Genomic DNA, 60948 nt, shown 5'->3' with positions numbered 1-60948 from the left:
AATTTCACAGAAGATAAAACATCAATCCCCATTCTTAAAAACAAACATAAGGGCCTGATCTAAAGGCTCACGAAGTCAATAAGATGATTTCCACTGACTTTGAATCAGGTCCCACATGTGTCACACTTACACTCAGGCAAGACCAGAAAAAAGTCAGCTGCAAGAACCAGGTTGAGGCAACAGGCTTTTGCTCATCCTGAGCTGTGAGATGCAGTCAAAGCCACATTCTGCATCCTTTTCCAATATATATTTTATCTAGGTGAAACATTTAAAATCATATCCTTCAAAGCACTTTACCAACTATTCTGATTTGGTAGTTACCATTTTCTCATACCGCATTTTTTACTCACGCAATTTCTGTGACTATCAATTATAAATAATGGCCACGCACAACATTGTGTAGGTGAAATACATTAGTGTTGATACCATTCTGCTATTGGGGCATGCTAAGCTGCTTGTATGGGGAGTTTCCTCCCCCTTCCCATTTTGATTTTTCTGCTGCTATACTTGATGACTAGCAATAAAAACGGGTAAATAGAGATCCAAGGGAAATGAAACTACATCTGCTGAACATTCAGAGCCAAAATACACAAGGTGGATAATTTGCATGCTGTATGTAAAAAGTAGTTATGCAGCTTTCTTCCTACTCTTTACATCTCCATAAAACATAATAATGGATTTCTAATTATACATCCAAATAACAGGCAAGCTGCAAGATGCTAGGAGAAAATTGGAAGGGGGGAAAGAAACTAACCAAAGGTACAGATGTAACAAGGGTAGTGACATTTCTGTAAAGATGCTTTAATAGCTGTTAAGTAGTCATTTTGAAACAAAATGTTTTACAGTCTCTTAATAGGGGTTTTAATTTTCTGACAATTCGCATCACAGTTAAGGGATGTCAGACTACAATTTATGATCTACTACAATGACCAAAGAGGAGCTCTTTTCATGCCTGTTAAGATAAATAATAGATTCCTAAATTGGTTCTGTACAGAAGAAGCCAGTCACATTTCTGTCAAATTCAGGCAGTGGAGGAAGTCTTGACCCAAAGGTCAAGACTTGATATTAAACATTGATAAACTCTATACTGAAGTAAAGCGTTATGTTTGTAAATGATAAGCTCCTTCAGGTAAAAAAACAATTTTTGTCAGATTATGAAATGCAGTTATCATCCCCTTTTTATTGGTAAATGAGAGCCTTTGAATCAGCCACATTGCTCTAGGGTAGGGACACAGCTTCCGCTGGTGTGAAGTGTGAGAGCTCTGGCTCGCTCTTTCTCCTTCCCACTGTGCAGCCTCTGGCTAGCTCTGCCCTGGCTGCCTAAAGGCTTTCTGGTCTCCTACTGCTGGGATGTATGTCCAGAGGGGGGATTCCGTCCCTAATGAATGAAGGGTGACATCCGCAGTGGTTAAAGTATTAAAGATTGGCACCTGTCACTTCATCAGCTGGTGCTGCCGCTTCCAGGAGAGGAGGCTTGGTGCCATAGCAAGGTCAGCATCCTTGATTCGGGTGCTGCTCTGAGCTGTCCTTGTTCGGTCTTCTGCCTATTTTTTGTTTCTTGCCTTGGGATATCCTTACTGGGCAACAGTTTGCAGGTTTCTGGTCTGAGGTACCTTGTAAATCTTCCAAAAGGTGCTACGTATGCTCACCCCATCCAACCAACTCCATCTACAGAGCTGAGGCAGTCAGCTATCCCAGATATGTCAAGGCAAAGAAACCTCGTAATCTTTCTGTTACAGAAACAAAGCAGCAAATGTTTTCCTAATGCTATTTTCTAAATGTTGTTTTCCTTTCCCATTTTCTCTTAGTTAAACAAAATCATTAAGTATCCTTGGCAACTTGAGTAGAAAGGAATTCTTCAGCCCTGGAAACATGCACTTTGAGGGAAAAAATAATCTATCTGTTTGCTTAACCTTTGAAATTAAATGAAGCTTAGCGATAATGTTAGGAGGGAATTTAGAATGGGCCTTAGAGCAACTTTTTCACAGGGAAAGAAACGCTCTGAAGGGAGCTGACTATTAAAGCCTATATATATATCAGTGGTTCTCCTAGCACAAGTAATAGCTACCAGAGAGCTGCCTTAGGTGACAGATACAGGAGGCCCTGTGGCCCTGTGGCCTTGGCGCAAAAACATCAAAGAGATGTCAACACTCGTGTCAGGATCTCACTAAAGAAAAAGCGTAAAATTCTTAGGAGTTTACTGCAGCTGAGTGAGGGGAAAAACAAATTCCTCTCTAGCTTGCAGGTGAAATAAATGGTGGGTGAACTTTAATAAATAACAGATCCCAATTTTCATCTTCCAGAGGAAGCGAGTGGAGGTATTTTAGCTGTCTGACAGCTAATTTAGTCCACTTAAATTTTTATATGAGCTAGCTGGACACATTCTTAGTGCTGATATCTATTACCAGAAAAGAGTAAGTCTATTGTATCCATGCGAGGAGCTACAACCCTTGCTTTAGGGATGCTGGGGTCCACCCCTGCTAGAGGTTTATAAGACTCAAAGATTTTACTGAGGATTATTTCCTTTTTACAATGAAGATGAATGAAGCAGAATTTTTGTGTTGAACAGTAAGTTCAGTATGCATATTCATGTGTTCTCATACATTTCTGTGCCTGTGTAGTAATCCTTAGTGGGGATTTTGTTGGCTAACCTCATGCTTGCAAGGATGGGCACATGCCACTCAGTCTGAGCGTGGAAAACAGCGTACAGGAGACGGTTACAAAGTCCTTTACAAAGCAATGACCCTTTTTTCTTCTATTCTTATCTTTAGTTAGTGTTATCTTGATAATGAATAACCTATATTGTTCTGCTTTGCACAATATTTTTCTCTAAAACCTCTGTTAGCTTGCACGTTCACACACACATATCTAAACAAGAATTGTCTGTTGATATCTCCACTGGCTAAAAAGCATTACAGCTACCACCGCCTATATGCTATCCAGCATCCAAGATAGGTCACAGTTCTAGAGGAAGCACCAACCCAAATCCTGTAGAGCTGCTCTGAAATAAGGACTGTATCAAGACATGCTAGAGTTTTTGGGATCACCTCTGCCCTGGTACCCCAGATGCAGTCATCTTTAACATGGTGTCATCGTGCCTCACCTTGCCTTATGAAGAACAGCAGTTACTGAAGGAAAGTATAGCCAGGCAAGCAGAAAAGTATCTGAGACCAGTCCTGGAGCAGAAGAGATGTTGCTTTTGCTGATTTTAGAGGCAAAATGGTGCTTACAGAAGGAAAATGTTAGTGTATCCTCTTCGATCTCCTGCTCATCATCTGTTAGTCTGAAGTTGCTTGCACAGTCTGCTAGCCTGTTGTCACTGTTTAATACAGCAGGACAACCAAACCACCTGAAAGGCATAGTAAACAACTTTATTTAACAGTGAACTTCCAGAGTCAGTGGGTACATTTAAGCAGTACAGGGTTCTGCTACTTGGATGGATGGGTTTACAATTCACCAAGCCCCAGTAAGTAATCAATAAACAAATGAACAATGTATTATTTCTAATAGTAGTATACCACTTAACTCTACAATTAGCTATTTACGCCTATGCTTACCAGAAGCTCCAATCATAAATGGAAGTAATAAAAGCAAATAAATAATTAAATCAATAATACATACACAAAGAGTGACACATCACAGGGGTAACAGGTCAGAAACAAGGGTGAAGGTTTAGAAATGGCCGGGGTGTGTGTGTGTGGGGGGGGGGGGGGCTGTCTTGATCAAACCACACTGGACAGGCATGCTGATCCCCACAGGACAAAACCCACACAATAGTCGAGCCACACCAAAAGTGGTGCGCTGACCCCCAGGATAGGACCCACATGCCAATCATCACATCAACTAGGGTGTGTTAATCCCCCAGTAATACACTATACCCGTTTATCATACAGATGTTTCACTCATGTGGCCATATGCAAGTGATGATAGGATCCAAAGGGTGAATCCCGATTCAGCACCCCAACCCTGGAGGTAGGGCAGGTGCTAGCAAGCACTGAGTCAGTCTCAGTGATTTTGTTCAGAGAGTACTCGGCTCTGGCTTGATGCTGCTTTTCTTCAGGTGCTCTGCCAATTATCTTCTCTGCCACCCCCAACCATGCTGGTGGTGGTGCTCTGCCAATCTTCTTCTCTGCCAACCCCCCAGGTGTCACAGCCACTTGTTTTATAGGCAAGACCTGTGTGCGGGCTTAGTCAAACCAGGTCCTAACATAGCTCTAGGACTGACAGAGGTCTGAATCCAACCCATGATCAGGTAAATTCTGACTCCTTCTCCAGTGCTGCACATGATTGACAGCTCATGGCTTTCAGGACATGTGTTTCTTTTCTGCCAATGAATTTAATGCACCAAAGGTGGGAATGTGGATGGGGAACAGCTAGCTAGATTAAGGGCAAATAAAGGTCAAACATGTATCTGTGGGGGTTAAACTTCCACACCTGTACAGGACTCAGGGCGAACACACACTGCTCTGTTTATATAATTTATTATGCTAGTCAGCACCTGAATATAACATCCCTCGAAAAAATGAAGAAATGGTCAGCACACATCTTGAACACCTTAAAGTTTTACCATGTACAGCCTTCCTCTGTGGAGCCCAGAGGCTCTTTGCCCTGGGAATGCATGAGCTCCCAGCTGAGCAGAGGAGCGTTTGTTCCTGCTGACTTGGTGGGTAACTGGGAGAAAAATGGCAGGTAGGATTGGAATTGCCCCAGTACAGAGACTTTGCTATTCAGTTATTTAATACTGAAAACTAACCGTGAAGGTGAATGCTGACATAGTGGTCCAGCATCATTTGCTGAACAGTATGAGGTCTCCCACACTGCACCTCTATTTTGTTTATATAGGCAGGAACGTGGGCGGTGATTCATATTAGCACGTGTAAGACATTTAGTAAGCTGAGACTTCAACTGGTACCCACTGGGTGCTAGCAGAACATAAACAATACATTTCCTACCTTCCTTTCCTTCAGGCCCAGGGGTTCTCACCTACATAGAAATATCACAGAAAAGTGTTACGAAAATTAATTTCTATATGCACAAGGATGTAATGAAACTAACTGTATTGGTGAAATGCGGATGTCAATGCAAAATCCCCTTCTCCTTGGCCAAAACTAGCAATCTCATAATAGTGACGTACAGAACTGATAAATGTTATTAGATATATTGCCAGAAATTAGTATGCAGCTTTATATGGATTTCATTGCCTGAAGTCATAATGCTCTTGATTTTAGTTCTGTCAATTCTCAGAAAAATAATGCCAAACTGTTTTTAAAAAAGAGTAAAATATTCCATGAAAAACAACAGTTAAAGCATAGACTAATTAGAAGCTGAACTGAATTAACTTATCACAGTAACTGTAACGCCAACAGAGGAAACTCTTTTCGTGTTTTTGTGTTGTCTTTAGGTTGTTCTTTTCTATTTATTTCAGATATTGAACTAAGAAAACGTGGAAAAAAAAATCAAGATTTTCTGTGGCTGATTATTGAAATAGGAGTGTATAGGGCATTACAGTGTATCCTCCTTTCAAATATTTCCAAAGAAGACAAATAGTAAAAAAGTCCAGTAAAATGACTGTGAACTTCATTTTTCGATCATTGTCTATTTTCTGTGTGTGTTACTACAGTACCCTCTGAATCTTGACCAATATAACATTCAGGTAGAAGAGCAGATGCTGGGATAGTGCATCCACATCAGTGACTTGTATTAGTTATGATATGATTTGTTTGACTTGGAAACTGAAACTTCTGAATGTTACATTTAAAATCGTAATATGTGTTCACCTTTATATTACACTAATTTAATGTATATCCCTGATTTTCTGATATCATAGATTTCATTACCATTAATTGCTTTCCATTGTCTTTAGCCAGAAATCAATCTAGAAAACAGTAAAAATAGTCCTTATTTTTATATGTGTTATAGGCTGTGCATAAAAGATGGGACAATGGCTTAACCACAAGGTTTGAGGAAATGATTAAAACTCCTTAAATTAAATTTCATAAGGATTTTTTAGAATACACCTGCTTGACATTCATGTCAGTAATATTGTACAAGAACTCTCTGTTCATTTTAAACAGGTTCCAAAAAGTATCAGGATTATGACTGTTTACTAGCAGCATGATATTGGAAGTCATCAGTTTTCGGAAAGATCAATCATTTTAATGTTATGATACAGTTCCAATTTCAGGTTTCACACATCCACCGACATTTCATAGCATATCATCCGAAATATTAATTTGAAGATATTATTTATACATTGAAATCAGATTGCTTAAAACTAGCATCATCTCACATTTATTTCTCACTGAATTTTGTTCTTATCAGGAGGAAAATTTACTGGAATCAAAATGTGAATCTACCCTTTAGAGATCTAACATTTATTTATAGTCATATTAATTTGCTGTTATAAAACCAGTATTTATTTATTTGTAAATTTCATCATCATTTCTTTCCTAAATAGCTACAGATCACTTTTGAATAGAGCCAGTTTCATTAGATTGTAAACTGCTCCATCTTGTGGCAAAATAGCAGCAGAAACCTTTACAGCTTTACCTTCTGACTGGTTTCCACGCAAAAGAAATGTGAAAATTTCCAGAAATTCCTTGGATATATTCCATTTGTCTTAGAGCCAATTTTGCTATCTATCTTGTTATCAAAGCAAAACACCGACGGGGTGAAGGAGAGAAGAGCCTGGATGAATCAGAACATACGTTTGCTGGAAAGCACAGCAGGCACGTTCTCTCTCTCTCTGCCCGTATTCAGAGAACGTTTTAATGTTTCAAGCATAAGTATCTCTCACATTCAGGATACTTTTCTGAACTCTCATTTGTTTACAAAAATCAGACAGTCCACACAGCAAGTGGCTCAAAGTTGAGAGCTGAGAAACCTGGCACAGACGCAGTGTGTAGGCTGTGGCTTTTGATAACCTTGACTTTCTCCTGTGCCCTTGGATAGTAAGTGCCCCTTTTGGAAGTGTTACCAGCCTCAAGTGTTGAGTAATTATGAGGTGGAAGACTGAGCTTGCCAAGCTGGTGTGTGCAAGAGACTGACTATTCATGCTCCTCTGGCATTATAGGTTGCTTGTTAATAACTACTTTTCTAACTGCTGTTTCTATAAATTACAGTTTCTCTTACCATTCAGCGAAAGAGCCTTGAAAACTGTCTTGGACTTCCCCCTGATGTGGCACACTCTGTCTATCCAGAGGACGTTCATTTGGACGTCTTCCCATGAAATCCTAAGTTTCATCCTCCACTCAGGAAAACAGTGATGGGACTTTTAAATCAGGTGAACAGTAGGGATCATAACAGCTGTAAGTGCAGAGAAGCAACAAGCAAGAGGTGTGGAGCACATACAAGCTGGGCAGTTTGAAATGTGAAACTGTACAAAGGACTAAGAGAAAGGGAAGTTAAAATGGATTATTCAGACAGATCTGACTCAGTCTGATTCCACTACTGTGTTGTTATCATAAACCAAAATTAACAACCCTATGGAAATTTCATTGTGTTCTCTCATAAGATCCTCAATTCTGATGAATGAGTAAATAAATGAAAAATGGTACGTTCACTTTTTGATCAGCTCTAACACTACTGAAATAGTCCTGAATGTAATTATTTCATCTCCTAACTCCAAACTGTTGACAGGTATGCCAGGTGATTAAGAGCAATGTGGCGCAAGTGAAAATACAGGCTGCTGTAAATACGTATAATACTGTTTTTTTTCTTTTTGACTTTCTTCTCTTTCAGCTCAGTATCAGCATTAGCTGGAAACTTGAGCAAATAACTATGAAGCAAATGACCTGGTTGCACATCATTAACTAGTATTTCTAGAGACTTCTCAGAAGTTGTAATAAATTCTACAGCTTTACCCTATCTAAATTTTTTGCTGGGTCTAAATACCAAGGGCCTTGCTCCTACTTTTTTGGAAGGTAAAATGTAAGAAATCCTTTAAAACCTTATAAAAGACTTGATATGTTGTAGGTACTGATAGTCTGTTGCACTCTTTTAGGTTGTTTACTGCCTAATATTTAGGAAGGAAGAAGAATACGGTTGAACTGATCAATTTTCATTTGCTTATTTACATTGTAAGACTTTTATCTTTTCTCCTCCTATATTTTCTTCAGCTAGCACCCTCAAGTTCACATGCTTAAATACACACTTTAGTATGTAGGCACATTATAAAAAACATCCTTAAGTATCCAGCTCGGAAGGGATGGTTTATTGAATGCTTTCATGACAAGTCACAGTTAGCTTTTATTTTAAATATGATATAGCTTGCTACACACAAGCAATTCAAGTTAATAACAGAAACTCTAATTAAGCCACTTTGTATTTTCCCTAGTGTAAAATATGTCTTATGGAGTCCCTATTTGCCTTTCAGTCAGGTGAACTGCCTCAGTTGTGTGTCAAACTCAACGTGAACAAGTCCTGTATTTTGAGTCTAAGCCCCTGAATTTTAGCCATGCTAAAGCTACCAGTCATACTAGACAAATATTATCCAAGTTTACTGAATGTTCTCAAGAAACAACAGTTAAAAGAAGTACAGAGTAGTCTTGGGGAGCAAGGAATCAGAAATGTATCAGTCAAGGACGCATACCTCTGCAGTACAATTTCTGATCCTGTTTTACTCAGTGCAGGAGGTCTTATCATTTACTGACCCCTTTTGAATGGAGCTTAGGAATAAAGACCCCTAGAGATCACACATAGTCGCTTGTATATCACCTGCAGTGACCTGCTAGCACATTTTGTTACTTGTGAAGTATACTATTTTTGGTGTAATCTATGGCAAATATAAATGAAGAGGGCTGTATTTTAACACTTAGAAAACTCAGGTGGGAAGGAAGAATTCCAGGTATTGCAGTCCTTTAAATTTAAAGAAACTTGGAAGGAACCCAAAATTTCTCATAGCTGGGCAGGTGCCCTGATTATTAGAACTAGAGTTGTATTTCACAGAATGAAGGAACAGTCGAGGTTGGAAGGCACCTCTGGAGATCATCTAGTCCAACCCCCCTGCTCAAGCATGCTCACCTACAGCAGGTTGCCCAGGACCCCATCCAGATGGCTTTTGAATATATCCAAGGATGGAGATTCTGCTACCTCTTTGGACAACCTCTTCCCGTGCTCGGTCACTCTAACAGTAATATGCTGGGTTTCGGTCTGTGCCTGTTGCCTCTCATCCTGTCACTGGGCATCACTGAGGAAGAGTCTGGCCCCGTCCTCTTAACACCCTCCCCCAGTCTTCTCTTCTCCAGGCCAAACAGTTCCAGCTCTCTCAGCCTTTCCTCAGGTAAGAGATGCTTCAGTCCCTTAATCATCCCACTGGCCCTTTGCTGGCCTCACTCCAGTAGCTCCACCTCTTATACTGGGAAGCCCAGAACTGGACACACCATTCCAGATGCAGCCTCACCAGGGCTGAGGAGAGAGGGAGGATCACCTCCCTTGGCCTGCTCATAATCCTCTGCCTAATGCAGCCCAGGACACCATTGGCTGCCTTTGTTACAAGGGCACACTGCTGGCTCATGATCAACTTGTCCATCAGGACTCCCAGGTCCTTCACTGCAGAGCTGCTTTCCAGCAGGTCAGCCCCCAGTCTGTACTGGTGCATGGGGTTATTCCTCCCCAGAAGCAGGATCCTGCCTTTGCCCTTGTTGAACTTGAGGTTCCTCTCTGCCCATCTCTCCAGCATGTCGAGGTCCCTCCAAACGGCAGCACAACCCTCTGGTGTATCAGCCACTCCTCCCAGTTTTGAATCATCTGCAAACTTGCCTAGGGTGCACTCTGCCCCTTCACCCAGGTCATTGATGAGTCAGTTGAACAGGACTGGACCCAGTATTGTCCTCTGGGAGACACCTCTAGTTATTGGCTTCCAATTAGACTTTGCACCACTGATCACAACCCTGTGAACTCTGCCATTCAGCGAGTTTTCAATCTACCTCACCGCTCATCCAGCCCTCACTGCTTCATCAGCATACCTATGAGGATGTTACAGGAGACAGTGTATTTCTTTTTGCTGGCTCTCCAGTGATTCCATGAACCTTAGATTCTTTTCTGCTGTAGCCCCTTTCCTACAGAAAAGATGAAGGATGTCTTCCTACAGTCTAGTGATTAGTGCATTTTTCTTGGAAGCTCTATATATTTGACCTCTGTCTCAGGAAGGAAGATGAAAATAAAACAAATTTTGCACTTTTGGGTTGAGTGCTGTAATCACTAATCTATTTTGGAAGGTTACAATTATAGACAGGCAGTGGGCAGCACTATCACCTCCCGCTTCTGATTTTAAAAAAGAAAAGTTATGACTGTATTTGACAGAGTCCAATGCTATCTGTGCATTAGCCATATTTAGAACACACCTCCTTGATCAAGGCCCTTGAGATTTAAGAAGTGAAGAAGGAGAGTATTTGAAAAGACCAACTTCAGCCTTGTCCCTCCAGCTCTTTCTACATTTACGGGGAAGAACAGAGAAACTGACTCCTCCAGAGGGTGATTCAGAGCACCTAAAAGCAGGTATTTGCTCTGAATCACTCCCTGCTTTAACCCAGGGAGGGATCCTGAAGACGACAGATTCCATAGGAAAAGGTTAGCTTCTGAGACTGTTCTCTCTACAGCCCCTCAATTGTCAGTAACATTCTCTCTAGTTTTTCAACCTTACCATAGTTTAGGTGGGAAACTGTCACTTTGCCTCAAATTCCTGTGAGGCAGAAACACTTCAACATCGTGGTCCAAATGCCATTTAGTAGTTGCCTTACCCCGGCATTTAGGAGAGTGAAGTCACTAAACAAATGCATTGATTTTTGAAAATTTATAATCCACCAACAACAAATTGTGGTCCACTTCAGTGGAGCTCAGACATGAAGCTGGCATTCAAGCTGCTATTCTAGATTTAGTATTTTGACAAATCATGCCACAATTTTCAAAAATGTATTTTATATAAATAAACATAAAGGAAGTTGTTTGTTGCTTTTTAAACAGAGAAAACGTGGTCATAATGGAAAAAATATTTATTACTAAATATATGTATATAACAATTTTAAATTATTAATAGGTATGTTCTGAAATTCCTGTAGCATTCTGCTTTTCTTTAGTCTACTCAGACTTAACGCTTTTTCCAGGTGAACTTCCGTCTGGCTCCCTCTTGACCAGGTTTTTTTCGTTCCTTCACACGTGGGTCAAATGTTAGTAGTCCAGCTGCAGAACACAGAAAAGCCACATTTGTTTATTGTTAATAGTTTGTATTACATGTATACTACATGTGCATGCCAATAGCGGGATTCAAGACAGGCAGTCACTTTGCATATGAATTACAGCATTTAGAAGGATAAAGGTTCAGTATAAAACAAGCTGAAAGGAAGATACTATAACATTTTAACATTTATTTAGTAACGTCTCATATCTCACTTTACAAACCCTTAAAAAAAAATTCAGATTATTGCTTTACATAGCTCTTACTTAAACCTTTACAGTGCACTTAAGTGTTTCAAAAACATATCTGGCAATGTCCAAAACCTGCTCAGAGTTATGCTGATCTCATTATAGATAATGGATTCTTTAAAATGTCCATTTACAGGAGTATTCCTAACAAGAGACACTTGTCAATACCGAAAAACTATAATCAGAGAAAATTGTTGCAAAGATACTGGCATAAAGATAGCCTTACTTCTGTGGATGGGAACAGAGTGCAAAAGTAACTGTTCTGATAAGAATACCTATAGGTATTCTCCCTACTAGTCCTACTCGTACTGAGAGCACAGTTAAAAGCTCACTGTTCATAATTCTGCAGTTGCTGCAAAGGCAACCATTGAGAAGTATTTAATACTGCAGTTATCTAAGTATCCACATATCTTATTCTAGCCGATTTGTGAACTCTGAATAAGGCAATAGAGGAAAGAACCTCCCTCACTCTGGCTTGTTTAATGAAATCTGTTTGTGCTCATTACTATCCCCTTCAAAGCTAACTCATTAGTGTTTGAGAGTAAGACCTTTGAAACATGAGCAAGGTGAGGCTACCCAAGTGAAACAAAATAAGTACCTCCCAGTTCAAAAAATGCCTGGTCCAGATTTATTTGTTAGTGAATACATATTCATGCTTGTGATTCTGTGTAGACACAATACAAACTGATTTATGGACCTAAGAGAAGTAATCCAAAATGTATACAAAGGACGTTAGGAAACAACTGAAAACAATTTACAAAAAAAATTCAGGCTCAATTCATATATACATAGAAGATTTCACTGGAATCATCTACTCAGATTTGCAGTATCTGGTCTTCATCATTGTTGTATTAATTCAGTTTTATAAAATAAAAGTTTCTACTCCTACCTTGCCTCATAAATTCCACCTCCTTTTCAGTCACAAAACTCCTCAAGGCTTTTGCAGAGGCTAAACGTATTGCTCCAGCCTGTGAGGATCTTCCTCCACCAGACACTGTGCAGATCATATCATGTTTTCCAATTCTATCAAGAAACTGGAAAGGGAACAACAACTGCTCTCTTAAAAAAAAAAAAAAAAAGTGTATACAATTACATCAGTTACATATTATGTAAATTTTCTATCATAGTATACGCAGAAAATGATAGTTAAATTTCAGAGAGCTCTAAAAAGCCATTTACATGCCTAACTTCCACTGAAATCAATGAAATCAATGGGAAATTCACAGTTAGGATCACATACAGAGTGCCAACGGTAGATATTTTAAGTTCAGTTTTGCAATTAGTTTTGTCTTACTGATCATTTACACATGCCAAAATTTGTCAGCTCCGGATATTAAGGCTGAGCAACCCCTCACTCTGTTCTTGAACTTAGTTACCACAATATAAAAAAAATAAAAATCACGTAAGGCTGATACAGGAAACCTTCTATCCCTTACGAGAAGTCTTATCTACAGAAGATAACAAATTCTGCACGTCCTCCAAAAGCTGAAGCTTTATATAAAAGTGTCACACCTTGTTTGCTTTTGTTTCCACTATGCTACTGTATGACAGTAATCATACATGAGCTTGTAAGTCTCTCAGGAAACATACTTTAAGAGTTTTTTTTTTTTTTTTTTTAAAAGTAAACTGCAAGCCTTTTCTAAGAGGACCAAAACTTGAATTATCCATGTACGCTGTGTTCTTGATTTTTGCACGCCTTCAAAAAGGGAGAGATGAGAAACACTGAGAGCAAGGCTTAGCTATTAGTTCCTATACTACTAAGTCCTTGAAACTAGGAGGAAAAACAAGGCTAGTTTTCATAAAACAAATACTTCTGGGGGACAGGAGGAGGAGAGACATAACATCAACTCCATGGAATATAGCACCAAAATACAATTGTATGGCCTGACTTTTGGTGAAACATTTTCAGTACAGTAAGAATACAGCATTTCACACTGCTCTCACCTGTCCTGCAGCACTGGAAAGTAATGTAAAACATCTACTCCATTCACTGTAATTTTTCCACTCCCATTGTCATAAACTACTGCAGTAGCTCTTGCAGTTTTTCTTTGACCTTAAAGGAAGTAAAATCAATCTGTTATGTGACTTTAATATTCTGCAGAATTTCAAATGCTCAACAAGTTAAGCAAATCCTACTTTTGTACAGCACCAGAGGTTTCTTTTTGAACACCACAGAAACAAAAAATGAGGAGAAGGAAGTAAATACAAATAACGAACAACCAACTTTTAATATATTTTAATCTATTTCTATTGGGGAAAAATGGAGACGAGGTAATAGTGTACCTCCCACAACTTTAGCAGATCAGGAAATTTTCTGGACCTAGTGAGGTCACAGTATAGGAAAAGCAGTAGTTTGTTGAACACCTATGTTTGTCATAAATGCAATTTCTAAGTCTAATATTAAAATACTTTATAAAAATCATCTAAAGGTACAGAAGTTTAAGAATATTCACATGAAAGAAGGTTAATGCTTTAACTATACTAGTATAAGCAATGCTTATGCATCATTTAGCATAGTTTCCTCAGAAATTACTAGTTCCAGTTCAGTTTTGCCTGTAAAAGCATTAGCTTCAAGTTAAAGCACGACAAACTCTACACCCTAAAGGCTAACGAGTGTTCTTCTCTAACACAAAGAAAATAATCATTTTGATAAAAGGATTTTGAAACCGATTAGCCCATATGTTTAATTTAGGGGGTTATGGGAGACATAAACAAGACTGTTCTTGAACTTTCCAAATTGGGCTTTTCTTGAGTAACATGGGTTGCACGTTTACCAACTTCAGCAGCTACTATTCGGAAGACACTATCGAAAACCACTGTGGATCAGTTCTCAGTTTGGCTCCTTCACATCTCCTTGACCTCATCTTGAAGTCAACCCAGCCCAAACAGAGCTCTGTTTTGCCCCTCGAGTTCTCTGCTACCTTTGTTCCCATTATCATCATCCTTTTCCTACTGCTTAGGAACATAGTTCATCTTTGACTCAGACGCCTCTTAAAAGTACAGTATAGATATAAAGGGGTGCGTGCATGTATGCGCAGACTCGCATATGCTCTGTCCAGAAAATCTTCAGACTTTCCTATCCATTTTGTTGCTATGTTAATTTTCCTAGTAGTCACTCAGATCACATAATTCCTCCACTATGTGTCCCTCCACTGAAAACGTAAATAGTCTGTGTTCACAAAGTGGCTTCATGGCTTCTCTCTAACATCATATCTGACTCAATACCAGACAACGGATTCCTGTCTCTAGATCTGCTTTGTCTACTTGTTTGAAAATTTAACAAGTCCTCTCTTTCGCATTTTCCTGGTCTGTTTGCAAATACACAACTGACTTGCTGTTTATTCTTCACATGCACTTCAAAATCTTCCTTTTTGGGACTGCCTACAAAGGTCATGATAGAGGTTACTTAGTGGTCTAAGCATGCCACTTCCATATTAAGCAGTAACATTTTGTTTCACCTATGAAGTTCTCCATCTGTATTTGTATACCTCCCACTCCCTGTCCTTTAAGTTCAAAAGTCAACTTTTTGGGGCAAAGAAAGCTTTTTGCATTGTACAATGTGTGACATAACAGGGTCCTCTCTACAGTATACAAATAAAAACTAACAGCTGATAGGCTTTGTGCCAAAAATTCCCACTTTGTTACTTGGCCTATCATAACTTAGTGTGTTCTAACATAATATAATTACATGGAAGATACAGTATACACATAAGCACGTAAAATGAAGAAGTCAGACCATCAGCAGTGACCCTACACTGGTATCATAAAGAGTCTAAGGAGGAAAAATTATGCATCGTTACCACACAACTTGAAATTCTTACCTTCACCAGTGCTGAAGGCCACTCCTTGTTCATCATACTTCAGGGGTTCAATAACTACTTTTTCTAATTGTGTAGCAATTTCTTTGGAAAACTTCTGCATATACTTCTCCTCACTGTTACCATATGGCAACATCACCAATTTTTGTAGCAGCTGAATAAATCTCGAATACTGTAGACAATAAGACTTCATTAAGGGACGCAAGTGTAATTGCATTTGCTAAAACTTTCTATTTTTATACACTTGATCTTTCCTACTTCGCTTTTATTGATGATTGCTGACAAGATGACACTTTTGCCCCTACATGCTGATTTAAGAACAGCATGCCGATGCATCGTTTTGTATGACTAAGATACCTAATCCTTTCTTCAGGCAACAATGAATCTTTAATTTGAAGTATAACCAACTCCTCTGTAATACAGGCTTATTATATTAGAATGAAGGTCATCTCACTTTTCAAAATAAAACATTCAGGAGGTCTTCAATCTTTTATCATTCCTTTATTAAAATGGCAAAAGGAAAAGAAAAAAAGGAAAAAGTCAGCATATGTTCACTGACATGGAATTAATTTTATTGCAGTAAACTGAACCTCTTAAATGATTATATTTCATAATACATACAGGAAATACCTATCTATCTATCTTTGCTGTTCAAGCTGAGTTACTTTAATGTTTATGATTTCCTTTAAAACCGAACAATCAAGCTATTTAAAAATTCAAGAGATACTTGACTTAAAGGGCAACCTCTTGAAATAAATTATCCTTCGCTGCTGTGTGGTTCTCCTTCCCCCTTACACCCCCTCCCAAGTTCTTCAACATGTGATTAAAGAGTAAACACCACGGTGTTAACCCATTTGTGCTGAAGGCTGGGGCGTCCTGTTATGAAGTGTTACTGGCAGGAGCGCTAGGTAGCTGGTCACAGGATGTAAAGGTATGCTAACATCTAAAATGGATTTTTCATATAGATATCATAACTTTTTCTTTACTTAATGTTAACTAAAAGTAAGTTCAAGAATATTTCTTGTCTTCATTTCCAGAATGTTTTGCACAAAGTTGATTCCTTTCTGGTAACGCAGCAATAGCTCTTGTAATTCTGACATCGCTCAGAAAGCCACTTCCATCTAATGATCTGATAGAGATGTGTGGTAAAGCCTTTAAAAATTAGAACTATAAAAATAAAGAGTTTTAAAATTATGAAGGCTCTAGATGACGACAGCCTCCAACAATTTTCACTTGCAGAGCGCAAAGAAATTCAATAAGTCATATTTTAATAATGCAAACACCACAAAAATTGTTGTTGCAATGGCAAAATACAAAAAATTGAGCAGGTAAGATGGGTAGCTCATACCTAGATGTTTCAAATACATCTAAGCCTTGATGTTTATTCCTATGGGGTGAGGCTTCACAGTTTTGCATAAGAGGCTTTTTTTTTTTCAGTCTACTGTTATTTTACAGAGTTGTAATGATCAAAAAAATCAAGCAGTAAAGAACATTTATGCTTCTGGGCAACAATCTGCTCAAGACCTTTACACATTATCTGTAGTCAGGGAGGCCATCATATGTTACTGTTCTGGAGGACAAGTGAGTGAAGGGCATATTGGCTGCTGCCATGCTATCTCCTCAGTAATGTTGTCCATAGGACACAATATTGAAGACCATTGTTTCTACATGAGGAGATACCTGATATGCTCAGACTGTGTCATATTCTCTGGTACTATCATATTCAAGCTTAAACTTCCAAAACAAAATTGAAGTTGATCATACAGACTGAACCTGCTGTTACTAAAACTAACGCTGTTTACATGACTGTAGGAAGAGCTCCGAGTAAGAAAAGTGTAAGAATTATAGTTCAAATTGGAAATAAACAGGCTTGACAATATCATAACTGTCTCATTCCCAGAGATGCATGTAAAGAAGGACTGCAAATCTACACGGAGATAGAGTTTGCTGATACGAGAAAAAAAAATGCAAAAATCCTTTTCCCTCCCCCTATACTTCATAGCGAGGAGACGGTATGAAGAGCTGACCTGGATTAGACCATGGATCAATCTATCTAGCTTTGTATCTTGCTTCCGGTATTTGATTCTGTAGCCAGCACTGTATCCTTAAGGAAAAGATTTCTTAATTTGGATCATCTCTCTCTTAACTTTTCTATCACTATCCTGTCCTTCATTAGATTAAATGACTTCTACGCAGGTTCACCATTATATAAATCCGTAATGTTTCTCATCCTGAATATTTACCCCATCTTTCTAGAACCCGTGTGAGTACAATAAACAATTCATTTAAATAAATGATCATTTACTTCTGTTATGAAGTGCCACTACACTGAATTCCAGACTACATAATTAGATGACAAGAAACAAGTCCGTATACTCTAGGCCTCAGTATGTTAGGGGGAAAAGCTAAAATATGTTAGTAACAATGTAAAACACCTAATAGCTCTGTACTGCTCTAGATAAAAGCAAGGGGCTTAGGGTGTTTTTAAAGACAGTATGAAACCAGTCTAATAGGGTTGTGAACATATACAGACTTATTGGGAAGGAAGAGAAAAATTATTTATAAAAGCACCTGCCTCTAAGCAGAACCTCTTTGGTATCTAAAAATGCACCCACAGTCTATGTTTTTAAGATACAAGCGCCCTTAAGATTAGAAAGATTAATTACTTACATCATGATCTGACAGTTTTTCTAACAACATTTCTTCCAATTCCATCTTAGTCAGCCATCTGCTGCCAGGCAGGTTTCTGTTTAAAATATCACATATATTCTTCCTTTAATTAACTGTGCAATTAGAGTTATATCACAAAGGACCACACACACAGTCCTAGTTCAGAAATACATTTTCCATTACAAATAAATACAAATCATGTTCCTCTAGTAAATATGACAAGGCCTGTGTTGATTTTAAAACACCTATCTTTTGAAAGGAACGGTTACTTCACCTACTGAATTAACCACATTAAATTATGAATTTCACTTAGGGGTTATTCATATTATTAAAATCCAAATTGGGGAGCACGAGTAACCTTCAAATAGTAAGCTAGCTTCCCCACAACTTAAAACTTAGTTTTAAAAACCTGCTGCTGGGAAAACTTAGTATGGAAGCAGTAAAGAAGAAAACTGAAGGCAGAACCTTAAAAAAATCCTAAAGCAACAGTATTTTTTGCCTTTGGTGTTTACTCTTCAGCAAATTCTTGCAACTCCACTAGCACTTAAGCATGCTCAAAGTACTAACGCAGCAACGACATACTGTGTTTTATCTACTGTATCATCTTGATCTGCTCTGTGCTAGATTAGACAACAAACAGGAGTTGGTATGAGCACTCCCATTCTGGATAACAATACAGAAACTCAGAAACTGCACTGATGATAGCAACAGCAGAAATCTATAAGAAAACAGCCTCGTATGGAGATGCCAATACAAAGAAAAATTAGTGCTTGAAATAAATCTTCGTAAAACACATATCATGCGAAGAGAAAACAGAATGCCACCACAAATACACACACCAATATTACCAAGTAAGCTAAAAGCAAAGCTGTAACTGTAGTTTCTTACTTCTTTAGGTTTTTAAAAAATAATCGTAATGAATATTGTTAGTAGCATTAAGGAAGATCCAATTCAGAACAGCATCTCTACTCCAGGTGATTAAGCAGTACTTCTTCTTAAGTATATATTTTAATGCTTTTTTGAGGCAGGACCTAAGAAATGTTTACTTAGAAACAAGGCAGTTTTTCATGGGAGTCAAAAATGGTCCTGATCCTGAAAGACTTAGGCTTACAGCTTTTCACATGTGAAAAACGTCACTGACTTCACTAGAACTAGCTATATGTAAATGTAAGCATATACTTAAGTCTTTCAATATCAGGTCCTAACCCTATGGTTAATATTACAGAATGTGTCCCATCTCCTCCATCACCCCCAAAATCAAAATAACATACTGAACTAGAAAACCTTATCTACTTTGGGAGTTAAATTAGCCAGGCACATCCCAGAGGAAATGCCACATTCAATGTGAAAAACAGGGCTCAAATAACCCTTTGATTTCCTTGAAGTTTTACAAATGGAAAAAGGGAAAAACCTTTCAATACTGACCACCTTTCTGACCATTTTCCACATCAATAAATCCACTGGCTTAGCTCTGTGAGGAATCACATCAGATTATTTTTCAGAAAGATACACTAAACTTATTTGTCCCCTTGTCTGCTCAGAAACTAACATGAATCTATGATGAAAACTCTGTATGTCATGAGGCCCTTTTTTAAACCATGAAGAAATATGAACTTTCATTATTTAAGAAATAATCCAGTAAATTAACTCTTTCTCTTCCTAACATAAATAAAAAATTGCTGAAATTAATAAAGAAAAACCAACATGATGTGCAACTGAAATAGCACATAAAGTTGGTTAGAAAATATTTAGCAAGAACAAATATAAAAACTAATAAAAGAATAACTACATTATATTATAACTATTGAAAAGAATAACTACATTAAAAAAGCTACTTAGCAAAAAAGCAGTAAATGCTGAAATCAAAATTTCCCAGCTGTATCTATTTCTTTCAACTACTTGCTTGATTTAATATTCTACCATATCAAGAAAATGTTTCCAAAAAAACTCAAAATAGGTTGTATTCTTACTGATTCTCTTTAAAAAATAAAATAAAATAAAAGTAAGCTTAGTTCTTAAAGCAGATAGTCATTTCAAAGACAATCCTGATTGCACGCATTAAGAAATCACACATCCAGCACTTCTCCATAGCTCCTTCCTCTGGCTGAAATGCATCTTTTCTATTCAGGAGCTAACGAGCTGAATAGCTTCTACTGCGCTTAACAGAGAGGTTAAGGAGGAGAAAGAAGGAAGAAAAATTTAAAGAAATTAAATTCAATAACTAACAATGGTGGTATTTTAACAAATCCAGCCAAATAAAATTGTCTGGAATGACTGCAGTTTTGATGATTTAGCTGATCAAAACTATTAGAAGTAAAACAGTGAAACAATGTATTTTGATTCTCTAAGTGAAATATTTGCAAATAAAAATATTCAAGAACCGTAACTAATGAAAGACTAAAGATCTGAACTTTACATCTTATATTTTCCCAGAAGTGAGCAACTTATCTGAGGTTTAAAAAGTCTTTGTTTCTCACAGAGAACTTACCTCCTTTCAAACATCTTTAATGAAGAAGTAATTAGAAAATTCCATATACAGGCAGAAGGTACTGAATCCTGGATATTATTTATTTTCAAATTACACTTTAGAATTCTTATACAGGAGAGAATAGTAGAAAGAGCAGGAGGAGAGATTCAAGAGCAAGAGAAATAGCTGTTTTTTTTCCTATTTATACAGTGAGAACTGAGCACTCCAATGTATTACAGATATATTTTTGAATGTGAAATTAGCATACAAATAGCAGCCAAGGAATAGGGAAAAGTTTGTGGGAAATCTGTTTGTGGAATAAAAGGCAGGTAGGGTGTGGGAAAGACGGCAGAAATACTCTTGAATACTCTTGAATTTGGAAATATTATATTATATATTCTCTCCAAATTCAACAGGTCAAGAACATTGGAATCTAAGGCTACAAGAAGTGCCAAAATAACATACTGAAGCATTTTAAGAAAGTTAATAACAACATTCATTCCAACTGGAAACTTACTTTTTTTCTTTCTCAGGAGGCAAGCCTTGAGCTCTCACTTGGTCTTGGTATTTCTGAGCATTTAGTAACATTCCATATGTTTCCTAAAAATATATAAGGAAAAAAGTTTAAATGCATTTCTCCATTTAATATTAACCTTTTTATTTAAGAACACATATTTATTTGCTTTTGCTCTCCAAATATCTAAAATTTAGAAAAGGTCAAAACACAGGTGAAACTTCAACAATTAAAAAAATACAGTGAATTAAAACTAAACAAATAAGAACTTAGAACATTTAATATTTATATGCAGTTCAAATCAATTCATTTTGAATTCTGCTATTTTTCTTTAACAATCTTCGTTGTCTTCCTACACACGCTTGCTTAAAACAAGTTCTCAAACATATACAGAAAAGCAATATTTGCATAATAAACGTACTTCCACAACATACTGTACAGTAGTTTTATCTGGACTTTATCAATATACTGACAAAGTATAAGAATAAACAAAATTAATTAAATTCTGTTAGATTTTTCTACATGTATCTAGAATGTCAACTGTATAAGTGGTCTTTATCAGTCAGAATTCTCTCGTACCCAGGCATGTCCTACAGACAGATTTAAGGTTGCACAGTTACCATAATGAAGAGTTTCTGTTCTTTCAAATGTTACAGATGTATTGACTCTGGATTTCAGTATTAAAATAAAATAAAATAAAATAAAGCCCTAAGTATAACAGAGTTTTCTTAAGTTCTAAGCTATGGATTTTCAAATAACGCTAACTGTAACTGATTTACAAGTCTAGAAAAACAAAAATATTGTAAAAGCTGCACTGAAAGCACTACAGGGGAGACATTCTTTTAATAAAATATTTTCCATTTTTCTTCATCTCAATACATTTCAGAGATTATTTTGTTCCAAAACATAAAGTCAAATACTCTAAATTGTGACAGTAATTTAAACTAGAAGTTAAATAAGACTATTTGGAGAAATAATTATAAATAATACTGAAACAAAACAGAGCTGTGGAGCTAGACCAAAGTACTTACATTCCGAAGAATTTTCTTACATTAACAAGTGAAAATAGAAAGCTTATAATCACTTCCAGTTATTTTATTAATATAATGAGTTTTAATAAAGGCTTCTAAACCTAGAGAGAAACTACCGTAGCAGAATTACTGGGGACAAGCAAGGATCCATTTGTTTTCCTTTGTACTACTTACAAAGAAAACAGATCAGCAAAAAGAAATGTAAGATCGCTGCTTATTGCCCAAAATTAACCACTGCAACGCTAGTTCTTAACATAAGTAATACTGTGATTTGCATTAAGATACAATGAAGATTCTGTAACTCTTAATATTTGTTCCAAAAAAAAAAAAACTTGCTCATTTATAAGCACCTACTGTTCAAACTGATTTATCCACTAATACAAAAAAAATCCACACATATACTAAAAATATTTGTACTTAAAGTGTATGAACTAAGAATAGATTGTTATCTGAGCTACAGTCAAAAGCATTTAAATAGATGGGGATAATTCACTAAAAAGTCTTTGATGCAGGTCATTGGCGACCTTTTTAAGTGCAGACTGAACAAAAGTATTTTTGGAATAATTCCACGGTATAAAACCCTTAAGTATAAAACTGTTCACCTTCCCTTGAGACAGTGCAGAAACTCATGTATTACAGTAGTATGTCTTCTAGAAATCCTTTATTTTTTGATAGAAGTAGGTGTCTCAGGTAAGAACTAAGAATCTGTAAGAGTTAACATCTGTTTTACAGTCTACTTATCGTAAGACACAGCAAATAACATAGAAAAGAGCATAACAAATGATATTTTCAAATATTCCTAAACTTCATAAATTTATCAATAGATCTCTTACTCTGTAAACTTACAAGATATGGTAGTATTACTTTAGGCAAGATGCATGTCACATCGTGAATAATCCTAACAGCTCCTCTCAGAGCAGCCCATTAGGCTGCAAAACTTGCTTTCTACATATATAAGAAAACCCCACATGCATGGTTTCGGTTACAGGACAGGAGGTGTACCTGCCACCAAGCAATTTTTAGGCACTTGTAGTTAGATGTGAGAAGGAATAGGGATAGACGCTTCTACTCTGGATTATAGAGGGGAGGGAAGAGAAGGAGAAGGAAGGTTTTGGCTGTAGGTCATCTATCTGGGGAGATCTCAACCGGAAGACTTCTCAGACTTCTGCGAGATCTGCAAGTTCGTGGAACTGGACAATGTCAGACCAGGCATGAAGAAGAGATTCTGGACACTGAGATGACTTGCTAGGTCCACGCTAACTGAGAAGGGTTACTGGGTTAATAGGTCTTAGAAACGTATATGAAGGGTTTACACTTTGCTGCTATCCTCTCAGCTTACCCTCTTGTCTCTATAAGGCGTACGGTGCCACCTTCATACCTGGCAAGAGAAGTCCAATCTGTCTCCTCACAAACACCCATCATCTTCACTATACTCTGGCATAGACATTTATTTATTGGAGTAGTCAGCAAAGAATACATTAAACAGGAGCCTAACAAAAAGATAGCTACATCAGTCTTACCAACAAAGAAGAAAAAAATGGCAGGAGTCACAGTTGTTACCTTAGCACAGACTGATTGTAGTCTGAATTGCTTCTAAACAATAACCAAAATATCTTCAGGTAATATGAAGTTCAAGGGAGACTTCCAGATTTAGTCATCATGTTCAGGAATTAGTGAGATACATAGCTAAATAAAATGAGGTATGAGTTGCCAGTTTTTAGACTTAGAAATCCATTGTTACAGCTACAGAGAGAGCTTTACAACAGCTGGAACAGTAAGATTTTCCTTAAGATCCTCCTCAGGTATTCCTAATGAATATCAAAACTCCATAGCATGTATAAGTTCTAATAAGTAATGTGCACTTCTGGGAATTAAGATGATCTCTTCAAATTATTCTGGTTGAATTACTGTAGCAATATCCATTCATATAACCCCCCCCCCCCAAAGAAACCTCAAACAAAAACCCTTTACACAGAATGATGATGAAGAAGTACTATTTTAAAGTACTTCTAAGTGCAGCAGAAATGCTCTTGCTAAATATAATTTCCTGCATATTTCTGGCAACGAAAGACAAAATCTTGGTCCTAAGTATTAAAAAAAATTAATGCATGTATTTAATTTTTTGTATAGAGATGAAGTTGTCAGACTAATGGAACCAATCACACGTGTGAAGTAAAGTATATGGATGAGTCTTTGCAAAATCAGAAACATATGCAATGCCCAGTAATTTATCTGACAAATCTTCACTCCCCAAAGATGAAAGAAAGCTTCTGAAGAAGCTTGCTTTTTCAAAGCTGGCAGGTGAAGATTCTACTAATCACTTTGAGATTCAATAGTCAAATTCATGAATGTACACATCTGTGTGTCTTGTAAACTCAGCTATTACACAATCAAAATAGCTGATTTCACAAGATTGGCTATGTACTGAAATGTTTCCATTTCTAATAGAGGGATCAAATCTCAGATCTGTACAAGGATGCATCCTTTTAAAATGAAAAATAATATCCTTATTTCCCTCTGCATAAAAAAAATTAAGGAAAGAAATTAGCAAGTGGAACTCTAGAAGAACAGATTTTTACAGAAAATACCTTGTGCGGTATGTAACTTAACATTACGGTTAAAAAATGCTGCAGAGCCTATTTAATTTTATATCATATTTTGCTTTTTTTTCTTAGTTTCTTGCACGTTTTTGACTTGAGTATATACCTTAGTTGTAGCTTTTTTCTAAGAGTTAAAACGCTTTTTGCATATAGTATCTACAACCTCTGATATTCCTAAAAAGGTACAAGAAGCACAAGAAAATAAAATTAGTACTTGCTAGACAGAATGGTTTGGAGAGACTATTTTGTCTTGGTCTGCACAGCACAAAAATGTGACCACGTTTATCTTTGAAAAACTCTGAAGTTAGAAGATGATCAAATCTACTGTCATTAAACATTTGCGAAATGTTTTTTCGTGCAACACTTGTGTATCAAGAGAAATAAACTGTCCTTTTCTTTACAACTAAACTTTATTCAACAGGCAGAACAAAGACAACAATGGGAATATAAAAAGTGAGTATCTTTCATTAAAGTTCACTTAATATTCAAGTCATATATCAACATATACATTGCCTGTTTTAATACATATGGAAAATATATGCAGCCACTCTTTTAGTAAGTAGGTAATACTATTTATTAGCATTAACTAAACTAATTATACTGCGATCAGTTACCTCACTTGAAATTAATAAAACTCAAGTTCCACACGAGTCTATGTAGTAATTAATGACATGCAAGTTTAAGCTCAATAATGTTTATCCTACTTATTATACTTTATGTAACAATTTAAAGGATATCTCAAATGGGACTGATTACTTACACTATTCTGTATTAACATACAACCTTTCTTTCTTCCCAGCCAAATGAATTAGTTTTGAGACTTTAAAATACATTTTCTTCAGTACACATCAGCCTGACCTAATAAGAGGTTAAAATAACATGGGGAATTTTATGCAGATTTCATCTTTCATTTGGTTGACTAACTGAAAGTCTGTTAAATGCCACTTCATAGATTCAGGTTTATATAATTCTATTTAATGAAGATATTTAGAAACATTCTAAGAATGCTCAAGTACATAAATATCCTGTACTAATGAAATTTGTATTTGTCAGACTGGTTTTGTTTGAAGGCAGTTTCTTACAGTGTGGCAACAAGATGCACACTATTCTTAAATTTCCAATGCAATCTTGCATACTCTTTCTAAAGGCTAGGAAGAGCTAAAAATAAACTTGTGTTCCTCGTAAAATTTGTAATTTCTTCATTATGATGGAATGCAACAAAACATCTTGCCCTTGGGTTGCTCTGTTTCAGCCAAAACAAATGCAAATGGCTTGTCAGATGACAGCTGTTTGATAAGGCTCCTCTACAAGACCTGCATGCTTTACTTTTTTCCGTGAAACTTGGGATGAAAGGCAGAAGGCAGGAAGAGAATTAATGTAGCATACAGTCTAAAGGCAATGCTACAACCGTGATTAAGTAGAAAAGTTAAAAGGCACAGATTTTCCACAGCCTCGCTGCGTGCAACCCATCCGTGTAACAAGTTGACAGGCCTAGCGCGTCAGCTCCATCATCCTCTCCGACAGCTAAAACGCAGCATTGCATCCCTTTTCAGAGAAAATTTGCGTCTGCACCATGAAGCGTTGTACATTATTTCTTAGCACTGCAGGGGGCTCAAGTCCATATGGAACCTTCACAAATATTACCACAGATCAAACCAGCGGCGTTTCGAGGCAGATTTGACATACCTATTTAAATGAACAGCAGGGGTCCTCGGGCTGCCTCAGGCTGTGCAGGAGAAAACCTCTGTGGAAAGCCTACGCTGCAGCTCCATTACTCAGCAAAGACACACTCTACATTTATCATTCATTTCATTTCTGCCAGGGCAAGAAGCTCATTTGCCCAAGGTCAACAACAAAAAAAGAAGGGGGTGGGGGAGGGTGTTTTTATTCTCTCAAAGAAATAAATGTACCTGACAAGTGGGGATTTTGTCCTTTGGGTACACAGAACACAAATAAATAACAAATAATGCTAGTACAAAAAACTACACACAGCAAAGCTGTGCAGAGAATTTGATAACATAAAATTTACTTTTGCAGAACAGACTAATGACAGAACTAACTTTTCAACAACATCTAATAAGGAAATAAAATCTGACAGAACTGTCCAATTAAAAACTTCTGCATTCAAAATTAATGCTTTTGTCTTCTATAAGTACACATAAAAAGCCTGCATATCTCTATTATAAACACTTCTAAAGAGGCAGATAATACTTGTGCTGTTGATGGTCATAGATATGAAATGTCTGTTCATAATCCACACCAAAAACCAGGATCTAGTGACAGTGTTTATCATAAAGGTAAACAGATACAGATGCTTTAGTCCTGGAACCATACTAATCAGGATATGCCTTAAGTTTACAGGAATGAAAGTCTTAAAAAAATCAATTAAGCAGTTTAAATGCAAATTGTCTTCATACTAAACGGCAGCACAAATAACACTTCCTATAGCTTTGCTCTTTAAGAGGAAAAATATTTGCTACTCAACAATGAATTCTCCTAGAGCTAGATAGTTTTGTCGTATATGAATTCTCCAGTACTAACCTTGTGCCTCTGACCCAGATGTAGCATTCAAGAAGCTGTTCAGACTATTCAAACCCAGTTCATAGCTCCAATCGTAAAATAAACTAAAAATTAAAGCAGGATGTATAATGTACTCTATTCTCTCAAATTTGATGTAAAAATACCTCCAAGAATGGATACCGTGTCAAAATGACAATCCACTGCATTTAACTTCAGGTGGTCATATTATGGCCTACTGAGAAAACGCTGAGTAAATTCAGGAGCTCCTGAAACGCATCTCCAGAATGACACGTGCTTGGCTGAGAGCTAACATTATTTACTACAGACTATAACATACTTACGTGCATTAAGGAATAATAGGCCTGCTTGCCAGTATAAAAGAGAAAGTGAAATGGTCGGCCATCTTCTCCCCACTGGATTTCTAATGAGAGGCAAAAGTAGACAAGAATGCAATAAATACTCACTAAAAAAAATCCTTGTATTTAATTGCAGTTATAAACCTCTTTTACAACACTGATTACCTTTTTAAATATCAGAGAACTAAGATATTCCTTGGGTATTCAAATTGTCTGGAAATCTAATGATTTAGACTACCTTGCTAAAAAATAATCTCCACCTGCAGTTATTACCAATTACTTAATATAGTATTTCTAAATATCTTGTAATATGAGGGAACCCCTCATGTACATCTTAAACTTTCAAAAATTGTTGTTAGCACTATAGATACAGGTATCCAGTTTAGAATAGAAATAAGCAGAAATTAAGAGACATTTAAAATCCGCATAATGATCATGAAAGACGAAAAGATTAACAGCTCTAGAAAATAAAGCGTTCTAAACCCGGAACCAGTTCCATATTAGTATAGCGTATCTAAATTAAACTAAATATTTGCACAAATGTGTCTTGGAGGTAACGCAATCGTATTCGGGACTCGGGAGATTTTACGACATGTTAATGTCTTTGGAATGTTAAAACTTGGAGACCCATGCTATAGTTTACATAATGAGTTCATTATTAAAACAAAATAAAACAAAAATTCCATGTAATTCAGCACATCCAATCTATTTGATTCATTAAAAAGCAGCTTGAGAAGATAACTAAATTCCAATTTAAGAAAAAATTTATGGGACAGTGAATTTAAATGTCTTATAAAATGACAAGGTCTTTTCCAAAAAAAATAAAAGAGGGGGAAAAGTTGACAAAATATAAAATGGAAGGGTTTTTTTCCTAATTGTACTGAAAAGAAAACCCCAACCAATTTACGGACTGAAGTTCAAATGAAGCAATCTATATGAAGCACAGACAAAGCTAAGACTCCAAGAACCTGTCCAATAACCACAGGCATATTGTGTTGGAAAATTAAAGAAAGAATATAGTATAAACTGTATGGAAAGAGGCAAAATTGACTAAAATAAATGGAATACAGGGTTTTTTTTAACCCTACACACTACTGAGGAAATGTGGATTTCCATCTATGTGGCTGCAAAACTGTATTCAGCTGAAATTACTGTTCAAAGAACATTCTGAAGTATAAACTTAGGTTTTTGTACTGCAGAAGTTCTTAGAGATGTCATGCACAATTGGACAAAGCTTCCTTAAAAATAAGATAATTTATTGAAAGCATTATTTTTAGATATAAATACAAAGATATACATTTATACCAATCAGTTCTTACACTCCTCAGGACAGAGCTAGCATCTCAAAGCGTTCTTTGGTGCTGAAAGCCTGTAGAGTAGTAGCTTAGACCTGCCATAAATCAGCCCTTCGATTCTAAAAGCGCATAATTGTGATTAACCCTCTCTTACCTTTTTGCCTTCTACTTTCTATTTCACAATACTGTGAAGTTAGAAATTAATACAGCATACCATTTCAAAGCTAACTTGTAAAATTTCAGATAATATAGATAGCTTTCCAAAAGACACACAAAGCCCAAAAAACTCAAAGCATTAATTAATTCCCAGGAAAAAAAGTAAAGGAGTAGGGAAGAAAAAAGTGAAGATTTTGCCAATAATCATGTGTCCATCTAGGACTTGACAGCTCAGAGAATGTACACCTTTCACCCACGTTACTAGTTTACACTAAATCTGAATCAAAAAAAGAACAAGAGGTTTTGACATATATTTTTATCCACATATTTTTTTTTTCTTCTACGTAAAATGATTTGGTGATTTTAGTCAAGCTCTCACTGAGCAATTGTCCAATGTATTGGTGTAGCACTGATACAACTGGGACTCCACAAGGTGTCTCAGGAGCAACACCAAAGACTGCATGGACATAAGAACTGCAGAGTTGGGACTTTCAGGTCAAATCTGTGACATGATGGGGAGATACTGGGGGGAGTTTCCACTCACATCACTCATATTCTCTCAACAGGAATTTCAAAGCTGTAAGTCTGCTACCTTTCTGAGCAATGAAGCTACCAGAAAATATTTTGGTTAAAATAATATTAATGAATACTTTATGGATATGAGAAACAACTCTGACAAGAAGCTACAGATTTCAACAAAAGGTGTTCCAGTGACTTCAACAGATACTGCATGTCATCCTACCTAGGATACTTATTTTTAAACAATCACAAATATTTATCTACAGTTAGTTCACAAGATATCTGAAAAGACTACTGGCATTTCACAATCCAGCAGTGCGTTTCATCCCAAGACCTAGAATATCAGGATCGATATCGATCGATCGATAGGGTTGTATCGATCACTTCTACATACATGAAACTCCTACTACAAACTTTGAAATATAAATTGATAAAACACTTACTCCTCTTCTCTGGAAAAATTTCAGTGGGATGCTGTAAATAAACAAACATACATGAGCAAAAGAGACATGCTGCTTGAAATACTGTGCTACAGTACTCAGAAATGCAACAAAAAATTCCTACCTTCATCATGGGCCTGGCTCGTTTGTCAAACAAGCCAGAAGGAAAGAGATAGGCAATAGCTTTCTGAAAACAAACACAGAGATCATAAATGCACTTTTTCCTGCAAAAAGAGCAGCAAAACATACCTTAGATGCTTTCTCTACAAGACAGTAGCATAACTCATAGACAAATGAATCGGTAACAAAAAAGTGCTACATATCTGCTGTGGTGAAAACAAAAGCAATTAATCTTCTCAGGAATCTTCAAATGAAGAGTAAAAAGACTTTATTCTGAAGTCTGTGATCTAGCGTATCAAGATGAGTGAACTTTTTTCTTCAAAGTTTAATTTTTATGGTATATATTTATTGCAACTTACCAGAACTACTCAACTGCAAGCCCCAACTTTCTACAGAGTGATTTTCCCTTAACATTTCAAATGCTGTGACTTCTAAGGGAATTCAGAACTTTCATCTTTCTGAAAATATCCGTGCTTGTTAACAACGTCTAGTGATAGATTTGAGAGTGCAAATTTTATTTATTCAAATATAAAATAACTGGACAAAATGAATCTTTGCACATCCGATACCCAGTTTCTACAGATTTTGTTTCTTCAAGTCTATTAAAAGCAATGCATGATGTGGCAGTAGAAGACATTTTACACAGCCTCCATAAGAATTTCACTGACCATTCCATTTGGAAACAACCATGAATCACTAAAATCTATACTGAACTTGAACTAATAGTTGAGAGGACAAAGAATCCTAACTGCTGTTTTTTCTTTTCTTAAAACATCAATTCCCTCCCTTTGGATACCTAAGGGTTTGCAAAACACAACTTAGAAAAACGTATGACACTTTTCACTCATGGTTTACCATTATTCTTACAAAATAAAGTACGAGGTACATTCTTTACTTTTACTCAACTAGTATCTACTGTTATTCATATGTGACACTTAAAGTTAACACTATTTGCCCCCAGCAAACAAGGTAGGTATACGAATATTCCAAAGCACTCTAGCAAAACGTAAGGCAAAACAGCTTACAAGGTTAAAACCCCATGTGATGCATTTCTGCTCAACACCATCTTACCTTCCCTTTTCAAAGAAAGTAAAACATAATTTAATAAAGAAAAAAAAGCATGTATGAGAACTGCTTGTTTCTGTTTGTTTTAAAAACAGAAGAAAAAGATCTAGCTAGTAAAAGTCCTCAGATGTAAGAGTCTGGCAAACATGGCCTACTTTGCATAGTGCATATTAGAATTAGATATAGAAACACTTGGATTGTACAGTTAAATGGACTTCCTGAGTAAAATCCCCTGCAGTGGTCTTGCTTGTATTTCCACTAGACAGTAAGAAAAAGCGGAACTACAATAAAACCAGAGCTTAAAATCTTCTCTTAAGAATAATGCCTCTTTATTGGTTAGGTTACCTTAGAGCTATTACTTGCTGATAATTTTTTCCATGGACACGGATTGGTTTGTCAGTGCTTCCACCAATTTAATATGCATGGAGTGTAAAAAGACCTAACCTATTACTTTCATTAATCCCCTACCGGCATTCTGAACAGAAATTGTGAGAATTCTGAAGCAAACAAAAGGCTTAACTTGATTTTATGAAATGGTAATTTTGTTTCTCTTAGTGACTACTATATTCCCATTTGTTAGTCAATGGGCATTTTATGCATACACACAGTAGGTGAAGACCTATTTATGAACAAATGGGGATTAATTATGATGACAATAGAGAAATGTGCTGTGAGTCAAATGATACTAAGCAAACACCCTATACAGTAATACATTAAAAGAATTTATTATAGGATACTGAGACTGTGTGCTCACTTAAGAGGTAGTCTTTATACAAGCATTTCCAGAATCTCAAAATAGTTACTCGATGACACTGAAACCTTAATAATAAATACCAAATACAGTGATTTACCGTTTATAACAAAGAGAATGACCGTCACTTGACAAGTACCAAGTCTAGAAAGTTTATTTTACACAGTTCGTTGAGCGCATACTTGCATCTCTCATGCTAAAGTATACAGAAACCTTCCACTAAGCAAGCTTAAAGCTGGTTTCAGCTCTCTGCACAACGACTAGCCAAAGAACAGTAATTCCATGTCATGGGTTTGCTATCTCTTTTGTTCCAAAATGGAACAAGACTCTCCCTGCCTTCTCCCTTTTTATGGATCTGTGATCAAGGAGGGGTATTTGTCTTTACAGCCTGTTAGGATCTATCCTCTGATGCAGAAAACTCCAATTCAAGTCTTGCTTTACTTTATTCAGAAAAGTTTCTTCTTAAATAGCTGTAAATCAGGCCGCAGAGGGTCTTTAACTTCAATTTCTGATGTCCTCAGACTGTACTTTTATCAGACATCCCTATTAAACTTCTTTCACAGATGCTGATATTGTCTATGCAAATGTTTTGCTTTTGCAGGAAAGGAGTATTTCAGCAAAACTGTAATTCTCAAAGTTCATATTTGCTGGCAATAAAATAAGATGGTAGATCAACATCAGGAATGACACACGAGTTAGTCCTGCTGAACGGCAGCTAGAGGATATAAATATTAGGGAAATCTTTCCCTGAAATCGTTTAACAATGCAAATCTTCAGATTTGAAACACAGGTTTCAAGAATCTTTATTAATTAAATCAAAATTCAGTAGAGAATAACTGTATGTTCTGCGATTTCCTGAACATACAAGAAGCAGATGAAAGTTACTTTGTAATTTTATAATCAAAGTTTAAATATTAACAGTAAAGTTCCCTGGAAACCTTTGAGATTTAACTGCAGTTTTGCATTCCAGGAATGGCTATATGGCCCATATCCTTCTTTTAGTGCTCAATTTGAATTGAGCTCTGGATGAGAAAGGAAATGTCGCAACATGTATGACCACAAACCGCTTTATTTAGGCCATCATTTGAAATATGCAATATTAATTCATCCCATTCTAACTTCCACAGATTCTGGCTTGCTATTTCACAATTCCATTTGCTAAACCATGCTGCCGTCATTCTCTTTGGGCAAAGAACTACTTTCTAAGAAATACCCATACTTAGGTTCAGCACAAACTCACTTTAAAATCCTGGTACCTAATAAGACACCGGTGTTTCCACAAATTATTATGTAAATTCCTGGAAAAAGTGGAATGAGTTCAGCCTTCTTTTGCTTTAGCAGCTTCTATGAGGGGTTAAGGGGGCTCATTTTAAATGCTGCTATTGATCCATGCAGAAGAAAAATACTCTGTACTCACATCTTTAAAAATAGGATATTATAATGAACACGTGCTAGAATTAAGATGATATTTACATCAGACATGTCTTAAATTGAGTTGGTAAATTTAACATGCCTGCAACATAAACTAAAAGGAATCCTGTTATACTGTAACCTGTCAAGGGAGTGGATGATTCAATGTATTGCTACAGGTCCACCGTACCTTTTACTTGCAGTTTTAAGTTTGAACTCAAACCAGTTGGAATGATGAGAACAAATTTCTGCCCCATCAAAAGAATCATATCTAGTGGTCCTTCAAACAAACTAAAGGCAAAATAACCCATTACATAATCTGTCCAGAAGTGTATGTGGCATGCTGCGCAAATTTGGTATACCTGCCACATCCTTATTTTCTCCTCTTCATTGTGCATGTTATATACTCTGACTTTTGATCCATTCTGATCCTTGCTCCCTTCCTGAAGCCACTTTCTTCAAGGGCAGAGAATCTAGTTCCAAATACATACACAACCCGGCCCCGCTGATTTTTTTTTTTTTCTTTCCGCTTGAGAAATGTAGAACTCAGTGCTTTACTTCAAACAGAGTTGACTCTGAGCCATACTGGAATAGGGGAGGGAGACCATGAGCCAGTTCAGTCCTTAAACGGGACTCCATTCTCCATGGGTAGGAGAGCGGTTTGGTAGGGGAAAACCCTATCCTGCCTAAATATCTTCCTGTACTTCTGTTAAATCCACGGCTCAAATGCAAAATGTCCCACTCTAATGTTCGTTGCTCAAATCACGTGTAAAGATAGTTCTGAGTTATCCAAGAAACATCCAGTGAAGAAAGGGACTTTGCAGAAAATAGAACCAAAAAACCCTGAAACTCTCCACCCTGTGGTTCCCTTTTAGCAGCATCTTCTTTGGCACAGGGGTTCAAGTATCAATCTTGTTCCTTTTTAAATATACACAAAACATCCATCATTAAAATGCTGAGCTGAGAAGTGATACTTTATGCCATAACATTTTAAGAGAATTTCTGAAGCTATTTCAGTTTCTTCTTCCTCAACTTGATCAAACCAGACCCACTTCCCATCTTAAATCGTTTCCCTAGGAAATCTCCAGTTCTTTGATTGGACTGCTTAGCCACTGCAGTTCAATATTTCTCAGACTGAGATGTTTGATGGAAGACCTGTTTATACCCTTAACCACACTAGCGGTAGTACTTAAGAGATTTCAACATCTAAAACAGACTATTTGAGGTAGATATGGGAATGAATATTAAACAAAAACGTACATGAAACGGTAACTTGGAAACAGCCTTTTTATTTAACAAGACAGAAAAAACAAAGTGATACATCTAAGTTTACTATATCATAAAACAAAATCCTTCTCTAATGACTAACTACTAAAAATTTATTGATACCATCCCATTCTTTCTCATCCATTATCTGAAGATGAAGTGCAGTTTGGACAGAAAGAAATGTCCAGGTTACAGTGAGATACCATTTTAACCCAAATCGCTGAAAAACCCACCACTATTATAAGCAAAAAACCCAACTTTTAATATTACTAATTGCATTATATTATTTTCTATATTAACAAATTAATAATATTTAAAACAAACAACAAAATCTTGTCCAGAGCTTTCAGATTAAAAAAATTTGTATTGAAAAAAACTGTCATCGTTTCTATTTTCATAGTAACTTTTCAAAACATTGAACAATATTATTAAGGAAAAAATACAACAGCCATCAATTCAAATGAACTTTAATGTAGAAGCATGAAAAAACACAGAATGATGTAGAATTTAGCTCCATTTGAAAAAGAAGTTGAAAAAAAAATGTTCTAGCTTTGACTGACTGACTAGTTAAAAAAAACATAAAAAGCCAGTGATTTATTGTAAGGACAGTGCTGGACATACTACTCTTCTTATGGACAACAGAAAGTTCAGAAATATATTTTGTTCCGAATAACATTTCTGGCACTTCCAATAGGCTAACATTCATTTCTAACAGTTTCTGTAGATGAAATGTGAACATTGTTTAAAAATCAGATGTACTCAGTCTTTTTCAAAAGCAAGTCAGTGCCATATATTTTCATTACTTAAGTCTTCATTCATTGAAAGAACCTATACCCTGCGAGGAACAAAGCTTCTCCCACATTTATAACACATTTTCATAGTGAACAATCACACTCGTACTTTTGTAACAAGATACATGTGCAAGTGAAGATATTTTAAAATACATTTTTTATACTAAAATTATTCAGTCTGCATGACAACAATCTCTTAGGTCATAGGGCAGACGACAAAAGAAAACGAACATAGGCAAGCGTTATTCTAGCTTTTGAGTTTCACTAACTCTTTTGGGAAAGAGTACTGCTTTATGATGAGTTCATATATCTGGAAGAGCACTTAGTGATTGCATAAAAATGAATAATAAAAATACTGACATATAAATAGGTCATGGAGATTAAGATGCTTTTCCTGTATTAATCTTACTTAAGATTTCTGGGCCTTAAAGTAGAATATCACAGAACTGACAGTGGAAAATGAAAGTAGGCTGTTTACTACAACCATAAGTTAAAGTTAAATCACAAAATAAAAGGATTACACAGTCAACCAGGGAAATGCACTGGGTCAGGACTGCAATCTCTATTAATTAGGTATCCCAGCTGGGCAGTGGGTATGCAGCTGTTAACTTGATCAATGACTTACCTAAATGTCATCTCTACTGATTCGCTTATAAATTACCAGCAAGTGAGACTAATGTACAGGTGCTAATTTATTTAAACTGTTCTCTGCAGTTCTACATAGCTTTATAAACTGCATCTGGCATCTAATGTTAGCTGTCAGTTGTACTTAGACATGCCTGTCCTAACGACTCTGTTCATTAGAAACGAGCACAAATTATGAAATATTGTGAAAAATGATACATCAAATGGAATGGGCAAAGCAAATCAATTAGAGAAACTTCATACCACATATTCACACATAGGAGAATAAAACATCCCAGCTTCAGAGCAAGGTCTATAATACCAATTAAAAAGCAATTGGTAGACTTTCGCAGAGTTATATATCAATTTGCTGAATTTCTTTCTCCCCTAGAAATATAGTTGTAATGCACAGCTTAACTTTTCATTCCCAAATAAAAGCATCAGTAAGAAGCAATTCTGCTTCCACAACACCCAGGAAAAGGATTAACAAGCAAGTCAACTTATTTTCCTCTTCAAAACTTCACAAGGTTTAGCTTTTATTAAACTATACCTAAAACTCTAGTGAAGGACAGAATCCTATGATGTCTACTTTTGAAATAGACTGCACAGACTGATTAACAGTAGAAGACACAGAAGTATATAAGCAGTCATCAGAAAGAATTATTAGTGTTCAAAATGTAAAGCTTGATAATTCTCCTGTCAGTGCTTAAGCAGCTTTTATATTTTTATAACAGAAATTTAATTATGCATAGCAGACATTATTATGCACTCTAAGTATTTTCAAAACCTGACGGAATATGAACAGATTAAATGTGTACCATGGATACTTGGTATCACTAAATAAAACATAATTCTTTTGGTTCCCCTTCTGCATCTTTTCAAAAAGAAAACTTGTGAAGAGGGCCCGTGTTTGTCACGTGCATTGCATTTGCAAAAGCTAATTTTCAGAATGAATTTACTTTTAGTATCAACGGAGCTCAGTTATTTTGTGCAAATGACCATAGTGCTGTGGGATCATAAAGGAGAAATCCTTTTCCAGATATGGCCATCTTCCACTTCTTGAGATCTTGCTGTCTGTAGACCTCCCCACCGGCGTCAGTCAAGGGAATGAAGTCAGACTGCAGGTGAATGCACTCTCTAATTTGGGGCAAATTAATCTAACTATTGACATCTTTGCCATACTGCAAGAGTTGTTCTAACATGGGCATTTTTTGGTAACAGGCCTGTGCATGAAAACTTTACAAGAAAGTACCTAAATAAATTAAGCTTCATTAAGGGAAAGAAATGAAAAACTATCTGAAAAACACAGGGAAAGAAAACTTTACAATCTTTAAAAAGATAAGAAAGCCAACGTAAAGAAATAGATCGCTCTTACTGTTGACACACGTGCCTCGACATATGCTTTTACTTTGGACAAGACCTTATCCACTCTACATCGAGCGACTGGAACGATCTGCAATGGCACTTGTCTGTAGAAGACAAGAGTAAAGTGCTATCTACCTGCAACTCTGAATGAAAGCCATTACAGTATCAGCGCATAGTTCTGTACTCATAAAGCTTCATTTTCTATGGGACTTGAAGTCAAGCTTCCCTTATGAATTTTCTGGTATGTGATAAGACTCAAGCCTCATTTCAGTCTTTTTCTCAGCAGGCCATTATAGTGTCTCTCTTCTCTACTTTGCTGTAGATTTTCAGAGAAGTTTTAAGAACTTAGTTTTAAAGCGTCTCTGTCAAATATGCTTGAAATTGGCCCGCCTCACCATCTACAGATGTAGATTTCTTTCTTGGCATAAGCTTGCTGCCAAGATCTCTTATGTGGACACAGCTTGGCTGATAGAATTTTGCCACAGAGAGATGGCAAAACTATGCTAGCAAAACAATCCCCTCCCCCTGGAAAAACCAAACCATGCACTTCTCTCTTTTGGCACATACTATGTCACTACCTCTACCCTAAGGGCCTTGCTGATATACTGAGCTGCCATGGCTATAGTAATAGTGTTTCTGCTTCAGCCAAGAAGCTGCGCACAGCTTCACCCAGAAGTTACCAAATGACATTTCTCCTCACTGTCTCTGATGCGTGATAAGATAAAAACGACAGAAACGAAGACACAGTGGGGCATTAAAAGAATCCATGCAACAAAACTGTGTGGGGTGGGTGGGTGGGTGTGTGTGTGTATGACAGCATATCTATACGTGAGCCTAGATGATAGAGATAAAGAAGAGGGCATCTATCTGTCAGTTGTCAGAGAAAATGGCAATAAAATAGTATGTTTGGAGGTACTGATATGAACTTAAATTCAGGTCTATATTTGAATCCCTAAGCTAAGCTAGTGTGTCGGTTGTAAAACATCTTATAAAATTTAATTTGTTTTACCAGCGACTATGGTATCACAAAAGAAAACCCGACCTAAATATACACAGCAGGTCAAATTGAGGGTAAATGTCTCCAAGTGCTACATAAACCTTCACAGTGCCTCTTACAACCTCAGATCAAGGGGATTATCCATTAGTACTTTTAAAAAGGACCTACTGTGCTTTAGCAAGATATGGAATACAGCTCTATACTATGATGCCTGACCTCACATGGTAGCAGGGCTAGGATCTCTATTCACAGTCGCAGTTGCAATGTTTGCAATGTATAGTAGCATTCTTTCTTATTCTGACAGTTTGATTAAAATTCACAGAAAGCTAAGGGGCTCATGCTGAAGTAAAGTGCTTTCAATATCTGAAACTCTACAGTAAATTACTTCTCCAACAGAGCAACTGTACTTACATCAATATCCTCTTGGGTAAAAGTTTCCGGATCTTCTCCCATCATGTTGGCTAAATGTCTCTTTCCTAGGTTGAACTCTTCAATCTGTTTTTTAATAAATGTCTCCGTGTACTTTTCAGGTCCTGAGGCAGCTACATTCTTCCTCTGCACTACCATAGTGGTATAGATTAGCCTTAATGTCTAACAAAAAGAAAAAAAAAAAGAAAAAAGGAGGTTTTTTTTTTTAATATTTTTGGCACTGTCAGCTCTAAATAAAACACAGTGTAACAAGCCATGCATACCTATAATGAGATGCAACACAATATTTCAGTAAGTTAGAAAAGTTAGTCGGTCATACTCATGGAAACCATCTTCTTCCAGTTGCTTAACATCCATAAATTGATACACGCATTCTAAAAGTTGAATATTTTCACACATTAAAAGTAATTCCAAGTAACTACCTTTCTTCGTATTGAATATATTTGCATTTTTGCACCAACTCTTTAAGTTGCTGCGGTTTTTTATTTAACAAGATTTTTCTCACAGAAAACAACATAGTATTGTACTTTAGGAACATTCAGCAAAAGCAAATCATGACACTGATTAACAGATGTACAGTCTTAATAAATAAGAGATCTATTAGCAAATGAGCAGTTTTTACATTTTAAAGGCTCTGCTCCTTCCTTGTTTGCAGTGCTATAATGGTTCTTAAGCTTTTTAACTATTTCAGGTAAAATTATTAGAAAGCTAGTAGGGCAATTCTTATCAACAAATACTTCTAAACATTGTTCCATCTCAGAAGTCATAACATAAGGGATGCTTATCTTTTGACTTTTGTGAGAGACAGATGTGTCATTCTTTTATCAAGATCATCAACAGTTAAAATAACAAATTTCAATCACACTCTCTGCTACAGAAACAGGAGATAGAGATGTAATGTCTCAATTCTGGCCTACTGCTAATTTTTATGCACTATTTTTTCCTGGCAATGTTAGTATTAACAAAGTCCGCTGTAGCTTAAATATTCCATAAACTGAATGGAGAACAGCTTATTTGGTCTTCTGGGGTGAGAGCAAAAAAAAAAAAAAAAAACACACAACAAAAGTATGAGGAACAGAAAAAGCAGAGAGAGAGTGAGAATGACTTCTGAATCAAAAGAATGCCAAGTTTTGTTCACCAGATAATAATTAACGGTACCCTGAAGCATTTCTCTCCAACCTCTTCAATGTGCTACTGCTTGAACTTGTAATCAGACAGTGCAGTCAGACAGACAGACAGAGGCCATCTCACAGCTCATTACTGCCAACAACAGAGAGGGTCAGCTTCCTCCATTCTTTCCCCTTCTCGTTGCACTCGCCTTGTGTCAGCTCTGGCACTCAGATTCTTCTACAAGTCAACTCAGTTGCCTACATTTGGCAGAATACTAACTTCTGCTTTCTCCCAAAGAGCAGGTAGCTCTCTGCTGAGCTAGCAAATCAAAGCAATTCAGAAAAGGCTCTGACAAGGGCCAGGGCTGACATGAGAAGGTGGCAGAACCACACACAACCAGGAGCAAGGGGAAAAAAAAAAAATGGAGTCCCCTCTTTACTTTTACTTCTTTTGGAAAATTTAATTAAATTGCCTCAGCTGCTCCTGGAGCAGCAGTCTATGACTGGCTGACTATCTAAAGCCCAAACACATACAGGAAGTGAACTAGTTAGCAGTCTTACCAAGAAGGACAGAACAAAGCTAGCATATGAAATGATGAAATGCCCTGTGAGACTTAGGAGCAGTTTCTCCAGATCGCAATTTAGACATGCTAACCATTTTGAAGGATGTCACCATTCTGAGCTAAAATAATAAGAATAGCTCAAAATACTATCTATCTTTCTCTAACTAATATAAGTACAGCACCACTACTCAAACTCAATTATAACCATGATGACATGAACACACACCGATGTTGTCTCATCAAAATAAGGTTATATGCACATTTGTAAAACAGGAACAAAAAGAGTGGATCCAGCTTACACCTTTTGTTAATAACACTAACACAGTGAAACCAAAGACAATCATTGAATCATGTTGAGATGCATCTTGTCTATTGCACACTGCTCTGAAGTAGAGAAAGAGACCTAAAAAAATGCATTTATACCCTTTTTAAAGATATGATAATCATCACTGGATTATGCTTTAATGACAAGATGGTACAAAATGGTCACACTAAATGGAAAAGAAGTCTAGCCACTTCCATATTTATCCTGCATCCATATTTATCCTCGAATACATCAGCACAATTCTCATGAGTTAACTTGCATATATTTCTCCTGTGATTAGAAGCTTTGGGTGTTCTGTATTACATAGTCAAATCCTGTATGAGGAGGAAATGAAATACAGCTTTTATTGTATTTTCACAGAACACATTTGGTTTTCTGGACATCTGGCAGCCAAAGCTGGACAGTCCAACAAATCCAAGTTACTGCACATATGTAAAACTACTGATGAGCAATTTATCTGTCCATGACTGTCTCAGGCTTCAACATACAACAACAACAACAAAAAAAAAAAAACTAACAACCCTACCTGAAATTTCAATTTGGAATAAAGACTATAATATCCTGTCTTAAACCTATGTATAGCATTTGCCTGTGCTGCAGGATAGGTCCCATGAATTCAATCAGGCTTGATACAGAAGGTAAAGTAATCTTTGAGTAACAAGGCTACACACGTTGAAAAGAAGCAAAAACCCATCCACACTTTTATAACCTAAAACAGATGAAAATATGCCACCCCCCACAAGATAGAAAATTAAGTAATACCTCTGCCAAAAAAGTTTTAAAGACAGCTCTGGAATTTAGTGCTCAAGATCCTGGTGTTGCTTTGTTTGCTCCACAGCTTATACATACTCTGTGCAATGCTAACCCTAGTTTGCTCCTTTTTCTTACTTTTGTTTTCTCTGTGAGCTTATAGTTACATAAAAGGAAAAAAAAAAAAGGCAAAATCTTAAAACTGCACAGTTTCTACCAGTAAATCTCTACTGATTCCCTTAGAGTAAGGTATCTCTACATATTCCCTGTTCTTCTCTCCTAGATACTCTCCAGGAAAAGAGAATCATCTTCTGTCTTACTTGTCTTAATTGCAACTAATTACTTGTAATTCTTGTTAATGAACATATGATTCCTTATTACTTGGCCCAAAATTGCTTTCTCTCTACTATGCTTTAAGCAGGATACTTTAAAAAGACTGCTTTCAGCTTATTGTTGTCAATTTCTATTGTAATTTTCTCATTTTTGTCCTCCTTCCCTCAAGCTATTCATATTCTTCCCTAGTTTCAATTCACCACTAATCAAAAGTCCCTGGACACACAAACTGTTCATAACTAGAAAACAGCCTCTTATGCAAATTAACATCTATTGTATTGGGTACCTCTTCTGGGATAAAGGTACTATTTCATGGGTGGTATGGGCAAGAACTGCAAAGCAGAGCCAAATGCTTCTGGCATTTCGGTTGAACAAGAAAGTGCGCTCCTCTACTTTCCAGAGGAAACCACAGAGGTTTGCACTTACTTACTACACATTTCATGAAGCATTATTGCAGACAGCAGCCCCTCCATTTTTTAAACAATAATGGAGATTAACAGTATTCCTGAAATAATACTGTTCCACTAGCATGGGGGAGAAGGGAAAGCCTTACTTCTGGCTAGAATTCCCAAGTATTAAACACTTCCTCCCATTACTTAGTAATAAAACAATTTGGCAAAGCCCGATTTTCCGACATTTATAGAAAATCAGCTTCTGTAAAAAATTGCGTCAGAAAGACTAGCTGCTTTCAGACAATATCAAGTTTTTTTCCCAAGAAGAGAAATACTTAGGACCTGTTTGCTTACTCCTGTCACAATAATGTTGCTTTAGTAGGGTGAAATGGGTGCAAAACCAATGCATATCACTAATAACAAAGAATCGATCTTCCTGTACTTTTGGATTGGGAAGAAAAGGGAAACAAAGACGGGGAAGACTCAAGGTCAAGACACATAGCTACCAAAAGAGATGGGAGTACACGTCAACTTATGTGGCATGTGTATATATAAATATAAATATATATATATATCTGTAGATCTTTTCACACTGCTTCCATGCTCTAAGCTTAGTAGACTTCAACCAACTCCTTCTCCAAAACCATGCAGCACACAACTAGATGTGTGCTAAGAAGTTATCTTTGTGATAGTACTTAATCAGCAGACGCAGAGCTGTATGTAGAACCACACCAGCGCGGAACTAGAGATGCCTTGCGTCCCTCAGCTTAGATTACGAACGCAGCTAGTGCTGCAGAACTAGGCAGACAAACAGCAGTCCTTTGGTCATTCACTATACAAGAAAAAACATATACGTTATGCAAATATCATACAGAACATAAATGCTCAGAACAATCCTGAGTTTCTAAAAAAACAGACTGTTCAAACTTCCTAAACTTTTGTCTTTCTAAAGTACTGTTTTTAAAAGTGTTTTAATTAACTTAAATACAATATTTACATGATCTCAGTTTTCAGCTGGCCTATGAATTAATTAGGTGGATCAATATCAGGGTTATGTTTTAATAAGCATACTGTAAAACACAACAGAAAGTATCACGAGGTGTCAAAAAATAAGGTAAGTGATTTTCTGTTACTTTTCCTATCAGATATGCCAAAGTATTTCATTAGAAGGAACTTTTACTCAAATTGAACGATTTCCTGAGAGGTAATTGCAAAGCTAGTATTCTCCCACACAGAAAGTCTACTTTCCGTGCACACTGAACCAAACCCAATATTTCAGGTTTCGTTTATACTGTATGCTATGGAAATATGAGATAGCTCTAAACACAGAGACACATTTCAAGCATCAGGCTTGCATAATGGGGAATAGGATTTAGATCTGGTTGTTTTGAGGCACAAGTTATGAAATACTAACAGGCTTTTCAACTCTAGTTTAGTTACCAACGGCAAAAAAGCTACTTCCAAGCATATAGTTGTGGTATACCGGTGGTATACTGTCAGCAGTGACAAGTGGTACTACCCTTCTGATCTCAGCACATATACCATCCACAGTGATTTAGATAAGGGAGCAGACCCAGCCAAATGCAATAGCTCAGCAGAAGATTTCAGAGAACCATATGAGAAGAATGCTACGCAATCACAACACAAATGACAGACAGTAACCGAGTTAGATCATTTATTTTCTTTATAAATTGGGCTAGATGTCTAATTGTGCTTTGCTTATTAGAAGGATAGGACACAAGACCTATTGTTTAGTCGTAGCTGAGGAAACTGAATTACAGAGTTTCTCTTCCATTTCCTCTCTCAATACAAGAAGTTTTCAAACACAGGAAAAGTCAACAAGAAATTAAACTATTTTCCACATTAAGATGGATGAGAAGTAATGAGTTAAATTCCAGCAAGGGATATTTAGGATACGCATCATAAAGAAGGACAGGTAGGCACTTAACATAAGCAATGGTCACAGCAGGTCAAAGAGGTGTGTCAGCTTAGTACCTTGTCCTCAACAACAGCCACAAAGACAGGACAAACAAGTAGCGATGTTTATCCAGGACACTTCCCTGGTCTCCAACAATCTTCAGTTCAAAGACATGCTGGTATCTTTTAATTTAGGAGTCCTCAATTGAATTTTATTGAGTTTGATTTTTTTTGTACTCACATAAGTGATTGGCATCCACAACATCCTTACAACAGTTCCACAGGTCAACTGCATTTCACATGAAAAAAATATCTGTCAGTTTCCTGGGCCCTGCCTCCCATTAGTTCCTTTCATATCTTTAATTCACAGACCGTACAAAATAGGAAGATTCATACATAGCTACAGGCTTAAGTATAGATCCTGCCTTTTGGGGATGGAAGAAGCAGACGAATGATCTCTCAAGGCCTCTTCGAGACCTGCTTTGATACTGTTTCCTCAATTATGATAGAAAAAGATTTCAGCTCAAATTCAAGCAGGGGTCTGACCAGGAAAACTAAGTTACTGCCATAATCCTATCTTTGATAGAGGATAACCAAAGCCAAACAAGATGCTTAAATTGAAAACTACATCAAGCATTACATTTTCAACCTTATTCTCTTTTTCATTCCTCATACAACTTCAGCATGTGAATTTCTGACGGCTGCATAAGAAACTACTCACATGGACACCAGGTCTTTATCCTGAATGGGTTAAATCTAATATTAGAGGAGAAAAGGAGGAAAAAAAAAAGTAAATAGTTCAATTTGCTCCTTCCAGTATTACCTTTCGCATACCTAACAGACCTATCTTCTGTTACCCCATAGTCAGTCACTGAAAAGTTCTTCAGCCCTTACTATCCTAAATTTCCTTGTAACTTCAAAATGTTACCAGCTTGCCTTTATATCCATTTTTTGATCACTGAATTAAATATATATAGGTATATCAAATACCACAGACACAATTATCACTTCAACACTGACAGCAGTTAAGCTATTTAATGAATTGGTACTCTGTTGAGGACTGGTGTCTCTCAAAATAAGCAGATAATTCTCTTCAGTGAGAAACTGCTGCATCTGTGCAAAACATTTCTCTCTCCATTGCAGGAATCAGGAAATTGCATTATCTAGCTATCTGCTGACCAAACACGATTCAAGACAGTCAACCTTAAAAATTATTGTTTATTCAGGAAAATCAAAAGTACTTTTACACATGTTTAGGGCCTTGCTCTATACATTAGCTTTCCTAATTCTAGTAACATACATAAAAACAGGCCCTAACTACATAGAAATATTAAGAAAAAATAAGTAGGTTAACTGTAGGACTGACTTTAAAGTGGCTGGCTTAAAGCTGTGCTAAACACTTACATGTGTATTTACAGTATGTCTTTTCTTCCCAGTAAATACATTTCATGAGTTACTGGGAGGTGAAAGCACACAAGTTTTAGTTTGGCCCGCTCTTACTGAGACACAAACGCCTCACTTTGGTGCGAGAAGCAAGCATATGGGCAGACAGCTATAGCAGGCCAGCAACCACACTGTAAATCCTCGCACCCATTAAACCAACGCAAATTCTGTGCACGCTCCTAACTGTTTAAACCCCGTTTACACCAACCGCCCATGCCCTACAATGCCACCGCTGAACCAAGCCACGCAGAGACAGAGAGCAGTACAAAAACTCGGCACCACTGCGGACCGACAGCTGCCCCACTGGGAGGGGGCACTCCGAGAGAAGAGCGGTGTCACCCCGTCTAGGGGAACACCCCCCCACCCCACCCCACCGTGCCCGCCAGGCGCTCGGCGCTGCCGCCCCGCCCCCGCCCAGCCGCGCCGGGGACGCGAACCCGCGGCGGCGCCTCGCCAGGCCGCTCCCGCCCGGCCCGCGCCCGCCGCACCGGGCTCGCCTCCCCCCGCTTCGTCTCGGCAGCCCTGCCCTCATCCCCGTGTGAAGGGGAGAGCGAGCTGCCGCAGCCCGGGCCCAACAAGCCAGCTCCCCACCCCCGCCAGGGCCCGGAGCGGGGGCAGACAGCACGAAGGAGCCGGTTTCTCGAAGTAGGGCCCAGGTGCTCGGCCCGGCCCGCCTCTCACCTGCGCGCGCGGCCCGTCCCGCGCCGCCGCGCTCCAACGGCCGCCCAGACGCAGCACGCGCCCAACGGCCGCTACCGTCGCCATGCCCGCGGCACCCCGCGCAGGCCGCCGGGGAGAAGGCACAGCGCCGCAGCCGTCGGCGACGGGCCTGAGCGCCGCTGATTGGCTGGGGGGCGGGGCCTGCCGCGCGCCTGCGCGCTGTGGCGGGTGGGTGTCTTCCGTGCTGTGCCGCGGCAGAGCGGCCGTTAACGGCAGGAGTTTGTCGTGCTGTGTCCCAGCACCTCGGGGCCGCTCCTGAGCGCGGCTGAGGGTTGCCGCCATGCGGCCCGACCCCATCTGGGGCGAGGGTGGAGGGCCGTGCTGAGCTCGGCGGCGGTCCTGGCCCTATAGCGCCTCAGTCAGTGCCAGTGGCTATTTTCGCTCCGTAAACGACGGCAGAGCCCGCTCAATTTTGTAACCCGCGTTTAGATTTTAAGGTGAAGGCCAGGGGCTTGCGCGGGCGTGCAGGTGCCGCCCCTAGTGTGCTGACATTCCAACCATAGAGGGCTTCATTTGCTTTCAGTCTCAGCGAAGGGGGAGATAGCGGTTTTTTTTCTTTTTAAAAAAATTACCCTGTTGAAGGTGATACCGAGTGTAGTTACTTAAAGCAGTGGTAAAACAGGTGGTGTAGTTAACTTCCATTCTCCAAACAAAAATGATAAACTGTGTTTTTCTAGTTTTAAGGCCCCGGAACTAGATTTTTACCTAGGCTCTTGTTTTTGTTGAATATTTGGCTTATGCATATCTATGTATTGAAACTTGAAATGTATTTGACAAGTAAAGCACATTAGCATTGTTAGAACTCTGCCTGGTCTTTAAAATTATGGTGTGTTATTTGTATTATGGTAGGACTGGGGACCAAATCAGCAGTAGCCGTCAGGCATACTTACATAAAATTGACTCTGCCCCAGTGAACTTCCAGTCTAAGGAATAAAGCTAAAAAGAAGGTGTCTTTTTAAAGTCGGTAGTGTTGTCAATTGTAGCATACCTGGTGCAAACCTGCTACTCTTGAGAGTTGAAGCACAAAGTATATTTCAGCCTAGCCTTGCTTTTTTTTTTTTTTTTTCCATATACAAATACATATTCTGTTAATCACAGTTGTCTCTTGCCAAATTGGGTTTTGGGATCAATACTGTTGCCTCCCAAGGTGACGTTAATCTACATCCTGAACCTTCAGGATTTGAGACGGTTTATTGTTTCACAGAGTTATGTAGTATATACCTTTACAGGTGATCAGATTTTGGCAATAGTATTTTATATCACAAAAAAGTGTCTGGAAATGAACTAAAACTTTCTTTTCTTTTTAAAGTTTGTTCTACTTCAGACTTATCAGGCCATATCTTTAGGAGCACTTGTTATTTGACAGGAAATTCTGCAGATGAATCTCTTGCTTTTCCACTTTGTTTTTTTCAGCCTGTTCACTGGTGGCTCTTGCTTCCTTCCATTCAACTGTGAGTATGATTTCCTTCCTAGGATGTAAAAGAAGGTATAAGAAAACCAGAAATGGACAAGGGAATCCACCCATGCGGGGAGGTCAAGGAAAAGCTGTCTGGAAAGCCCTGTTTATGGTCACCAACTGTGAAAATGAAACCATCAGTATTTTTATTGACATGGATACAAATCAGTGAATGGTATGAATTCTGCACTGAGTGAAAGAGGCAAAATAGCTCTGTTTTATGCTCACCTGACCAAGGACTGGGAATTGTCGCCATATTTCCATTAACACACTGTGTAGCGATTGTGTTTGGTTAGCAGCTGTTTCTTCCAAAAGGGGAGAAAAGGAGGTTAGGTTAGGGTTAACAGTCCCGGTGACCCACCTCCTGGAGTAGCCGGCAGAGCTGAAGGGGTACAGAAAGCTGTGGATAGCACAGCCTTTTCAAGGACTGTGGTGAGTCTACCATCTGTTGCCTCATTGCTTGGCTTTGTTCAGCAGCTGAGGAGTTCCTCAGTCCTCACTATGCTAAGCAATTGTTACCTGTTACTACTGGCAGCAATATAGAAACAATGTGCCATGGGAATTAACTGTTTTCTTTCTCCAGACATGATAAGCTGTTAATTAAATTTGAGTAGCAGGGCCACCTTATACATGCATTGGCCACAGGTGTTTCGAAACCACTTGATATAAATCCAACTCCCCGCATTCCCTAAGACTCCATCTACACCAGTGGCCACTGTGAAATAAAACTAAATGTTACTGTAGTCTAGACCACATTTTCAATGATGTTTGGAGTCTATATACAGCCAATGGTTTCAGTATGAAATAATATGAATAATACAAATATTTTATGAATATAAAATTGTCCTTAAAAATTGCTGAATGAAAGGAGACCTCAGTATATCTGGAGTCTAGTGTTCAATGATAATGGCCATATTTTGTCTTTTCTGAATCTTTAGAGTGATTAGTTCTTATAAATTTATGGCTACCCATTCAAGATGAAAGATTTTGATAGAAGTTTCCTACAAATCCTTGGATTCAGGTACATTTCCCAACCATCCTGCTGCTGTCAAGAAGTTTACGTGGGTAATACTTGGCCCTGGAAGATTTCTTCTACAGCAATGCCTGGTTTACCAGTTTCTAGATTGGGCATATAGCTAAATACAGCTGAGTGTAGTTATTCTTTGGCATGCTTTGATGAAAATGTGCTGTCATGTTATTGACAGTGTATGTCTGGAACACACTGTTAGTGTGTTCCAGAAGGATTCTTTCTAGTGGAAGAATTGCCACTCCTGCAGGAATGAGTCTGTGTTTGCAAATTAGAAATCACTTTTTAGCACAAGCCAGGCTAAGATAAAAGTGCATGGAAGTTATTTACATGCTCAAGCCCCTGCTTCCCCAGCCCTCTCTCAGAAGTTTATTAAGGCAGAGGGAGGGAGAAAATACAGAAAAACCATGTCTAATCTACTTATCCCAAGATTAATTCCAAACGCTTCTCTTTCCATCTCTGTATTTAGTTGACAGACTGTAGATGCTTACCTAATCCATGCAAACTATCTTGATACTTGGCTTAGCCCTCTGCACATCATTAGCCTCCTGCGTGGCAGGAATATCCTTTTGAACCTAGCTGGGCAATGTTCAACTCCTGGAACTCGTTCATGTTGTGAACCTTATTACCCACATAGTCATGTAACTTGCTAATCGTACTCTACACAGTCACATAACTGGGAGCTGCTGCCTGCAGCACGTTGCTGGCTTTTATTTTTAGACTAGATAACGAGCACATCATTTGGGGTAATAAGAGCTTTGGAGTGCTATCTTTCAAGGACGGTTTGACACTAAGAAAACTGGTGCTTCTGTGTGCTGGCCATGAGAAATTTGAAATAAAAAATCACTAAATACATAAAAGGAAACCAGGATGAGCTTGGCATGTGCATGGGTAAGGGGATAGCCTGAGGAGGATGTCCGTAGTTATATGCTGAGCGCAAACTCAGGGCTGTGCTTCAGTTCAAATTTGCCGACTGCTCACATTGCCAGCCTACGTGTAGGCCGTCTTGGAGTGAGCTTCGGGGAGTCGTTTCGTAGTCAGAGGTAGTATTTGTAGATTTGTAGCCTGAGTTCTGGTGACTGATATAGCTAGTGTGAATACCACTTACTTGAGGAACAGGTATCCCTGTAGCAGTGACAGAGATGTATGGAGCAGGGTCAAAAAGCGTACTGAGTTTCAGCTTATGGCAGCATAAATGCAGCCCTGATATTACAAGAATGGCAGTGCTGGGTTAGACCAAAGCTCTGTTGAGCCTCTTGGCTTGAGTGTAGCAATGGGCAATATCAGATACTTATGGAAGAGCAAAGAGGCAGAACAGATATATGGAGATGCTTCCCTGATACCATCTTCTGATCTGTGATGACCTGAAGGTGGGGAGAAAAGGGGAAGCTTTCATAGAGGATGTAGCAGGATCTGCTGTCGTGCAATGGAGTAAGCTAACCTGCAGCAGAGAGAAAGGGACTCCAGAAGACAGAAAAATGTAATAGGAGAATTAAAACTTCTCGAGATAACATAATCTAAATCAGTTTGGAAAGAAATGTCTACATTTTGGGGGGCTTTTCCTTCAAGAGTATACTTTGTTTTGAATTCTGAATTAAAGTTGTTGTGGTCACAAACTATTTTGCATTCTTATGCCTTTCTTCCTTACTGAGTGTTTTGGCTGGAGTTCTGGAACGTGTACTGAAATGGACACCAGTTGCTGGTGCTTTTCCAGGGACTGAGCAGTTGGAGTGCAGGTACAGAAAGGTGCTATGCAGAGCATCTACGTTGTGAGGGTATTCCTGGCCAGCCAGAGGCAGTGTCTGGGTTCTCTTTAGACCCAAGGAAGTTTAGAAACACCTAAGTTCTGGAGCAAGGTGGCTTTGACAGAAACCTTTTCTGTTTCAGAAGCTAATTTTTTTTTTTTTAAGCATACTAAAAATGCAGAGAATTCACCAGTATTTTAATTCTCTTCCCATTCTAGATATTTTAAGGTATGTGTGTGCTTTTTGACATAGGAATTGTTTTGCAAAGATTTTTTTCATTGGTTTGAGGCTACTGTATCCAGAAGTTATGCAAGCTTCTATGTAAAGTTCTATTCTTAAATGCAAACACATTAATGTTATTAAAAAAAAAAACTAGTAATAAGACAACTGTCTTGTATCTTACTTTCTTCAGATGTGGGCCAAGTGCATTCCGTTTTGTACACTGCATAGACTAAAAGCGCATCTACCTGAAAGTTGTCAATTATGCTATAAGAGGCACAGCACTTAGTGGGCTGTCAGTCAAGACTGTTGTGAGAGAGTTTTCAAGAATCATTATTCCAACAGTATTTATCAAATATAAAAATAAATGTATATGAAAACACCAAATGTAGATGGATCATATTTCATTTTATAATTAAGGTGCTTTGGAAGGCACTGAAACAGTAAAGGTGAGTCAAACAGCCAGACATCTTTGCTTGCAAAGCAGTGCCCTCTTTTCTGTTCCTTCATACAGCTTTCCTTCTTCATGAAGGAAGGTGTTACCCAAGTCACACTGACCTCACTGTGCTTTGGATCAGAGCCCTGCATCTGTTTCATCTTTTCTTCACAGTCTGAGTGTTGGAATTTCTTTTTCCACAGCTAATACGTGTCCTTGGGCACTACAAAGCGTTTCGGGGCGTGTTCTTTTCTGCAGTGTTATCTTCCAGCTTTGCCATAATTTATGTGCTTGAGTGGCCCCCTTCGAATTTACAAACAATTATCTAAAAGAAAGAGAACTTGTATGGATGTAATTTGGACGCATCCAAAGATATTTTTGTTCCACGTGAATGCCAGAGTCAGCCCAAAGGGATCCAAGCACAGCGTCTGGGCCTATTTTTAGTTGGCAAGTACTTCTAGGCTATGTAATGTGTCTTGGTCATTTGTCTACCATAGGCTTTGCTGCCATATGTTTATTACTGATTCAGTATTTCAGTAGTAGACTCATTTGGAGCAGTAGTTTAGACTAGGGTTTGCATCATGTGTTTTGTATCACTATAATTAGACTGATGTCATTACTGATTCTAGAAGTAACTTTGAGTCCAAGGGGACATTATATTCATGGGCAACGTCTGTACTGCTGAGTAAGAGAGGCCTAAAGACTGGCCTAGCGACTGAGTGACCCTGACTGAGTCACATCAGGAGTGATTAGCGCTACCTTCCATGTACAGTAGAGCTGGTAGGAATAGTCCAAAACAGAACCAGCAGTACAAATAACGTCCCCTGTCTGTATGCAGAGCAGTAGAAGTTTTATCTCTTCATCACACAGAAAGTTTGTTGTTATTCCCTTTGCTGAACCTATTCAGATTTATAAACTTTTCATTATTGATTTTTCAAAGTACTGGAGACATGTATTCAGAACAAATGGAAGAAAACAGTAGTTTTCCAGATAGAATATTCTCCCCAAGATTCATTTATAGATAGGAGGTAGATGCTGTAAGTCCTGTCTAGCTCACCAGATAACCAGAAAACACATCTCAGAGTGTGCCCTCCTGTGACAATGTGGGGAATTTGTCTATGTACATTTTATGGATGCTGTTTGAGGTTATGTTCTCCATATTTATCGTTATTAGACTGTAAGCTGCATTTTGGTTTTAGGGCTAGGCTTTGCCTTCCTCTGGCCTCGCATCTTTTCCAGTCTATTAAAATTCATGCAGGGGTGCAGGCACAGGGCAGCAGTGACTAAGTGCTATCCCATAGAGTGCGGTGGTCCTAGGCACTGAGTTACTCCTGCCGAGAAGGTCAGGTTATTAAGGATGTGGTCACCTTGGCCACAGACTAATCTGGCAGGAGACTGCTACCTCCTGCTGAAAGCTGAACAGGAACTGGAAAGTTACAAAATGACGTGAGTGGAGGCAGTTGTTCCTTAGGCCACTTTCAGCTGCTTAAGACTGCAGAGAGAGACTGGTGTCTGCACACGATGAAGCAAGGAAAACCTGCCTTGTATGTTCATATGCCCCGCCAGGAGCTTCCCAGGGAAAGAGAGGTTAGAATGAGGGGGCGTTCAGGCCTGCAAACTCTTGTACTTTATCTTTTACGTAAGTAAATGGTGTCACCTGAAACTGTGTAAAGGCTGGGTGTTATGTTGGCCTTCACCTGTGTGCCACCAGAAGAAGAAAGTGAAACCCTCACCTTATCACTGAGTCTCTGAGAAAAGTTATATTTGTGCCATGTTAGGAGCAGAGATTAGTACCTCTTCCTCAAAGCTGCTGCAGGTGTTCAGTCCAGAGGAGCTGAGGAAAAGTGAGCCCACAGGCTCTGATTTAAAGGATGATTCTTAGATTGTATAGACTTGAGAAGCCAAACAGTCCAGGATATGAGGAATTAATGTCTAGAAAAATCCAGAACAAGCACCCTTGAAATCAGTTTCAGTATACCACGCTCATGATATGTCTCTGTGGGCTGGAAAAAAATGAATGGCAGGGAAGGAAAGAACGCTGTGTATAGAAGAAAGGTGCTCCTCTGAGTATGTTTGGAGCTCAGTTACTGGCAGATCCAGCAGAGCAGCTAAAATTTCCCATGCTTCTTGGAGGTGCTCTGCAGAGGTCAAAGTGATTATTTAGGGAGATTTAGATTTCTTCTCACCTCAAAAAGAATATGATGACCAAATACTGGCCAATTCAGACCTGAAAAGGAAGCTTTGAATTTATTATGACAGGCTTTTGGACAAGTCTCTAAAGTAGTCAAGCACAAGAATGTATAATTTAAAGATTTCAAGTGTTAAAATAAGAGTAGCAGCAGAAGCTTCCGGATTTGTGGAAGCTTCAGGGCTTCCACAAAAAGCTTAAAGAAATATATGTGATACATCTTCCAGAGAGGTAACAAGGAAAGAGAATGATCATTGGATCTGGACTGAGAAAATAAAAGCATCAAGTGCTGTTGTTACTTTCTGACCATTATATATAGGAAAACAGTTTGACTCTTTTTCTGCTGAAGAAGTCTTTATAAAACAAGCAATTCACGTTCCTGCACTGAATCTATTTTAAATACTTTTGGAGCGTTAGCTTTCCTTTATGCTACCCCAGAGAAATAAAAGCAGAAATAATGTTTTGTACCTGCTATAATGTTTTACGTACTTTTTGTTAGAACATGAAGGCTATAAAGTGTCCATCAAAAACTAGTATTTAAGATGATTTTAAGATGTCTTCTCAAGGTGTTCTGATAAAAGAACTGATGGTTCTTTTTGTTATCACTGCAGCAAGGCACTGCCTACAAATCTACCTTGTGGGTGCGAGTACATGAAGAGCCAGTCTGCACAACAGCTGGAAATGATGTCTTCCTAGAGTTCTGCTACGCAAGAAGAGCTACGTTCACGTAATCCTATGCAGTTATGTTTAAAGGAAGAGGTGAGCACAGGAGGCTTCTTTAGCATTGACACACATATGCAAGAGGTAACCTGAATGCAGAAGTAGCACTGTTCTCTTTGAGCTAGACTGGGGTAGACTGGGGCTTGGATAATAAGTTTGCCTCCAGAGATTTTATACTAGCCTTGAGAAACAGTCCGCTACGGACCACTTCGGGCCAAGTTCCAACTGCAGAAAACAGTCCTGAGAAGAGTAGGAAGCGCTTTTGAGTTCTTTCTCTTTGAAACCATCTGACATGCAGATAGAAAGGCATTATCCATTTTAACAACGCTTGTTCTGTTGTCCTCAGTCGTTAAAGAAAGCATTTAAGAGGGCAAATGATGTAGTCTGGAGCTAACTCATGATGTAGCATGCGTAATTATAAGTATCAATAGAAACTGCCTGAATCATCACCTCCTTACATGTAAGAATCTAATAGTGCATGTCAGCCTAAATGTGAACATCTGCAGAGCAAGCAACTGTGTTTCCCAGTATTAGGGAAGCTCTTTTTCAATGTAGGAGGCAAAAAAGGGTAGAGAAAGTTGGATGGATTTTTGGGAAAAGAAAAAAGGAGTCTCCAACTCCTAGGAGCGTGGTCACAAACTGACTGACTGGCTGACACAAGCCAAGTGTCACTTGTAATATGCTATCACAATCCGGCTGAATAGGGATGCTGACAGCACAGTATCCTGAACCTTGCCAAGGTAAGTAGGCTCCAGCTTTTCTAAAGGATGCCAGACATTTTGTCTCTTTGGCCAAGCCTTCCCAGTCATTTATAAACTTACATGGAAAGGTCAAACTATACTTAGATATAAAATATGATTAAAATAAATCACATTAAACCATTTCAGTTTACTTAAATAAAAGCAAACCAAAATGAAAAAGCTTGTTAAATATCTCTTGGGAAAGCACTTCAATGTGCCCCAGTAAGTGGGATGTGATTGCTAGTTTTCTTCTAGATACCTTTAAAATAACAGAATCTAAGAGGATTTTTGTTAATAGTTTCTGTTGGAGTCTAGAGCAAATATGTAAAGAAGTACACGTTTTTTATGCAAGAAATCTTCAATAAAAAAGAGCGGAGTTGTCAGGGAAAATACGCTATTCAAAATGTAAAATATCACACTTAAGCACTGAAAATAAAAGGGAGGGCAGGTAGGTAACTTTTTCATGGAATCAATAAGATAGACGTATTTTAATCTGGGCTGTTTTCTCTATCGTTTACTCTTTCATGCACTTCAAGGACAACTCCATACCTTACTGATCCTGCCTTCAGACAGACTTGATCTAACTGATCTGTTTCGCTTCAGTCTGTGGGAGGTATGACACGGATCGTGTGGCTGCTGGATCATTCCTGTCTGGACAGCTTTCATATGTTCAGTTTCCTTAGATTTTTTTTCTGCTAAAATAGGAGAAAAAAAGATGACCAGTGCTCATGGAGTGTTTAGCAATGCTTGGACCAGTTGCCGTAAGAGCAGGACTTCAGCTTGACTATAGGAAAATGTCATTACATACGGAAGTGCTAAGCAATAGAATGATTAAGACAGGTTATTTTTGTTCTTAAAAGTGCTTTCCTGAAAAACTGCCTCTGGTGTCGCTTTTCAATTCTAACGCCTACCATAAAAATATTTCTTTAAGTAGAAAAGAGTTAATTTGAGGAACGGCGCTTGAAAGACTTCCCATCCTAGCTCTTTCCTGGAATCATTGCAGTAACAAACCTCAGACAGCTATATGACTGTGGGCAGATGCCACTTGGGACAGGGCTCAAGGAGAAAAACAAGTTTGAAGTAAGATTTACATTTTATCTTTGTGGTTTTATTAATTAAATGCAATATATGACTGATTTTCAAAAAGCAAAGAAAAGCTTTTCGCCATATCCCTCAGACATAACATACAACCTTATTTATGTATTCTGTGTTGTGATACTGATTTGCACTGGGTAGTGGTATTGCTTTGATTCCGAAAAAGCTCAAACAAATGAGTAACTTTTTTCTGTGAATAATATTTAAACAGTTCTTTCAAGGCTAGGCTCTTGGTTATTTCTCCTATATTGGAAGCACTTTTTCTAGACATCGAAGTGAAAGGAGAGGACCGAGAGATCTAGTTGGCAGAGATATTCCTTACATGTCTGTATTCATCCTTTTCTTACCACTTCTCTTGATAGGGCTATTACTCTTGTCTTGATACGGACGTTTTCCCTTCTGTCTTGTCAAGGCTCTTTTTTCATCTTTACCTGATAATGATATCTCTTACTCAAGCTGATAAGAGTGCTTTAAGAAATCCATATATGTGCTTTAGTTACAAATAAGAAACTTCTGTGGTAAGATGCTTTGTCCCAGTGCCATTTCATCCAGTGGATGATACCCTGGAGACTGTGAAAATAAATGGTGACTTATTTGATAAAATATTTATACATTCAGAATAGTGCTCTAGTCACTTTTTAAATACCTTCTTGGAGCCTGCAGACAGTTGACCTTGCAACACAGACCAAGCTTGGGGAAACAAGATTTCTTTTTGAAATGTTCTGTAAATGATATGTAGTTTAATTTTTACTTCAAATCATTTTTTAGGTTTATTTAAATATTTTTTTACACTCTGCCTAATCACCTTCTAATTATTTTCGGAATGTCTGCAAACATGCATTGGTCTTCCGATTTTTTGTGAGTTTATTGCAAATATTTGCTGTAGAAAATTAGAATTGTTTGAAATTTTAGGAGAAAACAAATCTTAATTTTATGAACACACTGGAAATCAGATGCTAACTATTTTGCTCCTCCACTCCAGGAGCCAAAGCAAATCTGAAAAAAATGAATCAACACAACTGAGAGATTCTTTTGTTTTCAAATACTGGGGGGGCTGTCACTCATTTCAAACCTTCTTTGCAATATTCAGTAAATCTATCAGTTAAAGGTGATGGTAATGTGTGTATTTTAGCTGTTAGCATGTGTAGAACAGCTTGCCACTGTCACTGAGGAATCGCATTGCAGTTATTGGTAGTGAATATGATGTCTAGAAAAACATAAAATTTAGGAACCTTTAGAAGTCAAACTACAGACCAATGAAGCAAAACAATGTAAATGTACAGTGTAAGACTGTAACACAATTGAACGTAATCAGCAGTGCATTTTTTAACTTGAATTTGAATCGTAAACAGAAACTGAAGTATAGTTATCTCCTTTGGGAGAAACAAATGCTGCCAATGAAGGCAGAGGTTAATTAACTGAATATATTTGCAAAATGTGGGGATTCTGTTCTCCTGAATTTTCTTTTAGAACTGAACCAGGACCAAGATTCTGCTACCATATTCATTTAAAGAGTATCTTATCTGGTAGACAAAGCTGTTACCATTAATGGCACTATTAAATGCCATTCACCGCAAGCAACAGTATCAAAACCTTATCCTAAGCATATCCATGATCAATTCATGGATTTTTTTCGGGCCGGGGTGTTCAGGTTATGGCTTGCAGACCCCAGAGGATCTATCAGTGACTGTAAGGGGTCTGTGAAAGGTAACTGGAGCAACCCAGTAAGCTCCTATTTCTCAACACCACACCAACTTTCCTTCCTCCCTTATATAGACTTTCAAGTGCTGAGAAAAGTGTCCATGAGCTGGCTGGGACACTCAGAAGAGACCTCTGCTCCTAAGGTGCACTGTGATGTGCTACAGCCTATAAGTGTGGATGTGGCTATGGTGACTCCTGAGATAAACTCTCCCACTCCAGTTAATCTGCCTAAGTACGCAGGATCCAAAGCCCAGCTCTGGTATAGCACAGCTGCATAGTCCTGACCTAGAAAGCTGAGAAAGAGCTGTGCGAAAGTCTAGAGAGATAAGAAAGACAAAGTGATAGGCAGAGGTAGGGTTATTGATACAGGATTGTTATAGCACAAGGATTCAGAAGGGAAAGCACCAGCACAGAAAGATATAAAATCCTAAATAGAAAAAAGCAGGGATTGTAGTCCGTCTGCTTAGGGATTAGTTGGAGATCATCCAGTCAAGCTGTCAAGTGCCACCAGCATTGGTGGAGCTGGTGGAAGATGGTGGTTAAGCAACCCTGAGGATCCACTCTGAGGAGCCCCAGAGGTCAGCCTTTCTGCTCCTGAGTGATGCCTGCTGGCCAGCAAAGAGTCTTCAGGTTCCTTTGTGGGGTGGTGAGCACACTAATGCTGAAATATTAAATTATAGCTACTTTTTGTGTGTTAGCCAGTAACTAATTACTTTAAAGTTGTGTATATCCTGCTTGCTGTCTCCTTGAACCCTGCTAAAGATGATCTAAACAGCAAGCTGACCTAAAAGAGGAGCCATAACGCTGTATGGGTCGCCACAGTAATACTGGAAAAAAAGTTGAGAAAATCCTAAATCAAAAAGTCAGAAAACCAAAGTGTTAAGCACTTGGGCTTGTACAGGTGTAATGCTTAATTAATTTCAACATTTCCTTGAAGAAGAGATATTAGTTGATTTCATATCAGAAACTCTTATGTCAAAACTTTATTAAGTATATTCCTTAATGCTCTCCCCATGCTACCCAGAGCTGTAGCCATACATTTAATGATGACATTATTTTCACTGTATCAGATTTGCGCTAGGGAAGAGCTTTTCTTACAGTTCATTATATTATTTGTCGTCATGCATTTCCTGCGTTTCTCCTTTATCTTTTTGTTAATTTCTAGATTGCACATGCCACGAGGTGGGACAGCACTAACAGTGCGGAGTGTTTAAGAATAACCAGCTGTAAATTTTAAATATTTTCAAAATTTCAAACATTATTTGAGGGGACAAAGCATATTCCACGTATCATTTAAGCTTGTGGGCATTGTTCATATCATAGCCAATGATGATCTTATTGATGGGTTCAGCACAAGAGCTCCTACTACGGTATTTATGCATTTGGAAGACACTGTTGCATCTTTAGGGGATATTATGGGTTCATTACACATACCTATATGATCAGACCTTTTGTGCTCCTTGGCAAAAGATCTAAAAAAAAAAAAAATTTAGATTTCATACTCAATATACTTAGTCTCCCTTGTACTTAATTTATGGTTTTAAATCAGTAGTACTTGCGTCATATGATAAAAGTGAGTCAAAATGTAATGCAGTTGACATTTGAAACTTGATCTGTTTAATTTGAATTGTTTTCAGAACATTTACTGTTTGTCTTTCCATTGGTCATACAAAATGGTTGAAAATAAAAGGAGATACTTTACTAAAATAGTGCAGCAATGATCGGAGAAAGTGCACTTGGGAAAAAAGTCTAAAACCAAAGCATACAGACTGAGGCTGGTGGCTTCAAATGCATAATGAGGAGTTCAGTGCTCATGGTCTTATAATAAATGCTGTTTTCTGTAATTTTCTGGAAAAGGTTGATCACTGTTTTTTAATTTCCTACTTATAAGTATGATGTTTACACCAACATATATAGTGTTAGTTTATGCTAACCCAACGAAGATCATATCCATAAATCAAGACAGAGTAAAAACAGAGTAATTAATATTCTCTCTTGTACCTATTCTGTGCTTGTTTCATAATCTGTAGCAGATGGAAGCCAAATGTTTTCAAAGAATCAAAACCAGTTTTGTAAGAAGAGGGTTCATCGTCTCTAAATAACTTCTCCTTAGACTGCTAGCTATAATTATACTTATGATTTTAATCTATAAAAATGTGAATATTGGAATATGATAATATTTTGTGTAGCTCCAAGTGAATCTGCGTTCTTTTAACCTTCCTCCATATTGCGTATCTGAAGATTCTTCATTTTGATACTTGATCTTATTGTTTTATTTGTCTTTGGAATCAGCCACAATCCTTTGTGCCACAGCTATGTTCTTGCTCTGTTAGAAGGCTGTTACGGTTTTATTTATGGTGGCTTTTTTTGATTTAGATCAAAATCTGAGGATATTTTATTTATTTGTTTTAATGCAATGTCATATTGAGTACATTTTGAGTAAGTCTAACAAAAACGATAAAGATGTCTGTCATTTTTTCTTAGTTAAGATTTAAGGAATTTCTCAGTTAATATTTAAAGAAATGAGCGTAAAGAAAGAGAGAGATCTGAATGAAGTAGAACAGAGGAGAATGTTGATGAAATAGACTTTTTGTTAAGTGACAATTCCAAATTTTCATTTAAAAGGAGTACAAATAAACAGTTTATGGTGGGACTGAAGCCTATGACAGAGTGGAAGCTATAAAGTAATACGGAATATAGATAAAAGGAAAAAAAGGAGTCTATATCTAGTTTATGTCTACAACATCTAAATAAACAAGACTGAGAGGGAAAAGCCGTTCATAAATGCCCAGTTTCTTAAATACATCTTTAGGTTGCTTAACCAGAACTTCAGAGCATCTCTACTGTGAAAAGAACCAAATACAGATTTAATTATATTTAGTTCAAAGCAAAAATGAAATCCAATGTTTCAGGTAGCTAGATCGTCTCAAAATTTACAACAGCGATCTATTCTAATCTCTGATCTTTCTTCAGGTAACTAGCTAGAAAAACTGAAGAAATCTCAGAAGAATAAGTACATTCAGAGAGTGAATTTCTTGAATAACTCATTTGCCAAGTAGGATATGATGCAGAAGCTGCAGAGAAGCCATTCCGTCTTGGAAAGCATCTAATACCTTTTTATTGCTGGGAACAGTCCTGGTATGTCACAGCGTCATTGTAACAGAGAGGACTCCTGCCTTTTAAAAATAAACAATGGAAAAAAGTCAGCCGAGCTGAATGAATGTATTTACAGATAGAAGATGACTTTTTGAAAACTTCGTATACATGTCAGGCTTGCAAGAAGAATTGACAAGCTGTTACAATGATTACCGGAATTTCACTGGGAATTTTTTTAAGAATTGAGAATACAGTTTTTGAAAGGTCACTGCAGTGGAAGAGATGGTATGTAGCAAGTGTTTCTGAAGAATATAAGCAAACATAAAGATTTTCCCTTACATTGGTACC

General features: G+C 37.7%; 1 protein-coding gene across 2 annotated transcripts; it reads right to left on the bottom strand.

Moving 5' to 3' along the window:
• Nucleotides 1-10973: 10973 nt before the first annotated feature.
• MRPS9 (mitochondrial ribosomal protein S9) lies at nt 10974-46334 on the bottom strand. 2 transcript variants are annotated; one of them, XM_068925311.1, is made up of 12 exons: nt 46139-46271; nt 44256-44303; nt 38608-38787; nt 29932-29994; nt 29811-29841; nt 27383-27462; nt 20894-20976; nt 17910-17985; nt 15243-15411; nt 13366-13474; nt 12311-12480; nt 10974-11178 (listed from the first exon to the last, which is right to left on the bottom strand). In XM_068925311.1, the coding sequence occupies exons 1-12, from the start codon at nt 46220-46222 to the stop codon at nt 11087-11089; spliced, it is 1185 nt and encodes a 394-aa protein (XP_068781412.1). In that variant the 5' UTR covers nt 46223-46271; the 3' UTR covers nt 10974-11086. The 2 variants fall into 2 exon arrangements, with proteins under 2 accessions (XP_068781412.1, XP_068781421.1); XM_068925320.1 differs by lacking the exon at nt 44256-44303 and having other exon boundaries at nt 46139-46334.
• Nucleotides 46335-60948: the final 14614 nt, after the last annotated feature.

Source organism: Struthio camelus, chromosome 1 (assembly GCF_040807025.1).
Source record: "Struthio camelus isolate bStrCam1 chromosome 1, bStrCam1.hap1, whole genome shotgun sequence".
Classification (NCBI taxonomy): Eukaryota; Metazoa; Chordata; class Aves; order Struthioniformes; family Struthionidae; genus Struthio; species Struthio camelus.
This window is presented reverse-complemented; position numbering and strand designations above follow the sequence as displayed.

Bases quoted from the DNA above. Each gene is read 5' to 3' on its own strand.
- MRPS9 (XM_068925311.1), bottom strand. From the start codon at position 46,222: ATGGCGACGGTAGCGGCCGTTGGGCGCGTGCTGCGTCTGGGCGGCCGT. The intron at 29,995-38,607 runs GTAAGTACAGTT...GTTTGTTTTCAG, and splicing joins TTACCCAAGAGGATATTGAT to AAAGCTATTGCCTATCTCTT. The intron at 17,986-20,893 runs GTAAGTTTCCAG...TATTTTAAACAG, and splicing joins CCTCCTGAGAAAGAAAAAAA to AAACCTGCCTGGCAGCAGAT.